The 66930-nt window shown below is 40.1% G+C and overlaps 1 protein-coding gene across 1 annotated transcript; it reads right to left on the reverse strand.

Moving 5' to 3' along the window:
* Positions 1-28390: 28390 nt before the first annotated feature.
* Positions 28391-60615, reverse strand: SINHCAF (SIN3-HDAC complex associated factor). Its single transcript, XM_032387466.1, has 6 exons — positions 60220-60615; positions 45317-45464; positions 43627-43726; positions 41703-41829; positions 34756-34906; positions 28391-30470 (listed from the first exon to the last, which is right to left on the reverse strand). Exons 2-6 carry the CDS (start codon positions 45442-45444, stop codon positions 30311-30313), a joined length of 666 nt encoding a protein of 221 aa, XP_032243357.1. The 5' UTR covers positions 45445-45464; positions 60220-60615; the 3' UTR covers positions 28391-30310.
* Positions 60616-66930: the final 6315 nt, after the last annotated feature.

Consider the following 66930-nt stretch of genomic DNA (forward strand, 5'->3'; position numbering starts at 1 on the left):
CGAGGTTCTCCTCTGTCAAATAGAGACAGCATGAGATTCTTCCAAGCCTTCAGTACATATGAGCATGCCAGGCAGTCAACATAGTGCCTCAAGGGAAAAGCCTTTGGTACATGTTGGCCATTGTGATAGGGAGAAAGACAATTACAGGGGCGTAGGCATGACAGGATCCCGGGCTGTGTTCTTCGACCCAACTCCTGAAATCCAGCCAGGGACTTGGGATCAGGAAGGGACCTCAGAGATCATCCATCCCAATGCTCTTTTTTTTTTTTTTTTTTTTAAATGATGAAACCAGGACTAGAGAGGCAATGTGGCTTTCAAAAGGACTCACAACAGGGGAGACTGCATGCCCACTGGCACAGAGGGGCCCCAGAGGAAACCGAGAGGTCCTCTCACTGACTTGGGACCCTAGACTTCCAAGGTTTTATTAAAGGGTTCGGCTTCCAGAAAGCTAGATCTGGTTTTGAGATGGTTAAAAACAAGGCCTTCGGGGGGGCGCCTGGGTGGCTCAGTCGTTAAGCATCTGCCTTCAGCTCAGGTCATGATCCCGTGGCTCTGGGATCGAGCCCCGCATCGGGCTCCCTGCTACACGGGAAGCCTGCTTCTCCCTCTCGCACTCCCCCTGCTTGTGTTCCCTCTCTCGCTGTGTCTCTCTCTGTCAAATAAATAAATAAAATCTTTTTTAAAAAGCAAGGCCTGGGGCATCTGGCTGGCTCAGTTGGTTAAGTGTCTGCCTTCTGCTCAGGTCATGATCCCACATGACCCCTCGATCCTGGGATCGAGCCCCGCATTGGGCTCCCTGCTTAGAGGGGAGTCTGCTTCTCCCTCTCCCTCTGCCTGCCGCTCTGCCTACTTCTGCTCTCTCTCTGTCAGATAAATAAATAAAATCTTTTAAAAAATAAAATAAAAAATAAAAAAAAACAAGGCCTTCAGGTCCATGTTAAATGTTTGCTTTGTAGAAAAAGTCGCTGGAGTCGATCGACTCTAGGCTCCAACTCTTTATGAAAAGTGGAAAGTACTTGCTGGGGTACAAGTAGACTCTGAAAATGATCAGAAACGGCAAAGCGAAACTGCTCATCCTTGCCAACCACTGCCCAGCCTTGCGGAAATCTGAAATAGAATACTATGCCATGTTGGCCAAAACTGGGGTCCAATACAGTGGCAATAATATTGAACTGGGCACAGCATGTGGGCAATACTACAGAGTATGCACACTGGCTATTACTGATCCAGGTGATTCTGATATCAGTAGAAGCATGCCACAGCAGACTGGTGAAAAGTAAATCACACAAAATTTTTCTTTAATAAAACTGACCAAAGCTCATTTAAAAAAAAAGAAGAAGTTCTGTCTATGAGACAGCCAGTGATAGATCCGAGGCTTCCTCACTCCTGGTTCTATTGCTCTATGGGGCTGGGGTCGGGGGGTGGGCTCCAAGTCCATGACCCAAACATTGACCGAGAAGGCGCTAGGCTGGGGCTCAGGAATACACAGATCCGCAGAGATGGTGGGACTTTCCCTGGAAACTGCAAAGACCTTAGAAGCTCTCTCCCGCTTGTGCATGAGGCTAGCCCATCACTCTGTTTTTCCATGGTGATTTCTTTGGGACTCATCTCCCTTTGGATTTGTATCCAGAGGACAGGATACAAGGGCTAAGTACTTAAGCATGGAGATATTTTGTCGAGTTTGCTAGGTTTTCCCTTAGTAGGGCAGTAATCTTTCCCAGTCACAGCAAAAAAGCAGAGCACAGATAATGCTCTAAGCTGTGCCTCCTTCGCAAGGGTCCCAGGGTTCCTGTGATCCACCGAGGCCTTCACAGGTCGCTGCAGTAACTAGCTGCAGTGATCAGGAGGAAAAGCCCTGGGCGGCAATAAGGGATGTTCAGCCCCCAGGATGGCCACTGGGAAGGCCTGAGGGCTCAGCAACTGGGGTCAGAGCTGCTTTTCTCCCGATAATGATAATCATGGGGTTCCTCCTCCCCACGGGTTTTGCATTCTGTAACCTTCACCTGTATCTATCACCTGTGTGCTCTGGGCAAATGAAACTGCTGTTTTAGTTACATTTCTGCCATTGAACCATGGATCCAAGATATTAACTGTGGCACAAATTAGCTGATGTCAAAAATATCCTTTTTCCTAAGTCTTTCACTTTACACTCTAGTTCAATGTTAAATAGTATAAAACGTATATCCTCAAAATCATTTGGTTTAATCTGGGACATATGGAAGTAGCATCAAATATGTAAACTAAATGACTCAAATGCAGTGACTTCTGGTTTTCCCAACATTCTTCTCTGGCATAATTTTGAAAAACTGTTTTTAGAGAAGAATGGAACGAAAAGAGTTGTTTCACTTTTTAAGAATGTAAAGAGAAGTGATTTGCTTAGTCGGGACTTCATTTTTTTTAGTAAAATAATATTGAGGCAGGGCGCCTGGGTGGCTCAGTTGGTTGAGCGACTGCCTTCGGCTCAGGTCATGATCCTGGAGTCCCTGGATCGAGTCCCGCATCGGGCTCCCTGCTCGGCAGGGAGCCTGCTTCTCCCTCTGACCCTCCCCCATCTCATGTGCTCTCTCTCTCTGTCTCAAATAAATAAATAAAATCTTTAAAAAATAATAATAATAATAATATTGAGGCAAAGAGAAAAATAAACGTAATATTAAACTATTTGCAAAATAATGAAAATGAGAATAATATATAGAAAACTTAGTTTAGGAGATGTAACCAATCTATACTCAGTGGTAAATGACCTTGAACTTGAAATGCTTTCTTTCTTAAAAAAAAAAAAAAAAATCGAACTATTCAACTTATAAAATTAGAGTAGTTAATATATTAAAAAAGAAAATAGAATTGGGGCGCCTGGGTGGCTCAGTTGTTAAGCATCTGCCTTCAGCTCAGGTTATGATCCCAGGGTCCTGGGATCGAGCCCCACATCAGGCTCCCTGCTCCGCGGGAAGCCTGCTTCTCCCTCTCCCACTCCCCCTGCTTGTGTTCCTTCTCTCGCTGTATCTTTCTCTGTCAAATAAATAAAATCTTTAAAAAAAAAAAAATTTAAAAATTAAAAAAATAAAAATAAAAATAAAAAAGAAAATAGAATTAAATTAAAAGAAAATAAAATCAGTAAATGGATATATCCAATAGGTGTTTTGGTGGAAAAAAAAGAAAACAAGCAAAATAAACATTTCCTGTCAAATTTGATATGCACACACAAAGGAGAGAAAAACATAAAATAAGAAATGAGCAATATACTGGAAGTGTTTTATTACAAAATAATGAACATCAGTATATGCAGATAAACAGAAATCTCAGTATTAATTGAATACCGATTGAATGATTAATAGAAAAATTGCAATGGCCAGAATTGACTCAAAAGTTGAAAACCTGAAACTTATAACTCAATATTGTTTAAGTTATCCAAGGAATGTCCACAGAAGCTTTCCAAGCTCAGTTAGTTTTGCAGTGGAATTTTACTTTCCATAGTTTGACCAACAGGCACACAAATATGAAAACTAATTATTGGCCAAACTTTGTTTATGCAGCAGAACTCATTTACATCCCTGGGTTTGAACCATATCATGACTTCTTTCTTCCATTTACTCATGGAAGTCTGCGACTCTCACCCAGGCTGCTAAAACACTTGATTTCACTTTTCATTTCTGTGGCCCTTAGAATGTTAAAATGTTTTCTCTGGCCAGCTCCACAGACCTCTGATCTTTTTGAAATTTTGCCTTCTTTCATACTCTTAGGTGAAGGGCCACCCAACTTTTCAACATTTTTGAATGGCATTTGATTGCATTCTGGAAAGCTCTGCAGCTTTGTGAGACCATGAGGTCATACTTCTTAAGGTCATTCTACTGACTAGTCCTTCCAATTACTAAAACATTATAAACCACAATAATTAAAACGGAGTGATACTGACACAAGAAGAGTTTTTCACTGAAACAAAATAGAGGGCACAGAAACAGGCACTAGACTTTAACAGAACTTAATATATAAAAATCACTATCAACAGGAAAGAGGGGGAAATTGTTCTATTTGTTGCATAAATAGTGTTGTAATAGTGTTGTAAAGATAACTAGCTATTTGGCGATACAAACAATTATAACCTTCAATGAATTGAAGATCCAAGTATAAAAAAAACAAAAATTATAATGTGAACATTTACATTTACTTTGAATAGGAAAGGACTTTCTAAATTTACACACAAAAGAAAATATCACATTCCATTTGACTGCATAAACATTTTAAACCTCGGTGTATCATTAAACATAAAATGAAACAGCAACAACCAGTTGAAAAACATAACAAACAATTTAAATGATTAATGTCCTTTATATATAAAGAGTTCATACAAATTACTAAGAAAAACACTAAGATTCCAAAAGGAGATTGAGCAAATTATATATTAAAGAGGATTCCCAGAAAAGAAAATACAGATGGAAAAGAAATATGAAAAAATTAACCTAGCACACCACCAAGAGTGAATTCTAATGTAAACTATAGACTTTGGGTGGTCATGACATATCAATGTAGGTTCCCAGGTGTAAAAAATGTACCACTCCGTTGAGAGATGCTGACAATGTGGGAGGCTGTGCATGTATGGGGAAGGGAGTGTATGGGAAATATCTGTACCTTCCTCTCTATTTTGCTGTGAACCTAAAACTGCTCAAAAGAAAAATAGTCTAGAGAAAGACTGTAAGAAAAAAATATTAACCTTACTAGAGATCAAATAAAAGCAAAAATTTTAAGTGGCAAAATACTCACTTTTTTCTATGAAATTAACAAGGATTACAAAATTGAACAGTAAGTGATGATGAAGGTATAATAATATAAGCACTCTCACATACTTCTGATGAGAATCAATCTAACATTTCTGGAAAGCCATTTAACACTATCAGCCATATTTAAATGTTCCACCTTTTAATCCAGTTTGTCTATATATTACTAATCCACTGCTGAATAACAAAGTTACTCCCAAATTTAGCATCTTATAGCACATTTTTTATTGACATATATTTGACATATAATATTGCATAAATTTAAGGTGTACAACATGTAAATTTGATACATTTATACATTGTAATGTGATTACCACTGCAGTGATAATTAGCAACTGTATCATGTTCCATAATTATCATTTCTTTTTAGTGGTTGGAATAACTAAGTTCTAGTCTCTTAGCAGGTTTGAGGATTATAATACAATATTGTTGTCTATATGCACTACAGACAATAACATTTATCTCACCTAAGTTCTGCAGGTCAGGAATCTGGGAGCAGCTTGGGCTAGATGGTTCTGGCTCAGAGTTTTTCAAGCTGTTGGCCAGGGCTACAGTCATCTGAAGGCTTGACCGAGGCTGAAAGATCTGCTCCCAGGACAATTCATTCACGTAGCAGTTGGCAGGTGCCTCAATTCCTTACCACAAGGATCTCTCCATGGAGATGCTAAAGTGTCTTCACAACATGTCAGCTTTCTGCTGCCAGTGTGCGTGATCCCACAGAGGGAAAAAAGAGGCCACGATGACTTTTGTGACCTAGCCTCAGAAGTCACCCTTTACCATGTTTGCAATATCCTATTGGTTAAACAAAAAAACTCTATTTAGCGGGGGTTGGAGGTGGGGAAGACTTAGACAAGGGCAAGAATACCAGAAAAAGGGGATTGTTGGGAGCCATATTGGAGGCTGGTCACCACAGTCTACTTGTAGGAATCTACTTACTCTACTTTATTCAAAAATCTGAAATGCAGAGAAGACTTTAGGCATTAAGATAGTCACCAAAATAATATTGATAATAGTAACAATTTGGAATCACAATATTCAACAACAGAGCTGGGGTCAAGTAAATAATGGCATAGCTATCCAATGGAATATGATATTCGGTCATACATTCATTAAATAAATGTTTTAAATTATTTTGGAAAATGCTTATGCCCTGGTGTTATGTGGTAAAAATTATTTAAACCTTAAATATAATACCGAGTTTTTATAATGTGCTAGGAACTGTTCTAAGTATTAACATGTATTAATCCTCACTATAGCTCTACAAAGTAGATCACTACTATTATCCCATATTATAGCTAAGGAAACTGAGTTACAACTGATAATAAGTAAATTGCCCAGATTACCATAATTAGAAAGTGGAAGAGCCAGAATTCAAACCTAAATTATCTGACAATGTTAACCACTACATTATATAGCCTTATATAAAGTATCATAGTATCATGTAAAATATATAATTTTCATATTTCTGTATATATTTATATGTATAGAGAAAGGACAAGAAAACACACCAAAATATTAATGACTACTACCTCTGGGTGATGGGATTACGAGTGATTATTTATTTTTTGTACTTTTCTTCATTTTCCAAATTTTCTAACATGGGTGTCTACTATGCAGCTCATCAGAAATAATACTTTCAAGGACCTACAAATACTGCTGGAACACTGTGCCTAGATTCGAGAAGCAAAAAAGCACAATTTAAAAAAACTCATTGGGGGCGCCTGGGTGGCTCAGTCATTAAGCGTCTGCCTTCGGCTCAGGTCATGATCTCAGGGTTCTGGGACTGAGCCCCGTATCGGGCTCCCTGCTCCACAGGAAGCCTGCTTCTCTCTCTCCCACTCCCCACTGCTTGTGTTCCCTCTCTCACTATGTCTCTCTCAGTCAAATAAATAAATAAAATCTTCAAAATAAATAAAATAAAATAAAAAAATAAAAAAAACTCATTGATCTTGGAAGAACATTACCAAAATGATTTCATTTTCAGCCCAACACACTGAAAAACCACTTTGTGGAAGGTGGAATGTATTAGTCTGTGTGCATGTATTGTTTACACAAATACAAAAAGAATGACCACAAATATTTTTAGAGCGTTTTGTGGAGTTTACAAAGCTCATTCACATATTCACTTGATAAGCCAGCTTACTTCTACAATTAACACCCTTCTCAACTATTTATACCACTCTTGAGGTGTTTGAAAAATGCCCTTTGTTAATCAGAACTGAACACAGCCGGGTTCTTCTAGGGCGTGTGGTTGTACAACATGCATGGAGGAAAGCAAGCAACTACGTGCGCACACCGCGGCAGAAGTCATTTAAGAGAACTGAAATATGTCTGAGTTGAATCTTTTCCTTCTCTGGCTACGTGGTTATTTTAACCGTGCTCCTTTCAAAGCTTTATACACAGCCATGAAAATACTGAGCTTTTAAGCCTGCTGATGGGAAGCAAGTAATCTCATTCTTTAAAGGCGCACTCATTCTTTCAGGTAGGTAGGGTCACACTGCAAGACCCTGAAGGTTAGTGCACAGTTGAATTAGAAAGTTGATGGTTGAATTTGCTTAGCTAAATATCTTAACTACTACTACTCAGGTGTCCCCAGCGGAACTTTGTGGAAGGGTATATTTTCATTATTTCTTGCCAAATTTTAAAGCACGGCATGTTTTATTGCAGAAACTAAGTAATTCTCCGTGGGGCAAGGGGTGTGCGGGGGAACAATTACCATAGCACATATTGTATATCTCTCAGTTTACTTATGTAAGAAAACATAAAAGGTACTGCCAGGTGAGTAGAATGTTTTATTCTGAATCTAAAAGATAAAGCAATCTTTTAGAGGGTGTATACTCAAGGAAAAGAAGGACATTTGGGTATTTTTCCAACAGTTAATGGAATGGTTATGTGCATAGGGATAAAGGAAAAAGGCAGTAATTTAAATTGTAGATCTAAGATCTTCAAAACGAGGGGCACAGTTGACAAGGTGTCTGGTTAATGTAATGGGAAAACCTATAATTCCGGTTTCAAAGATTTTTTTTTCTATGCTTGAATTAGCTGGTTTGTCCGATTTAACTACATAATCCCCAGCTTTTTCCTTTATGTTAAAGAGTGACCAGATACAGAATGGCAGGGAAAGCCCATATAACCCAAAATATGTCCAGCTGGGTTCCATTGGGGTGATTTTCTGACTAGCTGCAAACTGTCATATGCTGCATTTTATGTTCAAAACTGTGTAGTATATGAGAAAAAAAAACAAAAATAACTACAAATTCTTTGCAGCAACTTCTATAAAGATGTTGATTCTATTTCCCCACCTCTTGCATCTGGACTGGCCTTTGACTTACTTTGGATAATGATGGGACATTAGCAACTGTGATGCAAGAAGTGGCTTGAAAAGCATTTTTTTTCAAGATTTTATTTATTTATTTGACAGAGAGAGACACAGCGAGAGAGGGAACACAAGCAGGGGGAGTGGGAGAGGGAGAAGCAGGCTTCCCGCCAAGCAGGGAGCCGGATGCCGGGCTTGATCCCAGGATTCTGGGATCATGACCTGAGCTGAAGGCAGACGCTTAATGACTGAGCCACCCAGGCGCCCCGGCTTGAAAAGCATTTATGGAACAGCTGGGTGGCTCAGTCGCTAAGCGTCTGCCTTCGACTCAGGTCATGATCTCAGGGTCCTGCGATAGAGCCCCGAATCAGGCTGTTTCTTCCTCTCACTCTCCCTCTTTGCTCTCCCTCTCTCTCTCTCTCAAATAAATAAATAAAATTTTTTTAAAAAAGCATTTATGCAACGAGGCTGGTCCTTTCTGTTTTTGGAAATAAGCTACTAAATTAGGTTGAGATTTCTCTTCTTTTTCTTTCTTTCTTTTTTTTTTTAAGATTTATTCACCCATTTTAGAGAGAGAGAGCGCCTGCCTGCATGCATGAGCACGTGGGAGAGGGGCAGAGGGAGAGGGAGAGAAGAGTCTTAAGCAGACTCTGCGCTGAGCATGGAGCCCTACGCTGGGCTGGATCCCAGGACCCTGAGATCACAGCCTGAGCCGAAACCAAGAATCCAACGCTCAATCGTGTCCCCTGTGCTCCACCGCTCAACCACTCCACCCAGGTGCCCCTCTCTTCTTTTCAGTAACCACTGAGCTCAACCATTTTGATGAAACAATTGGTTTAAATGTTTTTGATAAGACATATTTATATTTACTTGACAAGGAACTATGCAAGATTTATGAAAGTCATGAAAATGAATACATTCCTGTCTACATCCTAGAGGGAAATAAAGTAACTCAAAAAGAAATAAGGCAATAGCCCTAAAAATATACAATAGGGTCCCAACTAACAAGTAGGTTATATTCTAACAGTCATTTATAAGTCAGTTGTCTGAATCGTAGAATATGTATCCATGCATCTATCACAGTGTCTGGTAAATGGCTGGTGCTCAGGATATAGTTCTTGACAAACTGAGGGTTGATGGAGGGAGATGGGTGGGGGATGAGCTAAATGTGTGATGGGTATTAAGGAGGCACTTGCTATGATGAGCACTGGGTCTTATATGGAAATGCTGAATCACTGAATTGTACTCCTGAAACCAAATTTGTACTGTATGTTAACTAAGTAGAATTTAAATAAAACTTTGAAAAGAAAAAAAAAAGATACAGTTCTTGAATAAAGGAATGAACAAACAAATGGAAAGTAGAAATGGCTGTTATATTTCCTGACCTACAGCAAGAAAGAAACTTGACGTGCTTTTTGCTGGTTAGTTTTATGTGTCAAATTGGCTTGGCCATAGTACCCCAGTTATTCAACTAAACACTAATCTAGGTGAAGGTATTTTTAAGATATAGTTAACATCCGTAGTTAGTTGATTTTCAAGTCAAAGAGATTATCCTGAAAATCTGGGTGAGCCTCATACAATCAGGTGAAAGGCCTTAAGAGCAAACTAAAAGAGAGAAGGGGGGGGGATACGGAGAGAAATGTCAGTAATTGGTGAATCTATGTGAAGTTTTTTGCACTGTTATTGTAACTTTTTGAAGGTGTAAAATTTTTTCAGAATCAAAAATTTTTGTAAAGGCAGGAGGAAGGTAAGTGAAGTAAAAGTGCCCAAAGTCCTCACACTATCCAGGAAGTGGTAAAAGCACATATTTACATTAAAATTTTAGGGGCACCTGGGTGGCTCAGTTAAGTGTCCAACTCTTGGTTTCAGCTCAGGCCATGATCTCAGTGTCGTGATATCAAGCCCCACGCTGGGCTCCATGCTCAGTGCAGACTCTATTCGAGATTCTTCCTCCCTCTCTGCTCCTCCCCCCACTCACACTCGCTCTCTCTCAAATAAATAAATCTTTTTTAAAAAAAAATTATTAAATTTAATTAACCAAGGATTCATGTTATAATGTTTTGGGTAACCACTAAAAGAATAGTAAAAAATAACTAACAAGCTAATGGGAAAAGGAGTAGGCAGCGATGAAAGAATAAAAGATAATTACTCCAAAAGAAAGCAAGACGTGAAGGGGAAAAAAGAACACAGACCACGTTGGATAAAATAGAAAACAAACCGTAAGATGTTATTTTTAAGTCCAAATATATTAGTAATTACATTAATTGTAAACAGACTAAAAGGGAATGGTTGTTAGACTGGATTAAAAAATGATTCTGTTTTCATAATAAAAATAAGACATTATATGCCTTTTTCACTCTGTTGACGCACTGATGGCGAAAAAGACAGCAGTGGGAAAACTGCCAGCACCTGACCCAAGTCCATGCAGTGACACCAAACTACACTAATAGCCATTTATTTTTCACTGCCGGGCACTTACCAGAACAAAAAGTCCATTTCACTTAAGGATGCCCTTGATGGGGGCACCTGGGTGGCTCAGGCATTAAGTGTCTGCCTTTGGCTCAGGTCACGATCCCAGGGTCCTGGGATCGAGCCCCGCATCCCTCCCTGCTTCTCCCTCTCCCTCTACTGCTTCTCCCCCTGCTTTGCTCTCTCTCTCTTTCTCTGACAAATAAATAAATAAAATCTTAAAAAAAAAAAAGAATGCCCTTGATGAAGCATTAAACATTATCAATTTTATGAATCCAGTTCTCAAATACAGTTCTTTTTAATACAAGGATCTTAGCAGTCTTTTCCTCCAGTCCTATTCTCATATACAAATCACCTCTTCAGGATTCTAATAAATGGTCAGTTGGTTTTGGCTTGAATGCTGCAAGGATAGGGAATGTGTTCCCCATAATACAGTTTATTGAGCAGTCATCAATTCCTACTGTCGTATCCCTGACCAGCCTCTTAGTACCCCCAGGGAACAGGTGCTCACTTCTCTGCAAAGCAAATGGTCCCATCTTTAAGGATGTTAGTTGCCAAAGGCAACATTCTAATAGCTTGGAAAACACTTGGTTAACCAGGTTGGAGATTTCATGAAGATTTCATAAAAATTATGAACCACATAATACCAAAAGAGCCAGTTGTCGTCCATGTTTAAGATCACGGAGGGGTGCCTGGTGGCTCAGTCAGTTGAGCACCCAACTCTTGATTTTGGCTTGGTGGTGATCTCAGGATCGTGGGATCAAGTCTCAGGACAGGCTCTGTGCTCAGTGGGGAGCCTGCTTGAGGTTTTCTCTCTCCCTCTTCCCCTGCTTGAGCACAAGCACATGCACGCATGCTCTCTCCCTCTCTCTCAAATAAATAAATCTTTTTAAAAAAATAATCAAATCCACATTTTGTGGGTGTATACATTTTGTTTAACCTTATAATAAACACATGCAAGTTAATAAACTACTATGGCTCACTCCACAATTTACAAACACACATATATTTTAACACACTCCCTAAATTTGTTCCAGAAATCTGATGTGCACATCACTAATGATAAGAATTAGGGGAAATACAATCAGACATAGAACGATAACTATCTTTAAGCTTAGAGAGCTGTGCCTTTCCTATAGACTCACAGTAACTTCCACTCTGCCCCGTTTGACTAATAAGTAAACTGACTTTGCTTTTCTGACCAGTAACCATGGTGAGGAAGAACCAGCATCTTATAGAAAAAAACAAACAAAAAAGAACGAAGAATAAAACAGTCAATGCTCTGTTTAGATTGACAAATAATGTGAAAATGCTAGCCATGTTTAATATTGGTCACAAAGACTGAAGGAGCCAAAATTGTATCGATGTTCTTTACAGTTGTATTTTTGGAGAGAATATTTTTCTTTCTTTCTTTCTTTCTTTTTTTCTTGGAGAGAATATTTCTGGCAAAGTTACATTTCTGACGTTCCAACTAATTACCAAGGATGTTCAGGGCAAAAAGCTGCCTGACCAACTTCTGTGGTACATAAAGCGTGTACTACCATCAAAAAGGGACAGACTCTGATGCACACATTCATGGCAAACAAGCAGTGGATATTTGCCTTCTTTAGATGTTGGATTTGCATATTGGATTTACCAAAAAGCACACAAGATTTCTAAAATCTCTGATGGCCAGCTGCATTCATCAGTATCCAGTAGGTGTTTCAAATATGGAAAATGATGGAAATCATGTCACAGAAGATATTTTAAAAATGACTTCAAATAAATGATCAGTAAGCTTGGGAATGACATAGAAAAATCTAACCAATCTAATCTACTAGAAAAGGATAAAAGCTGAAGAAGCCTATATTTGAACTGGACAAACTAATGAAAGCAACAGTTCTGGAAAATCATTTGGGAAATAAAAATGCCTAGCTTAGCAAAAGATGGTGATAGATTTAAGCTACGGACCCAAGAATCTTCTTAAAAGCAGAACTTTTAAATGCTGATAAAAAAGAATTCTTATGGAGTGGAGGAAGCAGGTAAGTGGTTAAGACAATACAACATATAACATTTAAAAAATATTAAATAAAATTTTCTGTCCTCACAGAATCTATTATATTCACTTCATGCACAATTTATTCTCCTCTCTTTGTTCTACTGTCTTTAACTTCTTTGCCAAATGCTAGCCAGTATTTAAATTTTTTCTTTACCACAATAAAACTGTTATTTAAAAACAACAACAACAACAACAACAGGGTGCCTGGGTGCCTCAGTAGGTTAGGGTCTGCCTTCGGTTCTCAGGGTCCTGGGATTGAGCCCCACATTGGGCTCTCTGCTTGGCGGGGAGTCTGCTTCTCCCTCTGTGCTCTCTCTCTCTCTCAAATAAATAAATAAAAATAAAAAATAAAAATAAAAAATAAAAAAAATTTAAAAATCATAATCAGTGTATATGCAATCACATTTATATACCAGCAGAAAAGGATGGTGAAAAACAAACCAGGAATGAGAAAACAGTAGTGATCAAAAATAAAAACTCATTTTTAAAACCAATCACACAGTGCCAGTAATATTAAACATTTATTGAGAGGGTTTACTATGTGCCAGGCATCATGTACCATTCATTATGTACAATCCCACTTAAAGTTTACAACCAATATGACTGTGTCAGCTGGATCCTCTGGGAAGCAGATGGAGCTTTACTGGGGGACAATGCCTGTGAAAGATAAAAGGTGGAAAAATTAGGATTGGGCAGGCAGTCTTCAGACCACACTGCAGATTTGACATTTGTTAAATGTCAGGTTGGACGGGGAGAGTCTCACTGAGACCTCACTGTGGTCTGACAGAGCCTTGGCCATCAGGAACTCTGGAGCAACATTTGCCCATTGGAGGAGTCTCATCTTGGGCTGAAATGACAATGCCCATATGCCACTGAGCTCAGTCACTGGCCGGGGGGTTACCTAGGAAGATCATGATCTCGCCTCAAAATCGGAAGTGGCTCCTGAAGGTACCTAAGAGCTAAAAGCACTCCTCAGAGCTGAACAGCAAGTTCCTTCCTGCAGGGAGATCTGAGTAGTGTATCTCACAGCTGCCACAGCAAGGGAGGTTTTATTATGATCCCTGCTTTTCGGAAAGTAAAATGAAGCACAGAGGTTATGTAAATTTCCTGAAGTTACACAACCAGTAAAGAGCTAATAAATGTCTCCTCTGTTCCTTGTGGCCGATAGTAAAACTTATTTTATAATTTAATGGAGTTTTTAGAAATGTTCAACGTTCATCAATCAGTCATTTAAAAATGCCTTTTTAAAATATTAACTGTTCCATATTGTTTTTTAAATCTGCCAAGTACACAAAAAGACCACCATGCCAAAAATAATAAAGACTACTGTGTAAAAGTTTTCATTTTAGAAAAGCAAAATGATGTGGGAGAATATATTCCGAGCTCCAGAAATGTTCAGTCCTACTTTTCTTTTCCCTCCAGTCAAAAGGTGGTGGTGTTTTTAACAATTAAATCTCTGGGCTTCAGGCAAAGGTGCTAAGTTTCAGTGTGGATGAAGAGTTTACAACGTAGTTCTAAACATCTGAAAACTGGAATTGCAGGAAAGTGTTCTGAGACCCATAATTACAGTAGCACTCCCAGGTGCTGCTATAACAATTTTACTGCCAACACACTGGTCTCTTTTACCTCCTACACTAGGGAGGTATGAAGGGCCAGAGGAAATAGTCAAGCAGCAGACAGTCTAGCAGTTATAGACACCATTTGCCTAATGACATTTTCTAAATCGATTTCTTTATTACCTAGAGACCCTTCTCCTTCCCCTTCAATTGTCATGTTTTCTTGACTCCGAGGAAAACACTGCTTTGGGCAAGCCCAAGAGCCCAGGTGGCACAGGCCTTCAGAATTCTAGACTCCTCCATTCCTGCCGATTCTTTCACCATAATCTGTCAAGGGAAAGAAAAAGGGTAGAGGGAAACCTAGGGGAGCAAATTGTAGAGCTAGAGTTGGGATCACCTTTGCATTAAATAGAGTTCTTCTGGCTCTTTAGCTTTTTTTTTTTTTTTTTTTTTAAGATTTTAGTTATTTGGCAGAGACAGAGATATCGAGAGCAAGAACACAAGCAGGGGGAGTGGGAGAGGGAGAAGCAGGCTTCCTGCTGAGCAGGGAGCCCGATGCAGGGCTCAATCCCAAGACCCTGGGATCATGACCTGAGCTGAAGGCAGACGCTTAACCGACTGAGCCACCCAGGCGCCCCTTTAGCTTTGTTTTTAACATAACTTTCAAAGGCTATCTGACATGTTAGTGCATGCCCTTCCAGTCTCTCACTCTTGTGTTATTTTGTTGTTATTCCTTTTAACTATTATTTTCTAATTAGCTCTTCCTTACTCAATATCATGAACTTCTTTTTATGTCAATAAATTAATTTCTACAAATTTGCACATGTCTGTAGCACAATTTATTCAAAGAATATCCCATCATGGGGGTGCCTGGATGGCTCAGTCATTAAGTGTCTGCCTTCAGCTCAGGTCATGATCCCAGGGTCCTGGGATCAAGCCCCACATCAGGCTCCCTGCTCAGCAGGGAGTCTGCTTCTCCCTCTCCCACTCCCCCTGCTTGTGTTCCCTCTCTCGCTGTGTCTCTCTCTGTCAAATAAATAAATAAAATCTTAAAAAAAAAAAAAAGAATATCCCATCATGGAACATTTAAAATTTTTTCTTTTCCTTCTTTTTTTATATTAAAAATAACAGTTTAGGGGCGCCTGGGTGGCTCAGTCATTTAAGCGTCCGACTTTTGGGTTTCGGCTCAGGTTGTGATCTCAGGGTTGTGAGATTGAGCTCCACGATGGGCCCATGCTCCAGCAGGGAGTCTATGTGAAAGATTCTCTCCCCCTGTCGCTCCTCCCACTCATGTTCTTTCTATCTCTCTCAAAATAAATAAGTAAATCTTTTTTTAAAAATTAGTGAACATCCTTATAAGGCAAATTTTTTTTCATAAATTTTTTGAGATAAAATTCACAAAACAAAATTTACCATTTTAACAGTGTTAAAATGTACAATTCAGAAACTGTTAGTATATTCACAAGATGGGGCAACCATCACCACCATCTAGTTCCAGAGCATTTCCATCACCCCCAAAAGAATCGCCATACTATTAGCAATCACTCCCAATTCCCCTCTTCTCCCATCCCCTGGCAACCACTAATCTACTTTCTGTCCTATGGGTTTACCTATCCCCGGGGGTTTCATACAAATAGAATTATACTACATGTAGCCTTTTGTGTCTGGCTTCTTTCACTTAGCAACATGTTTCAAGATTCATCCATGTTGTGGCACTTTGGTGCCATAGGAATCAGTGTTTCATTCCTTTTTATGGCTGAATATTTGGCTGACATTTGGGTTGTGCCGACAAAACTAGGGAAAGGGCGCCTGGGTGGCTCAGTCGGTTAAGCATCTGCCTTCAGCTCAGGTCATGATCTCAAGGTCCTGGGACTGAGCCCTGCGTGGGGCTCCCTGCTCAACAGGAAGGCTGCTTCTCTCTCTCTCTCTCTCTCTCTCCCCCTTTGCCCCTCTCCCGCTTATGTGTGCTCTCTCTCAATCTCTCTCTCAAATAGAGCAGGACTAGATACTGAACTCACTGCCAAGGACAAAGACAAGGCTATTAGTACACTGGGGGTTGGGAATGGAAAGTTGGATTTACAAGTGATTTTTTTTTACTTTGTTCTTAAAAATGTTGTTCCATTATCTTTACAATGAGAATACGTTTTTCTAAAGCCAGACAGCTTGGCGTTGTGGCTATGGTTATTTGTTCTGATGCAAGGAGGGTCATGTTTAATGCACCCATGCCACCCTACATAACATGAGGTATCTGCAGTCAAGGAAAAAATCATGTGAACTTACTCACCTAATATATACATATATATTCTTTTAAATCAATAAAAAAAGAAACCTATATCTAACCAAGTAGTGAGTTCTCTCACAATGTGAAAAAATAAATAACTAAAATGTGGGCTTTAAACATGGTTAAGGTCTAAAAGCTCTCTCCCCCAGATGATTTAGTAAAACATCAGGCAGCTTGGTTCTCTAAGCCGTCTGGCATAGCTGATACAGGGAATAGGCACTACAGTAAGGTCAAGTTGGCAGTTTTTCTGTAGAGAGCACACTTTGCAGTTACACTTCATACCCTACAAATCCCAAGCAATGCTGCTTTCTGAGCTTCTTTGATTGGAGAGAGACCATTCCACATGATGCTATTTTTCCCATACTTCCTATCAATGGCAAGCCTCCTTTTCCATTATATAAAGTCCATTTCACAAGATACCTTGTAGCAAAGTTTTTTTTCCCTTTTTCTTTTTTCTCTTTTTTTTTGAGAGAGAGCATAAGAGAGACAGAGCACAAGCAGGGGGGAGGTGCAGAGGGAGAGGGAGAACAAGACCCCCCAGCGAGCAGGGAGCCCGATGTGGGACTCGATCCCAGGATTCTGGGATCATGACCTGAGCCGAAGGCAGTCGCCCAACCAACTGAGCCACCCACCGCCCTGTAGCAAAGATTTCTTAAAGAAGACATAAAAACATATGCATGGGGCACCTGGGTAGCTCAGTCAGTTAAGCTTCCAAATCTTGATTTGGCCTCCGGTCATGGTCTGGGAGTAGTGAGATCGAGCCCCACTTCGGGCTCTGTGCTCTGCACTCAGCGTGGAGTCTGCTTGTCCCTCTCCCTCAAGCAGGGAGAGTGGCAGAGGGAGAGGGAGAGCGAGAAGCAGGCTCCCCGCTGAGCAGGGAGCCCAATGCGGGGCTTGATCCCAGGACCCTGGCAGATGCTTAACCGACTGAGCCAGCCAGGCGCCCCTAAATAAATAAAATCTTTAAAAAAACAAACAAACATAACCATGAAAGAAAAAGGTGATAAATTAGTTTGTATTCAAATGAAGAGCATTTATGTTAATTAATCAATTGGGGAATACTTTCACTACATATGTGTGTGTCTGTATATATGTATGTATATATATAAATATAAAATAACATTGTTTACTTTAAATATCTTACAATGTTACTTGTCAATTATACCTCAAAGCTGGAAAAAAACCAGTAATTAGTTATCTATTTGAAAGTATTTGGAAATTACTATAAAAAACAGTTCTCAGGTCTCAGTTTCTCCAAACCTGGAATTGACCACGCAAGGCACACCTCCCTACACAAATTAAATTAAATTAAGAACATTTGAAAGATAGCATTAAGAGATCTAAAAGGCTAGACGAACCATGAGAGACGATGGACTCTGAGAAACAAACTGAGGGTTCTAGAGGGGAGGAGGTGGGAGGATGGGTTAGCCTGGTGATGGGTATTAAAGAGGGCACGTTCTGCATGGAGCACTGGGTGTTATGCACAAACAATGAATCATGGAACACTACATCTGAAACTAATGATGTAATGTATGGGGATTAACATAACAATAAAAAATTTTAAAAAGAGAGATCTAAAAGGCAACCTACACGGTGGGAGAAGATATTTGCAATACATATATGTACACATGCACACATACACACACAAACATACCCCTCAAAGGATTCATATCCAGAATACGTAAAAAACTCTTACAAATCAGTAAGAAAAAAAAGATAGTCAAATAGGAAAAGATAAGACATTGCAGATATTTCATAAAAGGCTATATGAATGGCCAATAAACACCTGAGAATGTGCTCAACTCATCAGTCATCAAGGATATGTGGATTAAAGCTAAAACATGACCAGAATGGCTAAAATGAAAAGATGTTAAATAGCAATTGTTGGCAAGGATATGGAACAAATGGAACTCTCATACACTGCTGGTAGAGTACAAAATGGTACGAACACTTAGGAAAATCATTTGCCAATATCTCTGAAAAGTGAACATACGCATATCCTATGATACAATAATTCCACCCCTACTATGTACCCAACATAAATGCATCCATATGTTCACCAGAAGACATGTACTGCAGTGTTCATCAAAGCCACCAAAATATCTATGAAAAAATTATGGTACATTCAAATGATGAAAATTATACTGTAAGGAAAAGGAGTGATTTAAAACTATACACAACAATATAGATGAATCTTAAAATAAGGTTTAGCAAAAAAAGCCAGATAGAATAGTGTTATCCAATTCCATTTATATAAAGTACAAACATAGGCAAAATTAATCTATATTGTTGGAAGTCAGGGGAAGGTAGTGACTGGAAAGGAGCATGGGTTGGGGGGCTTCTGAAAAACCTGGTGATATTGCATTTCTTAAACTGATGCAAGTTACATGGGTGTGCTCAGTAAGCAAAAGTCATTGAGCTATACATTTATGATAATGCCTTTCTATTTTTTTTAAGTAGGCTCCACACCCAATGTGGGGCTTGAACTCATGACCCTGAGATCAAGAATCCCTACTGACTGAGCCAGCCAGGCACCCTGATAGCGCCCTTCTTTTTATGTATTATACTTTGATGAAAAGTTTGAAAATAAATGTACCCAGGGAAGCTTAGATTTTTAGTGGCTAGATGTTTATCTGCAAAAAAAAAAAAAGTTTATCTGCAAATACTTTTCAAATTATTTTTTAGTTTTTCGGATTTCTACTTACAAAATTTTTGATATTGGCATCAAAATTGTTTCTTATCAGTTGGCCTTTCCGAACCTCTGTTTTCTCATCTGTAAAATGAGGACAATAGTAGAATTTAAAAGCCAGTGTGATTTTTAGGGGTGCCTGGCTGAGTCAGCCAGAAGAGGATGCAACACTTGATCTTGGGGTTGTGAGTTCGAGCCCTATGTTGGGTGTACAGATTACTAAAAAAGATAAACTTAAAAAAAAAAAGAAATAAAAGGACTTTTAAAGTGCTTAGCACAGTGCCTGGCACAAAATGTTCAATGGTAACTTAATACTTTTCTCTAAACCAGTGGGACTTCCCATGTGGCTAATACAGCATCCTGTACTAACCCCAGTCTTAGCATTTTTTACTCTCTCTTTTCCAAGACTGTGAGGCACTTGAGAGCTGGGATACTGTGTAGTATACACTATTCCCAGTGTCTAGCTCAGCATCTGGCATAGAATAAGAACTGGATATTTATTAAGCAGATGATTGAATAAATAAATTTCAGACACTTTGCAGCACCTATTTTATTGCTAAATTATGGAATCACATTTATTTTCCCTGAAACAAGTTTTCTTGGTTTCTATCATCCACTAATAATTTCTCCCAGAATATTCTGACTTTCTACTATTCCCTCATATTCTTCATTACCTTCTTGTTAGGGTAGCTGTAGAACTTCATTTTTACAACTACTAAATCTAAGTAACTTCATTTCTACTCTCCACTCAACCTTCTTTAAAAAGCCTTGCAAGTCTTAATTTTTTCCTGCTCTGGCCCAAATGTAGAGACTTATCTTTGATGAATAAACCAGTTTGGCCATTCCCACTAATTTCTACAACGTTTCAACATGATTAAGAAAAAATAATCTGGGGGCGCCGGGGTGGCTCAGTTGTTAAGCATCTGCCTTCAGCTCGGGTCATGATCCCCGGGTCCTGGGATCGAGCCCCGCATCGGGCTCCCTGCTCCGTGGGAAGCCTGCTTCTCCCTCTCCCACTCCCCCGCTTGTGTTCCCTCTCTCGCTGTGTCTTTCTCTGTCAAATAAATAAAATCTTGAAAAAAAAAAATCTGGGGCTAAGAATTGTGGGCATCCAATTAAATGGGAGGCGAAGGAAGAAACCAGAAGTCCCCAGGTAAAGCCAGGTTTTTGTTTTCTTTCAAACACTGATGACATGGCACACTTAATAACTTTACTCCTGAGGGAAGATATTTCATTCTGAAAAACACAGTGTGATAAAGGCAAGAAGAAACAACCGTTTGATAAGCATGTAATATAAAACAGCTCTGTGCTGCTGACCCTCCTCCTTGTCCCCCAAATCTAGGAACGGTTAATAAACCCAGTTTCATCAAAATCATCTCTTGGACTTGAAAATAAACAGCCCTCACCCCCAACCTTCCATGGCTCTATGGTTTCCTTCAAACACTTTCCATCTTACTGACATGTAATGCACATACAGAGAGGTACACAACTCTCCAAACCTTTCCTGATTTCATTAGGAAAGAAATGAGTACATACCCGTGGTTTTTGGGTTTTTTTTACATACTATGCATGTGTAGCACTGTGCTGATATTATATATAAAACATAAAACAATACATAAACAGATCTCAAAATTTGTCATAAGAAAAAAATTTTTGTAACTATGTATGGTGACAGACGTTACCTAGACTTACTGTGGCGATCCATTTTGCAATATATACAAATATCAAATCACTGTGTTGTACACCTGAAACTAATATATTACATGTCAATTATATACCTCAATAAAAAAGATAGGAGAAATAAGAATGAAAAAAAAAAAAACAGAAATGGCAGTCTTCTGGGATAAGGACATTCAGAGGAGAACACTTTCTTTCTCCTTTGTAGTAATTTAAAGTTAATTGCAGAAAATAGTAAGGGCTGGCTTTTAGTTCTTATTGAAGAGTAAAATTGTCTTTTCCAAAAGGTACTAGAAATAAGATTCTCCAAACATTTTACATGTTTCTAAGGCTTACCTTTAAGCTAAATGACTACTTAGCTATGGATGAAGCAATGGGTTAGGTCCAGTTTTAGCTCTAGAACTACCTACCTAGGTGACCGCTAGGTAAATTTCATTTGCAAAATGAGGGTGCTAACCTGGATGATGCTAAAACCGTCTCAAAGTATGATGCGTGACTAGCACCACCTTGTGGACATTCGTATAGAAATACATGATAAGGGAAGTTACATGGCCAGAGTAGAAAAGCTGCTGGTTAAAATAGCAGTGAAGGCCTTAGTCGCTCAGTTCTTCCTGGCAGTCTCCTCAATAATTCATAGTTTACTGGGAATATGTGAAATGTTTTTAGTTCTTCAGAAAAAAAAATGAAAATTGTAATTTCTAACTATGACAGATTTCTTCCTCTTAACACCTGACAGACTGACATCCCCAGGATGCTCTACAGACAGCCAAACCTATTCCGGCAGCACTCCTCTCTCATCACTGGCTTATTTGGAAAAGAAAGAAAACATTACGAAGAAATCTGAGATCTGTCTAACGGAGAGTTTAAGAAGCAGAGTCTCAAGCTGCAAGAGCCAAGAGGACCCCTGAAATTCTGCACTCCAGTGCCACTGTCTTTGGCACTAGCCTAACGGGGGAAAGGGGACAGCATTTTGGTTACAATGTGAATTGTGCTCAGGGCGCCTGGGTGGCTCAGTCGGTTAAGCGTCTGCCTTCGGATCGGGTCGTGATCCCAGGGGTCCTGGGATCGAGCCCCACATCGGGCTCCCTGCTCCGCGGGAAGCCTGCTTCTCCCTCTCCCACTCCCCCTGCTTGTGTTGCTCTCGCTCTCTGTCAAGTAAATAAAATAAAATCTTAAAAAAAAAAAACAAACAATGTGAATGGTGCTCCTTTGGAGCTGTTCCAGGAGGCCAGGCTGGTGGAAGCAGGCAACTGGCCGGGCTTAAACTGTTTAGAGCTTTGGGCCTCGAGGCTAAAAGGTATTCTGAACAATTTCAGCATGTTTTATGAATTGGTTCCACTGTTACAACACAGCCAAATTCTACCCTTCAAAAATCATCCCAAGAGCCTATCTTGGCCACTCCCTGCATTTCAGCACACTTTTGTGCAGCTTAATTACTGTATATCTGGCACCACTTCATGCCCTTTATACACTTTCCCAATCCTGGGATTCATGTGCTGCCAAAGCATAATCATCTTGTAGTGAATACATTTTCTCCTGTAAGCACTGAAACTTAAGAAAGCTTTAGAGCTTTTTTTGAGGGGATAGCTGTCTTCATGTGCAATGTTGAAGACCTTTCCTGTGTTCACCATAGCTATAGATTATAAAAGTTTTCATTCCTCCGGTGACCACTTAGACCTCATAAAGATGGAAAGAACAAATGATGGCACACAGCTTTCACTGTGCACCTATTTTAGGCCAGGCCCCTTATGATGCATTCTCTCACTTTATTCTTCTTTTTTTCTTAGATTTGATTTTTTATTTATTTGACAGAGAGAGAGATTGAGAGAGAGAGAGTGAGCAAAAGCATGGGGTGTGGGAGAGAGAGAAGTGGCCTCCCTGCTCAGGACCCTGGGATCGTGACCTGACCCAAGGCAGACACTTAACCGACTGAGCCTCCCAGGCGCCTCATTTTATTCTTACTACAGCTCTGCTGTATTTCCTTCAATTTACAGAGGAGGAAATGAGCTCAGAGAAATTATCAGAGATCATAAGGCCAGAAAGTACCAAAATCAAGATTTGAATTCAAGTCTTTTTTTTTTTTTTTTTTTTTTGACAGAGAGAGACACAGCGAGAGAGGGAACACAAGCAGGGGGAGTGGGAGAGGGAGAAGCAGGCTTCCTGCTGAGCAGCGAGCCTGATGCGGGGCTCGATCCCAAGACCCTGGGATCATGACCTGAGCTGAAGGCAGATGCTCATCGACTGAGCCACCCAGGCGCCCCAGAATTCAAGTCTTCTGACTCTAATTCCATTGTTTATTCATATATGCCCTGGCGATATTTACTAACAAGCTCATGTGCCAAACATAACCCCTGCACCTTATCCACCACAACTTTACTTCTGAATGAAAACCACAGAGAAATCAAGAAAATGAGTCAAGGGCAATGAAAGGACAAGAATAAGCACAACACCCTAAGTGAGCTGAGATCCTCAAAGGAGTTAAGGATGGCATGATTTCTCAAGTGTAAGGGACTATTTAGGACATGTAATAGGGTCTTGACATAGATGCTCAATGAATACTTGAAAGTTTGTTTAAAAAGCCTCACAGTACTTACCACCCCACAGATTGTCTATCTACAAAAGGAAAAAAATGTCCTTTAAGATGGAAAGGTCTGGCAGTCACCATTTTAACCAAATGATCAATCTTAGCATTAACCAGTGGGGCAACTTGACATTATGTGCATCTTGATATGATACAATAAGAGATGAACCACATAGCCTGTTATATTCTTACCAAAAAGTATAGTCCAAATCTACTAAGAAAACCAGAAAAAGCCCAGGATATGGGACATTGTACAACTGACTGGGACACTTCAAAAAATTCAATGTCATAGGGGAGAAAAAGGCAGGGAGGACTATTCCAGATTAAAATGTATGCAAAAACCTTGATTAGATCCTACAAGAGGAAAAAGTTTTAAAGATTTTTATTTGAGAGAGAGAGAAGATGGGGGGGACAGGGGGCAAAGGGAGGGGAGAGAGAAAATCTCAAGCAAGACTCTGCACTGAGCAGAGCCCAACACAGGGCTTGATCCCAGGATCCTGAGATCATGATCTGAGCTGAAATCGAGTCAGACGCTTAACTGACTGAGCCACCCAGGTGCCTCGAGGAAAAGGTTTTAAAAGACATTTTGGGATAATAGGGCAAATTATCCCATACAGATTATATTAAATGTTATTGAGTCATTGTTAATTATTCAGGTGTGGCGGGTTGCCTGGGTGCTCAGTCGTTAAGCGTCTGCCTTCGGCTCAGGTCATGATCCCAGGGCCCTGGGATCGAGCCCACATCCAGTCTCCCTGCTCAGCAGGGAGCCTGCTTCTCCCTCTCCCTCTGCCTGCCGCTCCCCCTGCTTGCGGTCGTGCGCTCTCTGACAAATAAATAAAATCTTAAAAAAAAAAAATTTATCTCAGGTGTGGCAATGGCATTGTGGTTTTATGTAGAAAATCTTTATTCCAAGATGAATGCTCAAGTATCCAGGGATGAAGTACCATGTTGTCACAACTTACTTTCAAATGCTTCAGCAAAACAAATTAGATAAAGTACATGTGGTAAAATGTTAACAGTTGGTGGATCTAGGGAAAAGTTATTCTATTGTACTGCCCTTTCAACTTTAACTGTATTTTTAATTCTTGAAATTCATCGAGACCATTAGCATAGGGGTACCTGGGTGGCTCAGTCGGTCGGGCCCCTGCCTTCGACTCAAGTCATGATCTCCAGGTGCTGGGATCCAGCCCTGCATAGGACTCCCTGTTCGGCGGGGAATCTGCTTCTCCCTCTCCCTCTGCCCCTCCCCCTTCCCCACATGTGCTCTAAAATATTTTTTTAAAAAACAGACCGTTAGCATAAATTCAACTCTTCTATGAACTTCTGAAAATACAAAATTATAATCAATAAATATGTATTGTGCTATTTACGTAATAGTAATCACTGTGCTAGACTGTGGGAGCAATAGTGGTGAGAAAAATAGTTCCAGCTTTCATGGAACCTACTCAGCATGTAATTATGAGTGATGGGGGGGGTACGGTGGCTGCTCTGGAAGGCTTCCCCAAGTGGTACTGAGAGGAAACCTGAAGGGTGAGTAGGTGATGCCCAGCTAGGTGGTGGTGGGGTATTGGGTCAGGGGGACCAAACAGTATGTGTGAAGGCAATAAGAATGGAGTCGATCAATCTGGAAAGTGACAAGAGTATGTATTCCTGCTGCTTCCCAGTCTCCCACCCTTTCTACATAGCTGGTCTCCTGGTTCCATTAACCACTTCCTCCCTTCAACCTTTCAGACCTAAAGGTGGTAACAACACCCCAATACTACTAGTCCCAGTGTTACTGGGCCTCAGAACTGTATTCTCCCCTGGGATTTCCCCACACCCTGTGCACAGCTTTGTAAACTCCTTTTATTAAGCTTTCCTCAAATTACCCACTTTCAGTAAGTCATCTATTTCCTGCCAGCACCCTGACTGATAAAAAGCTCTGGAGATAGACTTGAGAGATGCCAGCATATTTTAGATAGTATCTGGGATGGTGGGAATGGAGATGGCCCAGGAAGAGGGCCAAAGATGACCCTGGCCAGTGAGCATCTGAGATAGGAAAGCCTAGAAGCTGCAGTGTTATCAGCCAAGAATATTTGAAGATACTATCCATAATATCAAGTGCTGTTGAGGGGCTGAATGAAAAAATTGAGGGCTCTGGAATTCCCCATGAGAAAGCCATCAGTGGTCCCTGGAGTGGTGGGGACAGAATCAACACTGGAGTGGATTATAAAGGTGGTTGGAGGCAAAGAATACACTTGTTACCTTAAAAAGGTAGGCGGGGAGGGACGGACATAATTGTTCAGGTTCCTATTTTAATCCTACCAATGACTTGCTGAATAATCTTGAGATTTTTGAGTCTTAATTTTTGATATTTAAAACCACTCTTTCTTGTAATTACAAAAAAGCAAAACAAAAACCCAGGGCAATGTTAAAGCTAATGTAAGCTGAGTATAGAGAACTGAAGTTCTAAAATGGAGCTAATTATTTCCCCCGCCCTTTCAAGCACTGAAACAAAGGACAGGCTTTGCCAAAATATTTTCAGTTCTCTAAACTACAAGATTAAGCTCTTTTACACTGAAGCCTGCAACTAAGTATGTCCAAGACCCCCTAACTCAACATACAATAACAAGCAGCTTCTAACCAGGGTGCAAGATATCTGAAACCCAAAGCATTCTCATGATCACAATGAGTAACCAAACTCCACAGCTCGAGAAATTGTTAGAACCCTCAGATCCCTTTCTTTGAGAACATAAGCCTGTGAAATTATCTATCTTTGATTCAATTTGGCTTTCTCCTCCCTTCCCAGTTCACTGAACATCACACAAAATTGATTGCCAGAGTACCACAATGCTAAATCTGGAGTATTAGGAAAAGTGTTACAGAAACGCTGAATCGAGAGGCTCCCTGGGCATCCATCCTTCAATGCGGTGCAAGCCATGAGCTCTGGCTACCTTCATTTATTTTTAGAATATCCAGTTGTTTCACTACACAAAAAGACAGTATATTAATAGGTACATCAAAATTAAGAAAACTTGATCAACTGATTTAAACTGAGTAAGTCATTCTCTCAGCAAGGGTAACATTTGCCTCTCATTTTCAGCCTTCAAAACAGAGCAAGGTAACCACCTCCAAACGCGGGTTAAGACAATACCACTGCTAGAGCAGGGAGGGGGCCAATTCAGTGAGGAAAGGCTTTGCAATCAGGAAAGTTGATTTCATTTAAGTTACAAAAGACCTCCTGGCACCTCCACTTACCTGTGAACAGGTTTTTGGTTGTTTCTTTTTAACTTCGCAGTTGTTTAAACAATGTTTAAAAGCGCCTGACCCACAGTAGGGGAGCTTTTTTTTTTTTTAACTTGCTACAGAAAGCACTTGTAATGTAGGGCAAAGAGGCCCAATTTCAAGTGATTCAGTCAGAAAAGAAAATGAGGTGCTGTGGCAGACAACACTCCAAGATGTCCCTCAAGAGCCCCACACCCTAGCACGGGGTGTTCATTGTGTAATCCTCATTTGAATGTGGGCAGGACCTGAGGAGACGGACTTGCTAGCAAACTGGCTCTGGAGACCTGCCGGCATGATGCAGGAAGCAGCCACCTCAGAACCACCCAGGGGCCCTACAGCCAGGTGAGGAATCTGGGCCCTCCATCCTAAAGCCACAGGAAATGATTTCTGCCAATAATCTGAGCTTAACTTCGGGTTAACTTGGTAACTTCACAGTAACTGGATTAGGTGTTGGCAACTCATCTGGACTATCCCAAACCAAATTTAAACCCTAACCTATGGAGCGCCTGGGTGGTTCAGATGGTTAGGCGTCTGCCTTCGGCTGGGGTTGTGATCTCAGGGTCCTGGGATCGAGGCCCATGTTGGGTTCCCATCTCAGCGGTGAGTCTTCTCTCCCTCGCCCTCTGCCCCTCCCCCTCCGCTTGTGCGCTCTCTCTCAAATGAATAAAATCTTAAAAAAAAAAAAAAAGCCCTAGCTGTAGCATAGAAAGTTTGGCCCACAGGATCCACCTTTCCCAACTAATAATCTACTTTTAAAACTTTGATATGGTGGCACTTGGGTGGCTCAAGTCAGTTGAGTGTCTGCCTTCAGCTTCGTGACCTCAGGATCCTGGGATGGAGTCCCGGGGCCCCGTGTAGGGTTCCCTGCTTAGCAGCAGTCTGCTGCTCTCTCCGCCCACCCCCCACCTGCGCCTGTGCTCTCTAAAATAAATCTTAAAAAAAAAAAAAAACCCACAGGGGCACCTGGGTGGCTCAGTCGTTAAGCATCTGCCTTTGGCTCGGGTCAGGATCCCAGGGTCCTGAGATCGAGCTCCACATCGGGCTCCCTGCTCAGTGGGAAGCCTGCTTCTCCCTCTCCCACTCCCTCTGCTTGTGTTCCCTCTCTCACTGTGTCTCTGTCAAATAAATAAAATCTTTAAAAAAAAAAAAACCCACAAAACTTTGATATGGATTACACCCCTTTAGATTCCTCATAATTCTATGAAGTAATTTTGTTAAGTAAATTATTACTTTACAGAAGTTTGGAGGCTCACAAAGGCCAAGTGACTCAAATGGCTAATAAAGGGGCAGAGCCAGAAATTAGAGACCACGTCTGACTCCAATGCCAAAATCCACCTTTCCCTATAACCAGTTTTTATAATTTCTTTAAAGTCTCAATGATGATTCCCATTATGCCAATAGACAGTAACAATAAAATCACATCATAGACATTAAAACACCAGAGACATTTTAAAAAAATAATAAAAATAAAAAACAGAAGAGCAGAAAAGAAAAAAGAAAAAAAGAAATCAACTAACCAACCACTGGAGAAAGTTTGTCCTTCATTATTAAAATCATTTTATCTACTAAGGTTAGTTACTGGGCATGTCTGTTAAAACGTCTTTTATTTTAAAGTATTTCTCAGTAAGGAGGACTTTTTTCCTTCATGGCCTATTATAAAACTTAGGGAGTTAAACTGAGTATCTGTGAAGGCCAAAAATGTTAGTTATTCTTACCTAAGAACACCTTTTAAACAAAGCCACAGAACAGCTTCTTTTATTTTCTAGTAAGACTAAATTTATTCAATACCCTAAGTAAAAGTTTTGATTATAAACAGTATAAAAAGTACAAAACAGATTTGTAGATTTCTAATATATTAATACAAAGTGCATGACTACATACAGTACATCCTACAGGCAAAGAGGTGGAGGGGGAAAAAGAAGACTGTGGTTGAGGTCTAGTAATAAATAAATAAATACAGAAGTAGAGATGATCCATATTATAGTATATTCTACCACCAATACTGTAGCCAAAATGTACAAAAAAAAAACCAAAAAACCATTTCAAAATTACGGGAGGAAGATGGTAATGGCTGGGACTCTTGGAACACACCTCAAAGGCTGTGGGAGAGCCAACCCAACTCACTGCGTAGTCTGTGCATATGGTGGCTTGTAGTTTGTGCCATAAGAAATATAAAATTTTAAGTTTAGATTAAGAACTATAAAACTATAGGGTGCCCATAGAAAGTGGCTCACTCCTTGTTATTTATACTATCCAATTTTAAAAATCCAGTTTTAAAAATAAGCACTGAGTCATGTTACTGTAAGGTAGGCAAATGATCCTCCCTTATTATGAAAAGTCTGAACTGGTGATATGTTCTTCCTGAATGTTTAGAAAAGAGGCAATGAGAGTACTTTGGTTTGGGTTCAAGTAAAAGGCTTTCAAATGAAGATTTTAGAACTGAAGAGCTCTGTGTTCAGGATTTATCATCTAATATCTCAAGGTTCACAAAGCCTGACCATAAGAAGCCAAACCTAAACCAACCCACTCAGCATTAACACACACCTCTCTTCTTTTAGTAGAATTTTACTTTAATAGAGTGAAAAGAAACCCAAAACCCTAATAGATTAAAACAAGTCAAACAACCACTCTACACAGATAAAACCTTCACAAAGGTCAACTGAAGTAATCCAGAGCTAAAACTGAATTGTGCAGATTTTCAATGAAGTCACCAGTCATGTAACACAAACAAAAGTCAATTATTTACACACTAGGCAAGCCCTCTAAGAAATGTGCCCCAAGAAGCATTAACCTTTGTTTATTTGTGTATGCCATCCTGAAGACTTGCACATTTTTTCAGATAATTTAACCTTCTTAATAGAATGTGATCTCTACCATGTGGTAATGCTTTGGTACTATTCATTTAGGATTGCTCATCCTAAAATTTGACATTTCCCCAGAGGAGCTTCGATTCTGCTTTAGAAGTTTCAATATAGATTAAAATCTTTATCAAATATCAATATGGAGGGAGGTGACACAGGATGCAACATATACAGTCAAGTTACCTCTCTGTGTATTGAGAAATTACTCCTTCAAGGTATTTGCACCAGAGAGCTTAGTCTGTCCTGCTTCATATTCAGTAGTACAGGTTTGAATCATCAGAACCTTGGCAAGACCTTATTATTGCAAAATTATTAACAACTACCTCTAGGGGCAAGTCCATGTTACTGAGTTATGACAAATTTATTATCATGAAGGAAAACAAGTATAGCCAGCCATCTTAAAAAAATGCCCCAACCACTGCTTCTCAATATAGAAAGACTAAAACTACATACGTTTATCATACAACAAATCCCATCTCTGTCCCCTGAAATTCCCCTAGTTTCATTCATTAGAAGGGGATTAAAAAAAAAAAAAAGACTTAAAGAGCACTTTACAGCAGCATTCAGCTTTCCTATGAAATACTCAGCATCTTAAATATTATGTACACTTCTTTTTTTCTTTTAGTAAGCTAGACACTGGCTTCAGAGTTTGTGGAACTGGAGGAGAAATAACCACCCATTCAAAACTATTCTAGAAATTGTCTTTTGGCAGAATAGCAGGTATCAGAGTTAAAAATAAGAGGGTTTTGTTGCTTTGTTTTCTTTGCAAAATTTAAATCGTTTTTGTTCCCCTTCTCCCTAAACCTCAGTCACCACTCCTGAGTGGAGATGGGCAGAGGCTCTGGGCCCTGCTCCTCCGGCTTCTCAGCAGCTGTTTTCTTATTGCTGCAGCAAGGCTTGAAGAGATGCGTGTCAATGAGGACTTCCCCAAAACGGCCTTTATAGATAATCCCGCAACATATTTTCTGTCTAAAAGAAAAAAAATGGGAAACAGATTAATAAGGTAGAAAACTAGTAATACAAGAAAACAAAGGGGGGAAAAAATCTACATCCTTATAACTAAGTACCACATGAGCAAGCATTCCAAATGAAAGGCTCCTAGAGAGATCCCCAATTAGCTAAATTATGGGAATTACCCAGGTCCCTTAAATCTCACACTGGAATCTTATCAAATATTAAGGGGGGCAGGAGTCATTCTGAGAGACAGCAGTTTCAGAAGCTGCTCCTAACATTGTAAACTGTTTCTTCTAAAAATCACCGACTCTTGGAAAAAAACAAAACAAAACAAAACCCACCATCATAAACAGGCTGATACAACTGGTAAATATATATACAATCAAATATACATAAAGGCATAAAAAATGACAGTACAACAAAACATCCATGGATCACATACTCTACGGGGAAAAAAAAAAATCATTTTTTATGAAGTACCCTTGTATGCCCTTCTCCAATCCCACCCTACCCCATCTCATTCTCTCCTCCTTAATTTTAAGCCTATCACTACTTTTTTTCTTTACACTTCATAGTTTTACCACATCTGCATCTCAACAGATACTGCTCAGTTATCTCCTATTTAAAAGAAACACATATATGGAATCATACTCTATACTGCAATTTTTTTGCTCAACATTGAGGTTCATAGCTATTGTTAGGCAGAGCCTTTATTTCATTTTATGTATAGAATTGTACCACATAAATATACATTCATCCACTGTCCTTTTCCTGGGGCAACTTCCACTACTACAAATATGCTATACACACATCAATGCATGCTTAAACGTTTTCTAGGTTATGGTGCTGGGATACAGAAATGGAAACATGTTCATGTTTACTCGAAAACGCCAATTATTTATCAATGTGGTTCCCCTGTATTCCTATTTACTAAAGGTTTTAAGTTTTGAAGAAACATTCAAATTTATCAAACATCTTCAAAATACTGCTAAGATGGTAGGCATTTTTTCCCCTCCTTTACAAACTGTCAATGTGGCAAATTTCTATCAGCTGATTTTTAATGTTTAAACCAATCTTATATCCCTAGAATAAATCTAATCTGGTCATGATACACTCTTTTGGTATCGAAGTTATGTTAGCCTCATAGAATGTTTGGAGCCTACGGCTCTCTTTTACTCATCATCTGAAAAAGCCAATGCAAGATCAGAATCATTTGTTTCTAGAATGTTTGGTAGAACTTGCCTAAATGGGTCTGGGGTTTTTGGAGGCAAGACTTTGACGAATGCATCAACTTTTTATACTATACAGGTTTTCTATTTTTTTTCTATTTTTTCTTGAGACAACTTAGGTAAACTTTCCTACTAATGTATCCACTTCACCTATATGTTCAATTTATTGGCATACAGTTGTTTATAATGTGTGTCTTTTAAATTTGTTTTATTTATAGCTAAATCTCCCTTTCGTTATCCAAGATGCTTATCTGTATTATCTCTTTTTTCTTTATCTGCTTCATCTCTAGTGGTTTTTTTGGTCAGGTGTTTTTCAAGATCTAACTTGTTTCTTTACTGATCCTATTCGCTGCATACTGGTTTTCTACTCCCATTTGTTTCTACTCATATCTTTTTTTTTTTTAAGATTTTATTTATTTATTTGACAGAGAGAGGCAGCGAGAGAGGGAACACAAGCAGGGGGAGTGGGAGAGGGAGAAGCAGGCTTCCCGTGGAGCAGGGAGCCCGATGTGGGGCTCGATCCCAGGACCCTGGGATCATGACCTGAGCCTAAGGCAGACGCTTAACGACTGAGCCACCCAGGCGCCCCTCTACTCATATCTTTAAGACCTCCTTGCTTTCATTTTTCTTTGTATTGGGCTTCATTAATCTTTAAATTGGACACATATATCACTTCATTTACTTTTAGTCTTTCTTTTCTAAGCATTAAAGGCATTAACTTGGGGCGCCTGAGTGGCTGAGTTGGTTAAGCGTCTGTCTTCAGCTCAGGTCATGACCTCAGGGTCCCATGATGGAGACCCACATCGGGCTCCCTGCTCAGTAGGAAGCCTACTTCTCCCTCTTCCGCTCCCCTCTGCTTATGCATCCCCCTGCTGGTGCACGTGCTCCGTGCTCTCTTTTGCGCACACTGTCAAATAAATGAATGAATGAATGAATGAATGAATGCATTAACTCTTCCTCCAACTCTTTGAAACTTCGTATCATTTGTTCTGATTCGTGGTATTTTTCAGTTATTCTTTAGTTATAAAGGTTTTCTCATTTATATTATACTTTCTTCTTTGGACTCATGGTTTCTTAATTTACAAATATATAGAAGTTTTCTATTTCCATCTTGTTTTGCTAGGTATATTTAGGTATATTTTTAAATATTCTGCCCTGCCCTTCTCAACTCTGGAGGTTTTCACTCTTTTTTTTTATTCTTCTAGTGGTGACATAGTTAATCTAGTCCCAAAGTTATTCAATATATTTATTCTCAACAATGCAAAGGATGTTAGGATACCTTAACTCTTCTCACTATTACTGCCTAGACTTATGTTACTGTCTTGTAATTCGCTTTTTTTTTTTTTTACTCCCACAACTATTGTTATTTCAAACAGTCAGTGTTTGTTTAAATTCACCTAAATGTTTGCTACTTTGTTTAACTATCCTCAGAATTTTAATCTAGGATCTCTTTTTCTGCCTGTAGAACTTTGTTATTTAGGGTCAGCTTGGCAGCAAATTCTCAAATTTTTTTCCCCAGTCAAAAAGTCTTATACCCTTGTTCATGAAAGATTTTTTTTTTAGTTTATTTATTTATTTTAAGTAATCTCTACACCCAACGTGGGGCTCAAACACAATCTCATGATCAAGAGTCACATGCTCTTCCAACTGAGCCAGCCAGGCGCCCCAAAGGATACTTTTGCTACATATATATAATTCTAGGTTGAGAATTTCTATCTCTTGGTCCATTGAAAGTATTAATCTATTGTTTTTTGGCTTCCTTTGTTCATGCTGAGAACTCAGCTTTGTATGTTTGTTGTTCCTTTGAAAATAATGTCTTGGGCGCCTGGGTGGCTCAGTCGGTGAAGCGTCTGCCTTCGGCTCAGGTCATGATCCCAGGGTCCTGTGATCGAGTCCCGCATGGGGCTCCCTGCTCAGCAGAGAGTTCACTTCTACCTCTCTGTCTGCCCCTCTCTCCCTCCCCCTCCCCTCTGCTCGTGCATGCTCCCATGTACACGCTCTCTTTCTCAAAAAAGTAAATTAAAAAAAACAATTAAAAAAAGGGGGGGCGCCTGGGTGGCTCAGTCAGTAAGCGGCTGCCTTTGGCTCAGGTCATGGTCCCAGGGTCCTGGGATCGAGCCCCACATCAGGCTCCCTGCTCGGCAGGAAGCCTGCTTCTCCCTCTCCCACTCCCCCTGCTTGTGTTCCCTCTCTGTGTCTTTCTCTGTCAAATAAATAAAATCTTTAAAAATAATAATAATAATAATAATGTCTTTATTTTCCCACTGCTTAAAGATCTATCTTGTCTTTCATGTTCCACAGTTTCACCGTAACAAGTCATCTATGGGTGAATTTTCTCTACCATAAGATAAATGCTTATTATCTCACTTTTGTTAGTTTTCCCCAAATCTGTGAAAAAGAAAACCCTTAATCACTTTCTCTTTGAATATTCTCTTTCTTGGTCTATTCTCTTTTTTGACTTTGGGGGCCCCACATTCATTTAGCATTTTGGCCTTTGATTATTCCTTTTTAATTTACTCACCTATCAATGCTATTTTTAAAGACTTAAAAATATGTATTTCGGGCGCCTGGGTGGCTCAGTTGGTTAAGCGACTGCCTTCGGCTCAGGTCATGATCCCGGAGTCCCTGGATCGAGTCCCACATCGGGCTCCCTGCTCGGCGGGGAGTCTGCTTCTCCCTCTGACCCTCCCCCCTCTCATGCTCTCTGTCTCTCATTCTCTCTCTCTCAAATAAATAAATAAAATCTTTAAAAAAAAAAATAAAAAAATAAAAATAAAAAAAAATATGTATTTCTACCTTTTACTTTTTTCAGTGAGAGAACTGGTCAGAATACCTAGTCTACTCCATTATAGGAAATTTAGGTTCCCTAACATGATTTTTATTTTACATCAATTTTAATAGGAAAAGCACACAAAATCCCAACTCTCAGCTCAATTCTTGCTTAATCCACCTCCAACCATGTGTGCTACCAGCTGTTTGCCAAATGCCATTTAATTGCTAAGGAAGTGGGAAACCATTGCCTGTAATTAAGAAGGTTTGCTGGTTAGAGAGATATTTTCTGTTGCTTTTACCTTTTCCAGTATGTGAGATCTAAAAAGGAAAAAACTGGCGTTCTGTTAGAGCCAGAGGCCATCTCTGTATCTGAGCCATCATCTGACTGGTTACTGTAACAAGGAGACTGAGCTGGGGAGGCACTTGAGGTGGTACTGTGAGCATCAGAATCTGTAATAAGGAGAAAAAAGGTATAATTTCATTATTATATGCAACTAAGGCTCAGCATAAAAAACTGTGAATGAATTAGTAAAAGGATTTATTTTCTATTCACTACTTGTATTTGAAGACATTTGTACTAAAGTGTTTCTAAAAGAAAATGAGGACATAAGCTTCCAGGAAGATAAGAATAGACATACTTTTTCCCCATTCCTCCTACTACTACTAAATAAGTACAACTAAAAACCCTGGATATTACATATAAAACAATCCTAAAGACTCTAAAAGTTGGCAACAATTAGAGAGCTTGACCCAAGGAAAGACACGGTGGTGAGTTCCCTAGTTTTTATGGGTTTTCTTTTTGCCTCATAAATCCCAGTCTTGGAGCTACAGAAGCCAGCAACCCAGAAATGCCAAATGGGTATAGATCCAAAAAAAAAAAAAGTGCCAACAAAACCCTGCTCTCTCAACAAAAGGCCAGGAACAAACTGGTAGCCTAAAAAGACAGCAAACTTTTATTAGACAATAATCACTCTACTCAAGCACCATAAAAAAAAAAAAAAGGACCCAGCCCCACCCACCCCAGCATAGGCCAAGTGGGGAGCCTAAGATTTCCATCCTTGTAAGATTGGTATGAAACCCTCAACAACTCCACCAGGGTGTCAAGAGGAAGCCTGCTGAAGAGTCAGCCTTTCATCATGGCCCACCAGGAATGAGTACCCCCACCATGTGGGAGCTTTAACTCCCACCCCCATCCCATAGCAATGAGGCGCTCCTCCCACCTCAGGTGTCAGTGGAGGTTGAGGGGGGAACCTGACTTTTAACACCTCTGCTACAGGGGTGTCCAAAAAACCCAGTAAAATCAAAGGTTTAAATAAGATCCATAGCATAATTTTTAAATGTCCAGGTTTCGATTTTTTATTTAAATTCAATTTAATTAACATATACAGTATTATTAGTTTCAGAGATAGAGTTCAGTGATTCATCAGTTGCATATAACACCCAGTGCTCATTACTTCAAGTGCCCTCCTTAATCCCCATCGCCCAGTTACCTCATCCCCCCACACAACCCCCCTCCTGCAATCCTCAGTTTGTTTCCTACAGTTAACAGTCTCTTAATGGTTTGTCTCCCTTTCTATTTTCATCTGATTTTATTTTTCCTTCCCTTCCCCTATGTTCTCTGTTTTGTTTCTTAAATTCCACAGGTTTCAATATAAAAAAATGCCTCAGGGGTGCCTGGGTGGCTCTGCCGGTTAAAGGCCCGACTCTTGATTTCGGCTCAGGTCTTTGATCTCAGGGCCTGCAGGTTTGGGCCCCACTTTGGACTCCACACTGGGCACGGAGACGACTTTAAAAAAAAAAAGAGGCGTACCTGGGTGGCTCAACTGGTTAAATGTCTAACTCTTCATTTCAGCTCACGGTCATGATTTCAGGGTCCTGGGATCAAGCCCCATCTAGAGCTCTGCTCAGCAGGCAGTCTGCTTGAGGATTTCTCTACCTCTGTCCTTCCCTCCCCCCACCTTGCACTCTCTCTCAAATAAGTCAATCTTAAAAAAAAAAAAAAATCCCTCATAGGGGCACCTATGGTAGAGCTCAGTTGGTAGAGCATTTGACTCTTGATCTTGGGGTCATGAGTTCGAGTTCCACACCCAGGGCAGAGTTTACATACATACATACATAAAAGAAAAATTTAAAAAAAACCCATATCCAGAACCAAGATCTGAAAGAAAAGGTAAGCAGATGTTAGCACCAAGATGACAGAGATGTTAGAATTAACGGACCAAGATTTTAACAGAACTATGACAAAAATGCTCCAGTGAGCCATCATGAACATGACTGAAACAAATAAGAGTCTCCATGAATATATCTCAGTTTAAAAAATAAAAGCTACAAAGAACCAAGTGGAACTGATATTTGAACTGGGAAAAAAAGAAAAAAACCAATAAATGAAATAAAAAGCTCAGTGGATGTGCTTAACAGCAGAATGGAGGGAACAGAGGAAATAATCAATGAACTGGAAGAAAGAACAACAAAAATTACCCAACCCGAACACCACAGAGAAAACAACTGAATAGAGACTTAGAGACCTCTGGGACTATAACAAAAAAAAATCTGCAGTTGTGCCACTGCAGTCCTGGAAAGAGAGAGAGGGTGGAGGCAAAAATGTACTCAAAGAAATAGAATGGCTGAGAACTCGCCAAATTTGGCAAGAGACATAAACCGATATATTCAAGAAGCTGAGCAAACCCCAAACAGGATATACTCAAAGAAATCAATACCAAGACACACCATTAACTAAATTTCTTAAAACTAAAGATAGAGGAAAAAAATCTTAGAAGCCACCAAAGAAAAAAACAATACCTTACCTATAAAGGAAAAACAGTAAGATTTTGATTTCAAATGGAATAAAGGCAATTCATCAGATACAAGCTAAACATGATTTAGTATTTTTGCCCTTAAAAGACAAGTCAAATTTACAAGCCAGAAAAGAAATGTTTTGGTTGATGGTCACCATGCTCTTAAGGCTTTCATGCTGCTATTTTCCAGTCACAACAATATCACAAGTAAGGGTCAAGCTTACCACACTCCCCCCTCCCAGGATAGGTGGATAGAGCAATCCTCAAAGAACCAATTATTTTTTTTAAAGATTTATTTATTTGAGAGCGAGCGAGCCCATGCAAGTGGGGGGAGGGGCGGGGGAAAGGGAGAAAGGGTCTCAAGCAGACTCCACACTGAGCATGGAGCCCAAATGGGGACTCCCATCTCCTGACCCTGAGAGATCACAACCCAAGAGTCTGACACATAACCCACTGCGCCACCCAGGTGCCCCCCAATGAGTATTTAGTAAGGACGTACCTATTACATATCAAACCCCATTTCATATGCTACATGGCAAGAAACAGACTAAAAAAAACCCTATGAAGAGAGCTTATAGTGTTTTGTATTAACAAAAGTTTACCTACAAAATCCTCAAGAATAGCAGGCTTTAAGAAATAAGTCTACTGGAATGTTTAAAAGACTTCCCCAACAATCAGAAGCAGCAGCAATCAGCTCGATGCTGGTTTTGAAGAAAACTCACTATCCTAGGAAGTGCTTAGTATCTAAGAAACAATTTTGAAGCTGCAGTTTATTAAACCATTTTCTACCTATAAAAATGGCAATTTCATATGGTTTAATCTAACACTTGGGATACTAGAATAAAACTAACTATGTAAGAATGCAGTAAGGAAGAAAATTCTCTTCTAGAATGCAGGCCTGGAAATTCTTCAAAGAACTACAATTTTTAAAATCTTAAAAATTGTGGAATTTGAAAAGGCACAAAGGAGTAATTATCTAGCATGGGGTAGGTAGAGATGATAAGCAAAGTAGTGGAAGCAGAACACACCATGCACAGGAAGGGAACTGACTCAGCCCAAATATTCTTTGCCTAAAATAGGACCTCCAAAAGACTCACTAGGGATTTTCAACTTTATTCCATAGCAACCAGAATTCATTGTAGATTTTAAGAAGGATGACAGGGGCGCCTGGGTGGCTCAGTCATTAAGCGTCTGCCTTCAGCTCAGGTCATGATCCCAGGGTCCTGGGATCGAGCCCTGCATCGGGCTCCCTGCTCAGTGGGAAGCCTGCTTCTCCCTCTCCCACTCCCCCCTGCTTGTGTTCCCTCTCTCGGTGTCTTTCTGTCAAATAAATAAATAAAATCTTAAAAAAAAAAGGATGACAAAAAGAATAACATTTATATAGGAATTTGTTTTGTTTTACAAAACCCTTTTTAACCTGATTATCCCCATTTCTCAGATTAGAAAAATATGGTCCAATGTTCAGTGCCACGAGGGTCAGATATTTGTTAAGTTTCAAGAACAGTAACTCAAATCCAGATCTTTAAGCTCTAGGTCTAATGCCTTTCCAGTACACCACACAAAAGAAAGAATATCTCAGAAAGAGAAATAAAGGTCAGGTACACACAGGATGCATGGAAGCAAATACATAACCAGAGGTAACTGTTGTGTTGCACACAGATGCTAGCAATTCACAACGCACACGGGAAAACCCTGCTTCAGTCTAAGCGTACAAAGCCCACACACCTTTTTCAAAGGGACTTATTTTCAGTCTCCAATCCCTCCCTCCACAACACAGCTTTATAATAAAAATCTAAAATTACACTGGAAATATTCCCTTAGGTAAGGCAAAACTGAGTCAGGTATCACTTTCCCTATAATTAAAGGGAGGAGCTAAGAATATACATATGAATAATCAATTCCTCTAACCTTCAAGTGGTAGAAGAAAATTACTATTTCCCAAATGTTCATTAAAACTTAGTTGGAAAAGAGGGTAGAATTCGTCTTTTTCTCTTCCCCGGGTGATAGCTGATTAAGAAGGGAACATATGTAAACAAATAATCCAGTTACAAAATGGGCAGAGGACCTTAATAGACATTTTTCCAAAAAAAGAAAAGAAGGACAAAATATAACAAGTGTTGGCAAGGATGTGAAGAAAAAGGAACCCTTGTGCACTGTTGTTGGGAATGCAAACCGGTGCAGCCACTGTAGAAAACAGTATGGAGGTTCCCTCAAAAAAATTAAAAATAGAAATATGTGATCCAGTAATTCCACTACTGAATATTTACCCAAAGAAAATGAAAACACTAATTTGAAAAGATGTATGCACCCCTATGTTTACTGAAGCATTATTTACAATAGCCAAGGTATGGAAGCAACCCAAGTGTCCATCTATATAGATAAACAAATAAAGATGGGGGGATTGCACATGTATGTATATGTGCACACACACATGCAGAAATATTACACAAAAGAAGGTTTGCAATGATGTGAATAGAGCTAGAGAGTATTATGCTAAGAGAAAGACAAATACCATATGATTTCACTCATATGTGGAACGTAAGAAATTAAGAGATGAACATGGCGGGGTTGGCAAACCAGAAAACAGACTCTTAACTATAGGGAACAAACTAGGGGTTACTGGAGGGCGGGCGGGGGGAGAATGGGCTAAATGGGGGACGGGTATTAAGGAGGGCACGTGTTGTGATGAGTATTATATGTAAGTGATGAATCACTAAATTCTACTCCTGAAACTAAAATTACATTGTATGTTAACTAACTGGAATTTAAATAAAAACTTGGGGAAAAAAAAACATTTTTTAAATAAAAAAGAACATGTATAATTAAAATACACACATATTTGATATTACCTAAATATTTTACTATAAAGTATTAAAATATTTTAGCCAAAGATTAAATATATCATCAGAATAACTATGGACTAGTAACACCTACTTAAAAGAGCAGAAAGTTAGCAGAAGATCTGCAAAGATTTCAGAGTCGTGGGTATTGATTATACTACCCCAGAGAGCAGGGTGGTATTACAGAAAGAGCACAGGACTTTGAAGTCAAGACAAACCAGAGGTCGAATTCATCTCTACCATCTTTACTAAGTGACCTGGGTCAAGGTTAAATCACCACTCTACTTCCTATCCTAATCTCTAAAACAAATTATTGAGATAGTTATGTATGTAAACTGCTTGGTACATATACCAAAATGCCCAAGAGATGATAGTTCTCCTTTCCTCACTCTACCTTGTTAGTATATTTAACTATCTTTTACCATTATTCTAAAACAAGCATTGATTGGTAATATTTTGTCCTACAAATTGTTATTATATTTGTCCTACAGGGTCCAACAGACTCTTTTAATCCTGAAAACTCTATTACCAGTCCACAACCCCTTACCTACAATTTTGAAAAAGCTCTGAAAACAGAAAGTTCGGCCACAAAATCTGGCCTGACCTGAATTATAAAATCAGGGTAGCTAAGGGACGCGTGGGTGGCTCAGTCGCTTAAGCGTCTGCCTTTGGCTCAGGTCATGATCCCAGGATCCTAGGATCGAATCCCACATCGGGCTCCTTGCTCAGCGGGGAACTTGCTTTTTCCCTCTGCCTGCTGCTCCCCCTGCTTGTGCTCTCTGTCTCATTCTCTTCCCCACCCCCTCTCAAATAAATAAAATAAAAATAAAATCTTATTAAAAAAACATTAGGGTAGTTAAACCTGACTAGCCCATGCAAGTTTTATTTATTCCACCTATGTGAATACTCCTAAATTTGTGCTACAGAAATACTAATGTGTGTGATTCAGTAGTGCTGCCTTAGAAACCCTCCCACTTGATGCAAATGCTACATATAACATTATATGCACTGCATTTCCTTTTCAAACCCTGAAATTCTAAACTCCAAAATATTTAAGTGCCACTACAGGTACTCTCTCCTTCAACAACTTCCATTAAGAGTATATGAACCTGATACTAGTTTGTCATTCCTTTCCCATTCCATCACACACAACACACACTGACCCAGAAACCTAAAGTCCTGAGGCTAGCTTTACTGCAATATGTGAGTTATGATCTCTACAGTTACTTTCCAGAAAACCTGGGCTTTGGTCTCATATTGTCCACTAATTATTTACATACCTTTTCTGCACATCTCCAGACCTCAATTTCTTTATGCATAAAAAACAAGTGAACAAACTTGAAAAACGCATCTAGAAAATTTCAGACGGTAATAAAGAGATCAGAGCAGTCAGAGGGGTCTCCACACAATCTGAAGAAGTGGCTAGTCAAAGTACTCTGATGGTATCAAGATTAGAGTTTCAAGAGTCCATAGAAATATCTCTACAGTACATAATGCCTTCACTTTTTTAAAAGAAATTTAAGAAATCTATACATACCATATGCCACCCCCAGACAAAAATAAAAACCAAACAACTATCCTTAAGTACCCATATTTCAATATTAAACTTACTGTGACGTTTAAATTCCTTCTGTAGTTTACTGATCTGGTTGCTTTTTATCCTGTTTCCAGATAGAGTTTTCACTTTCTTTGGTTTCAATGTAGTCTTCAGACTGGGTCCTGCCCTTGCATCTACCACCTGGAAGAAAATACTGAATATTTAATACCATTTAAAAAATGACACCTCTTGTATTCCTTTGGTTCAGATAAATGCCTATTTGAAGAAGCCAAAATTGAGAACCAATTTTCTACTCAGAGTGTTTGAGAGTCCACATGAACTTTTAATCACCACATGATAGTAAAGAATAAACAGTTCATCTAGTATTTTTTTCCTTTGAAGCAAGCAATACTAACAGTGTGCTATACAAAAAATTGGAATAGATTTGTATATGGTAAGAATGACCAAGAGGTTAAAGAAAATCAAGCCTAACAAAAACTAACATTTCTATAAGACAGTGTTTTAAGGTTTACAAAAAGCTTTCATACACTTTTGATTTTACCCTTCACTACAAAGTAGTAAGGGGACTATTTTTGTTACTCCAATTTAGGGTGAAGGAAAACAAGAGAAATTCTCTTTTACCTTATTTCACTAAGATAGTAAATGGGCGAGAATGGGTAGAAAGGGGTACAAGACCAAATCAAGGTTTTCACACCTACACTTTATGCTCTTTTCACTATACGCTTTTATCCCTGAGGTCATTTACATGGCAATGGTATGTTCTCTCACCGCCTAGCATGGCACTGGTCCAGCCCTGCATGGTACCACTTCTCATGAACTCATTCACCTTTACTAATTGCACATTTCCACCCTTAAAAAGGTTGCCATCACCTTCAAAAATCACAATTTGGATTGTCTCTGGATAAGCTATTAATAAGAGAAAACTCACTTTTTAAATAACTTTTTTTAAGTCATAAGACCCACAAAAACCTATCATAATAATGTAACATGGTCACCAAACGACAATGTAAGGCTAGTGTTAGGAAAAAAGATAAAGAGGGGCGCCTGGGTGGCTCAGTCGTTAAGCATCTGCCTTCGGCTCAGGTCATGATCTCAGGGTTCTGGGATCGAGCCCCGCATCGGGCTCCCTGCTCCGCGGGAAGCCTGCTTCTCCCTCTCCCACTCCCCCTGCTTGTGTGTCTGTTCTCGCTTTGTCTCTCTCTGTCAAATAAATAAATAAAATCTTTAAAAAAAGGAAAAAAGATAAAGAATAAATGTCTGCCTGCTTAAAAACAAGTATTCTGTATAAATGCCATAAACGTTCTAAAAGCTAGCATACAGAAGAATTAAATAAGACTTAACAGTGTTGTTTTGGTCATTGAAAACCAGTGACCATGAGCAAGTAGAACACACATTTACATACCAGTATGACCTCAACTAGATTTAAATATAGAGAATAAGAATAGCTTCCACATAATTGATCACTATGTGTCAGACTTTCTATAATCTTATTCAGTTCTCTTAAGAGCTATGAGATAGCTATTATCCTTGCACTTTATAAGTAAACGTAACTTGCCCAAAGTTCACAATTACTAAGTGGTAACGGCAGGATTCAAATCCAGTTGATTCTAAACCCTATGTGCTCATGATGGTACCACACAGTGAGTTAGGATAAATGTTATCCTAAGAGATGAAAAAAGGATCCATGTCTAATTAACTGGAGGAATGTGCGTTAAACCTAAAAATATGTGAATGTACACTGTGAATCTCTAAAATGAGGATATTGGATACAGCCTTAGGGAAATGCTACACCAAGCTATTTTGCTTCTAAACATGCCAGAATGTTAAGTAATTATATCTGAGCAGTAACCGGTGTTTTTCTTTATTTTTTTCCACTTTTCCATCTGAGGGATGTACTACTTCCTAAATTAGGGGGAAAACTAAAGTTACTTTAAATGTAATAGAGGTACAACTGACAAAGACAAAAGATGCACTAACATGATTCCAGTTTTTTTTCGATCCTGCTGGCAATTTCTTCCACCTTTTCACAAGCAGGACACAGGCGTTACAGATGTCTCCAGAACGGGTCTCATGCAACCTGAGAAGAAAACAATCAAACCTTTATTAGTCTCATTTACGTTAAAGAACTCATGCAGGGGCACCTGGCTGGCTCATTGGTAGAGCATGCAACTCCTGCTCTGGGGGTTTTAAGTTTGAGCCCCACGTTGGGTGTAGAGATTACATAAAAATAAAATGTTAGGAGGGAAAAAAAAGAATTCATGCAATTACATTTCTTTTAGAAAAAAATACACCCGATTATAGTTTATAGATGCTATTTCTAATTGTCCTGGGTGACCCAGTTCCATTGTTTCTGTGGTACTTTTTGTAAATATAATTAAATCCTTGATCCAATGAACCAATTCTATGTACTGCAATTTGGTCATCCTAAAATAATGTTTTTAAAATTAAATAATAGTAAAATTTAAGACCTAGAGAAGATCCTCGACACCACGGTTTCAAACAATGTAGTCCAATTAATCTTTCTGAAGTGTGTAGGTACTTCCACAAACAAAATGTCACCTTTTAAGTAAAATAATGTATCATGATATTCTAGTTTTACAAGACACGTAACTGGAGAGGCACTGTAATTTTTTCAAAATGACTGCATCTGCATAGGGGGAAAAATCTATAGGACTAGTCACCAAGCTCTTTTTAAAATTTTATCTTTGAGAAACTTCCATTTAATACACTTTTCCTGTATTATAAATACATACAGAAAAATACTGGTAACTTTTATCATGTATACCATTGGAAACAGTAAGAGAAAAATGTAATTTAAAAAGGCAAGGTCAGGAGAAATTCTTTGACAACCTTCAAAATAATTACAAAATCCAGGATTAACAAATAAACAATCAACAGGTATTTTGATTAAAAAAAGGTGGTAAAAATAACTTCTAACATGGGAAATGGTTCAACACTAAGTATTTTACCCAAGTATTTGTCAGAAAGTAAATTCCATTCTATTAACCAGAGGTTTATTGTCAAAAGATAAATGAGGGGCACCTGGATGGCTCAGTCAAGCGTCCAACTCTTGATTTCAGCTCAGGTCATGATCTCAGGGTCCTGGGATGGAGCCCCACCTACTGCCTGCACTCCGCAGGGAGTCTGCTTGATTCTCTCTCTACCCCTCCCTTTGCCCCTCCCCCCCAAATAAAGAAATCTTAAAAAAAAAAAGATAAATATAGAACAAAATTATAAAATGAAACATACCCTGACAGACTTCAGGGCAGAACATTAAGTCCTGTTATTATCCTCAGGAGGCTGAGTTAAAATACGTTTCCATAATTTAGAAAAACAATGCAAAGAATAGAAAACTATCGGAAGATGACTATTAAGAGAGAATAAGAGTAAAGTCTCTATATATCTTGGAGTTAAAAACAAAAAAGTTTGTTTGGTATAACTAAGGGGCTTCCAATACAGTAGTTCCTTATAATCTGGAAAAGGGTTAAGTGGTCAGTATTGTTTGGTTCGTTTTCAAAGCAAGAGCCTTAAAATAGCCTAGATGAGAATGCAAGTGATTTTAATTTATTAGCACGTTACTCCAATTGCCTGCCTTGCTTGGAAATATTTCCGTAAGCTGTGATCTTTTTCACTCTAGGAATGGTAAAAAAACATCAGATGATCTTACCCAAAACAGCTCTGGAAGTCCTTTTCATAGCGTTTACTGTCAGTGAATCGAGAACTGGAGGACTTCGCTCTGCAAATACAGCAGCCCTCTATACTTCGGTACATCTTTGGCTTGTGAAAACCAAACATCTTTTCTTCTGGGCAATAGTCTGTAAAGCCAAGGGAATTGACACAGCTTTGCTGAGGGCTGTAACAAGGAACCATTAAAAGAAGAGTTCTCTGCTCCACCACACCCCCAGCAACTTGCTATTATATGACCAAGCCAGACAGGAGGGCTCTGGGGAAGACCTCCCGGAACTACCTCCATTCTTGGTACTAGCATGGCAAGTGCATAAAAACACACGGAATAGCTCAGTTATTTAACAAGGCCTCTACCACACGTCCTTCTACCCCACTGGCAACACTCATTCCAAAAATGAGGGGAGGGAGGCATTTTTTAGAAATCAACTTTTTAAGTAGAAAATATAACAAACTCTCCCCACTATAAAATGATGGAATCATACACAATGAAGGACACATCCTAAAATTTAAGATAAGGCACGCCCTTCTATTTTGCACCTTTGCATGGATACGATTCCCCGCTGGGGAAGTTCTGAGCATTTACCATGACCACTATTTGATACTAAGAACAAAAGTAGCTCAATATACATCAATCCACAATACTTTGCCCTATGGGAAGTTAGAGGGGATTTCTTCTGTGATAAATGGGAAGTTCTAAGCCAGCAAGTTGACTCTGAATTAAAACTACTGAAAGGAGGATGTAAAATTCACAAAAATCCAGGGTCAGGATTTAAGAAGAATAATTTTATGAATTAAAAACAAGCTCCTATTTCTTGACCATTGGTCTAGTTCAGCTGTTACAGAAGTCTCTGGAGCTCTTCTATGAAGCCCTGTGCCTGAGAGCAGTAATAAATAGTGAGAGGCAGATGTCCAAGAAATGTAGAGTGAGATAAATGATGATTCTCATGATAAAAAAAAAAAATCTCAACATCAAGCAAGGAAGGAAGACACAACTCTAGAGCTACATGTAGCAAACAAAAATGTAGCTGGCAGTAAATAACCACCTTAGAAGAAATTTAGAATATCCAAACCAGGGGAGCCTGGGTGGCTCAGACGGTTAAGCATCTGCCTTCCGCTCAGGTCATGATCCCAGGGTCCTGGGATCCAGCCCCGCATTGGGCTCCCTGGTGAGCAGGGAGCCTGCTTCTCCCTCTCCCTCTGCTGCTGCTTCCCCTGCTTGTACACTGTCAAAAATAAATTAAAAATCTTAAAAAAAAAAAAAAAAAAAAAGACTATCCAAACCAAGGGCCAGTTTCACCAGAACATCTGGTGTTCTTTTATGGTATCCCATAAGAGAGGAACTAAAAAGGCAATGAATATAGAAGCTAAACCCCAATGGGTAAGTGTTAAGAGTCCAAATACAAATCATCACAAAAGCATCACATACAGCATCAGTAAGAAAAAATTATTAATACCAATTAGATTGGTGCCCATAGTTTTAGGAGTCATAACCACAAAACATCCTCTTTTAAAAGCTTTTAAAGGTCTTTTAGAAACACACTGAAATATAGGACTGAAACAAAAACTTTGGTATGTCTTTGGATGATCTATCTGATCCCATTCCATCTCAATTCTGGTTAGTATACCAGAGCAGGTATTTACAAAAGCAATTCACAGAAATAATCTAATATCCAGGCTGTGTGTGTGTCTGAGATTGAGGGATTCTGAAATATGGACAGAGGATTTATGATTTATTTTTAAGAAAATGTTTTATGAGCAAACAATTAGCTAAACACTGAAGCTTTCCTTTTAAACAGGGGCTATTGTTTATCAAGTGTTCTTTAATGTTTTTGTTGGTGAGGGAGGCAGGCAAAGAAGGGAGATGGGGCGGGGCAGAAGGCCACTGATGCATTTCAATAATTAAGCCTAAACAGTTATTTCAATTTAAGAATTGTTAAAACAAGAAAACAAAATATTCCTAGTTGATTATTTTTGTTAAATGGAGCACTCAGGAATTTGATTTTTTTGAGAGAAAAAAATGAGGAAGATACTCTATATAGTAGGAAGAGGTATAGTAAGTAAGGCCTGTGAAATGAGAGAGAGTTTCTCTCAAACAAACCCAAACGATAAATTAAAAGAAAATGTCCTGGGGTGTCTGGGTGGCTCAGTTAGTTAAGCGTCTGGGGGTTCATGATCCCAGGGTCCTGGGATTGATTTCAGCATCGGGCTCCCTGCTCAATGGGGAGCCTGCTTCTCCTTCTCCTGCTCCCCCTGCTTGTGCTCTCTTGCTCTGTCAAATAAATAAAATCTTAGAAAAGAAAAAAGTGTCCTGAAGAAAATGACTGTGTATTCCTGTTTTGAGGCAAAAATGTTACTCTTTCCAGTCCTCACAACTAACCTGTGGGCTCTCCAAACTCCCCTAACATTCTCCGTTACTACCATCAAGGTCAAAAGTCCACACTTCCTCTTACAGTCGCCAGCTTCATCAATAGCTCTAGGAAACTTCAGCCTCCCTTCTCAGCAAGGACAAAGGAAGTACAGCAAGAAAGGCCAGTTCATTCCATTAATACACAGACCAAATCCTATTACAACAGATAGATTCCTATCTCTCCACTTACAATCCCCTTCCCTCTCCACAAATAAACATACCATCAAAACCATACAGCATTCGGGTCATCTCCGAGATAGGAACTATCTTCAATGAGGCTGGATTTGACCAAGAAACACAGTTTGTGCCAGTTATTACACTAGCAAGCTTTTAAGGAATGCTAGGGTTACAGCTAAATACTGAGGCCTTCCGTTTTATAAGCAGCTATTGTGAATCAAGTGTTCATCTTCAATATGATTTTTTTGTTAGTGGGGATCTCCACAAAACTTACCCAACAGTCCCCACAAGACATCCCAGTCTTCAGATTGAGTAATATTTTTTTAGATATCAGAGGAAATCGCCTGATATCTTCTGACTGACAATCCTTTATGCAGCTCTGAGACCTAATGTTCGTCCTGATACAATTCTGCTTCAATGTCTGAGAGGGAGTAAATCCTAAGGTCCACGCTCTTCTAGGCAGTGCTAAATGCAGTAAGGTACAAGGCACTCACCTGATGCAACACACAAGTAGTGTATGAACCTTTTAATGGATCACTTAAAACCTATTAAACCTTTTCTGAGCTTATTCCTGCATTTGAGAGGCACCTGGGAATCTGCAGCAAATACACAGGGGTTTCATTTTGGGCTTTGTTTACAGCAACCCAGTTAAGCAGTAGTTGGTGTTTTAACCATTTTGAGCTTTGGAGAGCCCAGAAATTAAGGAAAGTATTTTCACAGAATCTACAGACCCGCTAATGTTTAAAAAAACAAAACAAAACAAAACAACCCTAAAAAACCTACCCACTGTCTGGAGGAAAAGGACACAAAATGGCTCTAAAACCAACTTACTTTTTATATTTGAGAAGGTGGTAGGTGGGTGTGACACAACTATATTTTAAACCTGGAATTTCTGTTATTTCAACAAACCTGGTAGTTCCTTGGAATACTTCTTTCCTAGTCCCACATTTGTGCAATATTAAACGATTCCTCCAGAACAATTTTATTTGTTCAAAGGCACTGTAAGCTATTAAACTATTTGTGACTTTTGCATCTATTCTCACAGGAGTCACATCATTTGGCACTGTTTTCACAGACGGAAGCTAATACCATCTGCTTCCTAATTGATGAATAATTACAGAAGAGAATGGGCACCATACAATCTTGCTCTTAAGTGTGTGGGGAAAGCAGAAGAAAATTAAGCTTTGAGATAAAGCCAAAAATCAGGAAAGACTTAAAATGCTTATTAAAAACTGCCATTTATCTTCTAAAATTAGAATAGTGGTGATGGTTGCAAAACTCCGTAAATATACTAAAAACCACTGAATTGTACACTTTAAAAGAGTGAATTTTATGGTGTGTGAATTATATCTCAAAAAGCTTGTTTTTAAAAATGAAAACAGGGGCGCCTGGGTGGCTCAGATGGTTAAGCATCTGCCTTTGGCTCAGGTCATGATCCCAGGGTCCCGGGATTGAGCCCCGCATTGGGCTCCTGGCTCAGCGGGGGCCTGCTTCTCCCTCTCCCTCTTCCCCTGCTCATGCTCTGTCTCAAATAAATAAAATCTTTAAAAAATAAAAATAAAAAAAATAAAAATGAAAACAGACTGGGTTAGGAATTTTCCTGTCTTTATACATCTTTGTAACCTCAGCATCTAGAATAATCCCCGTCACTTAGTAAGTACTCAATAAATGTGATTAAACTTTTTTAACAAGTTATTTCTTTTAAAAAGTTGGTTTATATAGCATTTCATGTTTTATAAGGCACTTTCATTAACATTATTTCTTTGGCTGCTGTCAGCCAAATAGCCACAAATTTTTACTGTTCTGTCCAACTTAATCCAATCTCCCAAAGTTAAAAAGATTAAAGTTAATAGTTAAGTCAGCAAAAACCGTAAGAGAAGTAACTGTAATTATATGGGCAAAATATCATATATAGACAACAAAAAATGAATTTAAAAAAAATGCAACAATTAATTCTAAACATCTGATTAATTTCCTGGGGTTTTTTTTCCCCACTTTAAAGCTGCACACTTCATATAAAATCTAATGATCAAATTAATTAAAGGATGGGGAATGCAACCTTAGTGTTAACACAAGGAAAGAGTGGGGTCAACGCTGTGTATCAAAGATACAAAAGGACCAATTCTATTCTTTATTTATTTATCAATTAATCTCTATGCCCTATGTGGGGCTCAAACTCAACCCTGAGATCAAGAGTCCAATGCTCTACTGACTGACTGAGCCAGCCAGGAGCCCCATCAAAAGGGCCAATTCTAATCTAATCTAATGAGATTACGAAGCCAAAGAGCAGGGATGGTATCTATTTTACACTTAATTCAACATGCAGATGGTAAGTATACTGAGTGCAACACAATATAAATGGGAAAGAAAAGGAATCTTCACAGCAATAGTTAATACTGAAGGGATGCTATTTAAGAAGTTTTCTGATAGGGGCACCTGGGTGGCTCAGTCGTTAAGCGTCTGCCTTCGGCTCAGGTCATGATCCCAGGTCCTGGGATCGAGCCCCGCATCAGGCTCCCCACTCCGCGGGAAGCCTGCTTCTCCCTCTCCCACTCCTCTGCTTGTGTTCCTGCTCTCGCTATCTCTCTCTCTGTTAAATAAATAAATAAAATCTGGGCGCCTGGGTGGCTCAGTTGGTTAAGCGACTGCCTTCGGCTCAGGTCATGATCCCGGAGTCCTGGGATCGAGTCCCACATCGGGCTCCCGGCTCAGCGGGGAGCCTGCTTCTCCCTCTGACCCTATCCCCTCTCATGCTGTTTCTCTCTCTCTGTCAAATAAATAAATAAACAAAATCTTTAAAAAATAAATAAATAAATAAATAAATAAATAAAATCTTTAAAAAAAAAAAAAGAAGTTTTCTGATAAATAATTCTAGCCTTAAAGAGGGTCTTTTAACAATACTAAATTAATTTTAAACTTGACTTTAATCAGGAAACAGTATGAAGAATAGTGAAATGCAAATTTTAAAGCTTTTAGTACCCTTTTTAATATGGAATTGGAGACAGTGAGGTGAAAAACTTAATTCTACGGAGTATTCTTGTCTTTTATATCTTACAAGGGTATTAATTTAACATTTAGAAAAATAGAGATTTATCTTCTTATGATAAATACAACATCTAATTGGCTCACCTTTTTTGGTACACTTTGAAGGACACCAACAGTTCCTCCTAAATACAACTTCCCCAATTCCACTTTCTAGATTCCTTTCAGGAAGTAAAGGGTTTTTTTATTTTCAAAAATACCTTTCAAAACTCAAAATGCCACTGAATGGACTGGATAGAAGAAAACTGAAAGAGAAGTTATGTATGCCAAGGGTGAGAAATCAACTTTATAGTTAATGTCACAATTTGTCCATGCCACTTAGGGAAATGAAATTCTGATTAACACATTTACGAGTGCAACCTCCCAAAAAAGTATTCCTAAAGTGTTTTTCATTTTCAATAGACCAAAACCCTACAGCTTCTAATCATCACTTTTTCTTAAAAACTAACTGACACAGACCTTAAAGAAAAAAAAAAAATACACAAGATACTGGAAGCATCCTAAATGTCCATGGATTCTTAGACTGGTTAAATTATGATGTCTTCGAGGCGCCTGGGTGGCTCAGTCGTTAAGTGTCTGCCTTCGGCTCAGGTCCTGATCCCAGTGTCCTGGGATGGAGCCCCACATCGGGCTCCCTGCTCTGCCGGGAGCCTGCTTCTCCCTCTCCCACTCCCCCTGCTTGTGTTCCGTCTCTTGCTGTGTCTCTCTCTGTCAAATAAATAAATAAAATCTTTAAAAAAAAATAGGTTTTTAAAAACTAATAACTAGCGGTTGCCTCTGAGGGGAGCAAGAATGAAAGAAGCTTACTTTCACTTTCCTCTTTCTAGCACCACGCCCCAAAACCTTAGTTATCATCGCACACCTTGACTTAACTAAAGAGGGATCTGAAAGAGCCCAGAGAGCTTAAACAAACTTCCTCAAAGACACAAGATGGAGAGATACACATTAGGAAATATGCTCCACAGCAGAGAGAGTACAGAACAGACATGGAGCAGAATGGGAAGGAAGCTGCAGAGAAGAGACAAGCAAAAGATTTGTAAAGTGGGAAGGAAGCAGCGGTGAACAAAGACAAAAGAAACCAAGCAACCAAAGACAACTTTGAAGTGAAGGAGATGGCATTTCTTAAATGACACAGGATGATGGGAAAGGAAGAGAGATAAACACTGAAAAACACCCGTGATCAAAAGTTATGAGCAACCTTTAGTTGCTGTAATTGTTAATGTCACCCTCGACACCATTTTTAGTCAGTGGTATGCTATCTTCAATCACCTGTAAGTACAGGATCCAGTAAACACTAACAGTGTAACTGGAGCAACACTTCACGGAGTCAAATAGGACTAAGTGTGTTTTGTGTTCTGATGCTGCTAGGCCACTTGGCTGCAATGTTCCCTCACAATGAGCCCTGTTTCATCAGCAATTAAGGAAAGCCATGGAGCAACTGAACATGATTATTCCCTCTTACCTCCTTGATACCAATCCATATCCCAACATCAAAAAAGTTCTGAATTTACTTATTCACTTTTAAGGGACAAATTTTAACTTGCCTGGAGGAAAACTGAGAAAGGGTTGTGGACCCCACTTGTTTGCCATTGGCTTCTTCACACATGCACCCAGTCTCTGAGAATTTATATGGTTAAGTATTTATTATGGCTGCCTATGGAATCCACACTTAGCAGAAGAACCTAGAACTCATCCTACAGGAAAGAGGTCAAACTCAGAAATAAAGTCTTCAACTGAAATAGCATAAGTTAAAAATAAAAATCAAAAAAATCCAGGTCTCTGAGTTTTAGATAGTGTAAAAAAAAATACTAGGTCCTCCCATTTTTTTTTTTTTTTAAAGGTTTTATTTATTTGACAGAGAGAAAGACAGCCAGAGAGGGAACACAAGCAGGGGGAGTGGGAGAGGGAGAAGCAGGCTTCCCGCGGAGCAGGGAGCCCGATGCGGGGCTCGATCCCAGGACTTTGGGATCATGACCTGAGCTGAAGGCAGATGCTTAACGACTGAGCCACCCAGGCACCCCTCCCATTTTTTTAATAGTGTGAAAAAACACTGGGTATCCCAATTCTAGATTAGGAGTGATTCCAATGGATGAGAAAATTGTAAAGGTTGGGGACTGCTTCTAAGGGATGATTATTATCATTTAAGAAATGTAACTACTGTTGAGTCTAGTGAAAAAAGCACTGTAATGAGTCAAGCTGGAGTCTATTTCTGCTTTTGTCTTTACAACTGAATAGGAAGTCACTTCTAATTTTATTTGCCCCTCTGCAATATTAGGGTGAAATCTCACTTCTACTTTCCAGGGATGCTGTGAAGCAAAGGTATGAAAATACCAGTGTCTGTATACCATCTATTTCCTTGAATTTATAAGACTTGCACATTATAGGGGCGCCTGGGTGGCTCAGTCCTTAAGCGTCTGCCTTCGGCTCGGGTCATGATCCCAGGGTCCTGGGATGGAGACCCACATCGGGCTCGTTGCTCGGCAGGAAGCCTGCTTCTCCCTCTCCCACTCCACCTGCTTATGTTCCCTCTCTCTGTGTGTCTCTCTCTCTCTCTCTGTCAAATAAATAAATAAGATCTTTAAAAAAAAAAAAGAGTTGCACATTATAGAAATATAAGCTCAATCTATCCCAGGACATGTCCAACAAATTAAACTGAGGATAGAATCCTGATTTCTGAAGGTTTTCTTTTAAGCCCAGGTTTGTGGGAAAAGAGGAACTTGGGTCTTTTCAGGGAGATTTTAAGGTCATGAAATTGGACCACATTCTTTTCTGTGAAGCTGTCGTGTTTCCAAACTTATGAAAAATGTTAAGAACCGGGACATGGTAGCATATACCTGGTCTGACCCAAACCTCAGAAAATTTTCTTAAGCTCTCTGACCCTTCCATTTCTGAATAGTACCTATTAAAGCATCAACACAAGGACTGGCAAGTCCTAACCTTTAAATACTCTAAATTAATTCTATAATCTTCTCTTCCAGACATGCTCTTCTGGTGTTCACCTTAGTTATGACCTATAACGTCACACAAAAAATCTGGAAGTCAACTGGGCTCTCCCTTCTCATCCTCTGCATGGCTCCCAACATGTTTCTACTATGAAGTCCTTAAAAGATTCTACTTCTTCCTTCACGTCTCTGGTTCATGTCCCTTCTGTGCCCACTGCCCATTTGTTCCTCATTATGGTGCTGGAGCCTCATAACTGACTTCCTCAGAACCTTCAAACAGGTGGTCCCTTCCTAAAGCTCAAACATTAATCATCTCTTCCAAGTTATTAAGACGGGCTTTAGGATAATATCTAAGCTCCCTGGCAAGAAATGCAAAGCTTTTCAGGATCTGGTCCTGCCTACCAGCTGCTCCCAACTTGGAATCCTGATATTCCAGGAGTGTCAAACCAACTTCAATAACTAGCCACATCTCTACTCAGGTTGTTATCTCTGTCTGGGATGGTTTCACCTCCATCGCCTTAACTCAGGAAATTAAACAAAAGCTGTCTATACCTGTATTATAATACCTAACATAGGATTTTTATATACTTGTTTGCTGTATTATCTTCTCCTCTCAATGGTAAACTGTTGCAGGGCAGGAACTAAGTCTTATATTACAACCAGGTGCTGCCTGTACATGGTACACAGATACACCAAGAATTTGCGAACACCTGAAGAGTGGGATAGGCAAAACAGATCTGAACAGTATACTTAAGGGCACAGATGGGAAATGGCGTCCACAATAAAAAGGTGCATTAAAAAACTGATATTTTGAATGGAGTCATTTTTAACACTGTCTACAGACTTTTGCAGAAAAAAAAATTGTGAGGTTCAAAGATTTCCAGGGAATGTAAACCAAGTGAATTACTTTAATTAGAGAAGATTAATAGTAAATAATTCAATGCTTTCATAACAATCAGTAGAAAAATATTTCTTATTTGAAGCAGGCATGTGGGGAGGAAGGAAAGATTAGGAGAATAGTGTGGAACAAAATGAAACCTCAAAATGAGAGCTATTTAAACTCAGCATACATTAACATGAACCAAATTAAAATTACATTAAGACAGATCAAACTTACAATAGGTGGAAACAACTCAATAAAAAGCTAGCAATGAATTATTTTAGTTCAATTGCAACTCTCATATTTCTGGTACAAAAAGAAAATCTTCCTTGAAAACAAACTGCCTTCTCTTGGACTAGATGCATTTCCAGATCATTTCCATAATACAGAAAACCTTAGTTATAGACTCAATTAAGAGAGAAACTGGGGGTGCCTGGGTGGCTCAGGTCATGATCCCAGGGTCCTGGGATCGAGCCCCACGTCGGGCTCCCTGCTCAGCGGGGAGCCTGCTTCTCCCTCTCCCTCTGCCTGCCTCTCTGCCTACTTGTGCTCTCTCTCTACCTCTCTCTCAAATAAAATCTTTAAAAAATAAATAAATAAATAAGAAACTGAAGAGCCAAAAGACAATGAAATGTTTTCAATTTATAACCTTCCAGAGTCAAAACTAAGTGTGGGAAATCCAGGACTCTTGTGGACAAGAGAAATCAGGAAGAAAGAAAATGGCATTTTCTTGATTTCCACAAGTTTTTGATATAAAATGGTTCAATCAGAACTGGACAGGCAACCTGGTGTAGAAGACAATGTCTTCCCAGAACTAGTTTCTGAAGGTGGGGGAGAGGGCCAAAGACACTCATTCTTTCCACCCAACATTTACGGAATTATTTCCTCCAGCAAGGTTACTGGCCCCAGGCCTCAGTTTTGTCTCCTGTAAAATGTCCACTTCCCAAAGTTGTGAGAACAGCCAGTATTTACCAAGTACATTACTTGCTTAACTATTTACAGCTTTGTGAAGTAGGTATTATTATTACTATTTTGCAGAGGAGAAAACTGGACCACAAAGTGACTTATTTAACATGATCACAGCTTTGAAACCTAGGCATTTTAACCCAACTTCCGAACAACCAACTAGTGCATCAACAAATGGGTTCCCTTCTTTCTCAGCCAATTATATTCCCTTTAAGTATAAATAAATAAATGGTCGTATTTTTAAAGCAACCTACTATGTGTTAGCATGGTAAATTAATTTGTCCTAACAGCTTATGCAGTTGGTTTAGATTTCAAGTAAGCTTAAGCTTTCACCAGTGAAAAACTTATTTTACAGGGAAAATCATTCTCAAATTGCTTTTCTGACATAAATCTGCTGGAGTCTGAGCCCCATGAGCCAGGTTTTTCCAGGGCCTGATTACAACTGGGAAAATAAACTGACCATCCAGGTTCCAGACCTGTAGAGTTAAGAATACTGCACAACAGCAGTACACTGCTGCCTGGTACAGGTACTACACACTACACCACACACTACACAGGCCTGCTGCCCACCAAAGTTCCAGAATGCACTACCTATTGAACTTTTCATGTCCAAACTCCCTCAAAAAGTAACGCAAAAAGAAAGGTGGTAGACCTTGTCAGTCTTTCCCACTCTCCATTCATTCACCTTAATAAATCAAATCTCCCTTGCACATATCATGTGTTATTTAAAATAAAAACTATTAAGCTCCTGTATTTGAAATCTCCCAGAACCCTGAAATTCTAGCTGTATCCCAGATATAAAATACTAATTAAGAAAAACAAATCAAAGAATCTTAGTGTACTTACAAAGCATCTCTTATGCTTCTTAAATAACCCAGAGAAATAACTGCACAAAAGAAATTCATAAAGTTATTAAATACAAACTTTTTCATTTTCTTGACACGTTCCTTCTACCCACTTGAGAAATGTACTGTTACTAGTATTGGCTGCCTTTAAGTATTTGTACTTCGGTCAACCAAAACTTGGGAGAAACATGTCTATTTAATAACAGAACAATGAAAAGCACAATTTGTAGAGGTTTTTTGTTGTTGTTTGGGCGTGGCATCTAAGGATATTATTTTTTGGTAACGACCACTTTTAGATTCTAACCCTTAAACATGATCCATACGCAGGAGAAATCAGGAAAGAAGCAGCAGATACGGCGCTGCTTATCGGCTGTCTAGACTGCAAGCAAACCCCAAATACCAAAGAAGCATCCATGTGTCAAACCAGCATAATTTTTGAGCTATGCCTGGGGCCACATTAAAAAAAAAAAAAAAAAAAGTTGGCTTGAAAAGAAAATCTAAGAGGGGTAACCAGAAGGTCAACCCCAGTTCACAGGAACTAGGAAGCAGCTAGCAGGGATAGTATAGCCTTTTACCCTGTCATCCCCCTGATTAGCTTCCTCCCCAATCCCCATATAAAATCTCCAAGAAAGGCCCAACTCCCTACGAGCTAGCTTCTTCAAGGTCATCCTAAGATAACGCAGTGAACAATCACCAAACATTGGGCCAGGCATACCTTTAGGCCTAAGAGAGATTTTCCCCCTTCCCCAAATGGTTATATAAATACTTTAAATGCCATCAGGCTTTTCTCCAACTCCACCAGAAACAAACTCCCAGACTTTAGATTGAGCAACTAAATAAACATGTTCGGTTTTGCGACCCACATTATTAAAAGGCTTTTCAAGTCTGGCAAACTCCAGTTCAAAAACAGGTGCTTTCACTGTACTTTTAATGACAAGGTCAAATTCATATTTTTAATTTTTAAAAGAAAAAGAAGAAGAAAAGTTTTTTCAACCTCCTTACGACAACGTGAGGCGTGGGGACTGGGGGAGTATCGCCGGGGTAAAACTGCCTCACACAGGCTCCGTATTGGTCTAATCAGTAATTCCTAGTCTTCCCAGCGCCTGTAGTTACCCCAGGTTAGACGGAGAAAATAAAAACAAAGAAACCTACTAGGTCTAGTTACCAGAACAAACTGCACCGCCCTGCCACCCCAAGAAACCAACCCCACCCGCAACCAAAACAAACCTCGCCCCTCCCGGATCCCCCTCCCACACGTAAACACACAAAGAAAACAGCAGCACGCACAGTTCAGCTACAGTCCTCACTTCCCTTTGTAGGACAACGGGGAGCCCCGAAACTTCCCCACGGTGGTTTTTTCGGGTGTCGTCGGGGCTGGGTCCCCTTAACGTGCGGGCCACGGCTCGACTGCGGGGGGTTGAGGGTGCTCGCCGCACGCACCGGCTTCCCAGAAAGCAGCAAGATGCCTCCCCAGTCCTCCCGCGGCCCTCCGGCCCCCCCAACGCGCTCCCCCACCCCACCCCGGCACGCGGTGACGGCCGAGAGAGAGGCACCACGGCAGCAAATAGAAACGCTCCCCGGTGGGTTTGTTGGTAAATAGAACAACTTGGGTCGGAAAGTTCCTGCGGAAAGCTGCTCGCCCGAACGAGGGCGGCAGGAGGTGACCCGCGTCCCTCGCCGCCTCCTCCCTCACCTGCGCCGGAACAACGGGCCCCCGCGCACGCCCGCCCGCCCGCCCGCCCGGCGCCTCCCGCAGGCCGCGCCTCCCGCACGCCGCGCTGCCGGGGCTTGTTCCTCCTCATGGCTTTGCCCTGACGTAATTCAAACATGGCAACAGTTCGACTTCAAAGGCGAATCCACAGACCTCCCAAACACAGGCTCCGGGCCACGGGTAACGGGCCAAGAACTCGGGGCCACGCTCTCCCGGCCCCTCGGCCGTCGCGGCACTCGGCGCCCGTGCTGAAGCGCCGGGGCCCCGAGACCGCCGCCTCCCTGCCCGCCCGGAGCGCGGAGCACGCCGCCTCCCCGCGCACCAGCATGGCACCTCACACCAGCAGCGCCGCCAAAGTTTCCCCGCGAGGGGCTGAGGAACAAAAGCCCCTCTCGAAACTCGCCCGAAGTTCGGGGGCCCGGGCCCGCACGGCCCTCCACCCCGCGGCCGCCCCGCGGCCGCCCCGAGCGCCGGCGGGGCCCGCACGGGCACATGCAGCTCTTTGTTTTCTGTCCAGCCGGGCGCTGCCTACGTGCAGCATCAGGGATGTCGGATTGTTTCTCAGAGGCGAGACACTTGACGATCACCCTGGGGAAGGGTCCGGGCCCCGCGCCCCGAAAGCCCAGAGCCTGTCCCCCCTTCCTCCCCTCAGCAGCAAGCCCATTTAATCAAAGTTTTTCAGTGTCCTTGATGAGAAACGCCCGATTACCCGCCCCGCACCAGCGGAGAGTTGGCGACTTTCACTCTGCTTTTTAAACTGGCAAGACGCCATCATCAGCAAATCACATTGTCCTGCCGGCCGGCCGGCCCCAACAGCACCCGCATCTCACTGCCGGCCCGGAGCCGGACACTCACACAGACCTCCGGCGAAAACCAGGGTCGCAGCCCCAAGCACGTGGTCTGTCATATTCAGCACAAAAAGCTGTGCCCTCAAGAGTTCTTTCACTCCTTCGGCGCAGACAACGCCGCTGCCTCCATCCCCAAGTCAACTTGGCTCTGACTGGCCATCTTAAGCCGCACACGGTTACCCCAGAAAGCCCCCGCCGTGGCGCCCACATCTACGCTACAGGTGAAATAAATTGCGAACAAAACTTGAGGCTCCACAGACACATCGGCCCCCCCGCGCTGCCTGGGCGCGGCCCGGGGGGGAAGAGGCGTTGGGAGCCGGGCTGCTTCGGAGCGGCCGCGTGTTGCTCTCATTGTCGCATCCGCATCCCCCCGGAGTTCGGCAAACAACGCCACGCCGCGTGCACCCCGGCCACCCCGGCGCTGACCCAAACGGCCGATTTAAAACCCCCTCACGCCCGCCAGCTCGCAAGTAGACGGCAACTTAAGTTTCCGAGCGAATGGCGTTTATTGTCCACCCTTCTCAAACACGCGCGGGGGCTGCAATCAAACTAAACCACGAGGTTCAACCACGGCGCCCGACCACTCCGGGCGCGCGCCCACGCGGATGCACCAGCCCGGGGCCCCTCCGCAATTGCCAGCAAGTCGTTTTTCTCTCGGGCCTTCCAGCCACCGAGCTCCTTTCCGCCAGAGAACACTACGGCTGAGAAAAGTCATTGTCACCTTCAACGTGGATCCCTCAACTCCGGCGACTCCTCACTCGTTTGCAGCCTCCACTCACTTCCCCCACCCCAAGACTTTCGGTTTGCCTCCAGTACCCTCCCCAATTAAAAAGACACACTAAACATGTGTATACAAAAGAACCCGGGGTTTGAAGATCACGAGAACATTGCTCCCAGCAATGCCATCTCCAAGACAAAACTTCCTGTGCGTGCGTGTGTGTGTGCGTGTGTGTGGAAGGACTGGGGGAGGTGGGGGAGGTGAAAAGAGAAAAAAAAAAAAAAACACTCTGAAATCAAAGCCTTATGAGACAGTTTTGCACCAGAGTAATGGTTAGAGTCACTCACCTTCCAAAGGCAGCCGTTCCACACGCAATAACGTTCCCGAGGTGCGGAGTGCACGCCAAGCCAACCCCCCCTCCAATCGCTCCCTCCTCCTCAACTGCCTTGTCTAGAAAGATTGTCTCCTGCAGTTCTGCAGTTGCTACCGCTGGCCGGGAAGGTGTAGATTCCGCTTTCCCTCTGCGCACGCGCGTCTCCCGGTACAAAATTCTCCTGAATCGAACTTATTTGCATACGGGCGCGCGCGCGTAGAGGGCTGGGAGGGGAGAAGGCCCGGCGGCCGCGCGCGCTCCCGGGGCCTCTATTGTCCTTTTAAGGGGAGAAGCGCCGCGGCGCGGGAAACGAGGCGGCCAGAGGGAAACGGGGGCGGGGACTGCTTACTACGGCTGACGTCACGTAAACAAACGCCCCCTGGCTGGAGGCTGCGGTGGAGGGGGAGTGGCGGGGTGGGAAAGGCGGAAAGGTTAGCGGCAGAGGGAGAACGTTTGGCTGCGTGTCGTGCTTTCGAAACACCCTGAAGTTCTTGGGACGCACGGTTTCTCGTTGAAAAATAGTTTTGGAAGCTGTTTTTGCAAAATTGTCACACTTGTGCCCACTTTCAGGCTGGAGGCGACAGGGGAGGTGGTCTTCCAAGCAACCAGACTGAATTTATGCCTCCTATATTTCCTAAATTTTGTTTGAAGTTGGGTTTTTGAAGCTTTTTTTTTTTTTTTTTAGTCCTCTGGGACCAGGAGAGGTTCGTTTTTCCTGCAGTTATAATGAGACGTTTAATAAAGTCCCATTTTGACACTCTGTCCATTCATTAACTCCCGCCTGCCCTCCTCAAGCAGTAACCCAGCCCATAACGATCCAATTTTTCCCCCACTTTGGCCTTAAGATTTCAAGTTGAATGGTTGTTAATTTCCGTGGGAACAGTGTAGCTTTCCTAAAAGACTAGTCGGTGGAAAGTCAGTAATCTAGGAACATGCATCCCTCCTCCAGCTGCTTGTAAAGGGTATTCCACTCACCCAGAACTAATACCAGTAACTGGTGGTCTTGGGAATGGAAAAGTAGCCAGTCAAGTGCAGACTTTCCCTAATGAAATATATAATAAACCAACAATTTAAAAGCTTCCTGTCCCAGGAGGAAAGAAAAAAAAAACTGAAAAATTGAAGTAACTCTTCTCATGCTAAGTGAAAAATGAAAAAAGAATAATTGAGATACACCTTTATTTGGGGAACACACCTAACACCAACAGACTGAGCCCCTGATGAAATGATAGAGGGAGGGTGGGGAGAGAGGAAGGATGTTTTTCCCAGAAACTTGATATTGTTCCCAAGCTACAAAAGTGTGGACATCAACCATAAAACTTAATCATCTGCTGACAAGTTTCACTGCTTTCACTGTAATGTCAACAATATGGATTTAAATAGATACTTCTGAAACGCTAATTTAATTCAACAACCAATTCATAGTACAGTCAAGACAAACCCACTTCCAACGTCTTTCAACTAATGCTTCTTTTTTTTTCTTTGGGTCCTGTAACATACTGTTTCCCTAACTGTATATGAAAACTACATATTAAATACCTGCGAAAAAGAGAAAAAAAAGACACCCCTCACTAAAATCTGAACTCCCTTAGGGCAAGAATTTTATATTGTGTTCATTTTTGTACTTCAGTGCCTAAAACAGTGCATAGCAGAAAAATTGAAAAACTGCTTGCAAAATAATAAATTGATGGACATTTTCAAAATTATTTATCAGACTTATCTCAAGTCAAAACAGCTTTACTTTAGTGTAGAATTTTTGTATTTACTCTAAAATGAGTTTGGAAGTTATAGTGATCACCTCGATTAATATGATGCCTATGATGCTCAAATGGTTCTTATCATAATAAATAAAGTGGAGTAGGCTTCCTAGCTGTTTCTGGGCTTTCGTTGGTAACAAACTGGACCCTGAGCATAAACACTTACCTTCTTTTTGAAGAAAATTTTTGTAAGTTGTCCTGGATTCTCACATACTTATTTGGTTTATGATAGATCTTCCAAAAATAATTTCAAATTAGTATATGCTTTTCCAAGTATGAAAGTTGCAAGTGTGATAATATTTTTCAAACTTCAATTATTGCTTACAGGACATATCTATATATATTATATTACATATGTATATAAAATATAAAAATGTACCTTGAATGCCTTTTCTCTTAAAAGTTTATATAAGGAATATATACTATAATCCAGGGATGGAATATGTTCAAATGTACAAGAAATTCAGGAATTACACACAATATTTAGGACATACTATTCAGATAAAAAACTACCTGTAAGCTTCAGAGCTACTGAGTTACTTAATATTGTACAGCAAGACTTCCTGTGCTCTCAAAGTAGAGTAATCTGGGTAATTTTTTGTAGGAAAGGTAGCAACAAAATCCTTAAAGGGGAATTTTAGTTTCTTAGAGCCTTAAAAAAAAAAAAGAAAGAACTTCCTATTTCTGAACAACCAGATACATTCCAAAGGTTCTTTTGTTCATTTTGTTGCTTGAACATGTTGTTATGGCTGTCTCTATCCAGGTCCAATAGCTCATTTATGGGCTACTTTAAAATACTATTACCTAAATATCCCAAGTGAATTTTTCATAGAAAGAAAGAGAGAAAGGGAGAAAGGGAGGAAAAAAGAAAGAAAGAAAGAAAGAAAGAAAGAAAGAAAGAAAGAAAGAAAGAAAGAAAGAAAGAAAGAAGGGGAAAAAAGAAGTAATTTATAATATATAAATTTGGTTAATAAGAGATTAAATTACACAATGTTAAAATATTTGAGTATTTTTAATGACTATAGTGCTATGTTGAACTCATACTGAGTTCTCAAAAATGTTGAAATTAAAAATATAGTAGGGGCGCCTGAGTGGCTCAGTCGGTTAAGCGTCTGCCTTCAGCTCAGGTCATGATCCCAGGGTCCTGGGATCGAGCCCCGCATCGAGCCCCGCATCGGGCTCCTGGCTCAGCGGGGAGCCTGCTTCTCCCTCTCCCTCTGCCTACCCCCCTGCTCGTGCTCTCTCTCTCTCTCTCTGTATCTGTGTCTCAAATGAATAAACAAAATCTTTAAAAATAAATAAAAATAAATAAAAAATAAATAGTAAAAATTGAAACTGAAATTGAAAATAAATTACAAGATATTCTGGTTAAGCCAACTACCTTCCATATAATTTGTTGTCCTCACTGTAGAATTATCCCTAGTGCTTGAACATTTTTATTCATTTAGCAAACATTTAATGATCATAACTATGTGCCAGATAGTAAAACCATTTCAGAAGTAGAGGAGCTCAAGCCCTCCTTACGTTTTCTAACTTATTTCTATATAATTCTATTTTATTTGCTACTTTTTCTTCTGTAGCATTCATTGCCTTCTTTTGAGACTGAACGATTAAGCTACTTTACAATTTCTTATAATATTCTTGGCATAATGATAAATTATATGTAGAGGACTGAAAAGGACAATTCTTGCCTGGTAATGAAGGATATTATCAGCAATTTAGTAATGTTTGTAATGCCAACTCAAACTAATGATCGTTTTTAAATGAAGGCTAATACCCTCATCAGAGGCTTGTACTAACCACATCAAAACATTTTGTTTAGCCCAGGAAAGAGCTGATTATTATTATTAAACATTGGGTTTAGGGGCGCCTGGGTGGCTCAGTCGGTTGAGCGGCTGCCTTCGGCTCAGGTCATGATCCGGGAGTTCTGGGATGGAGTCCCCAGTCGGGCTCCCTGCTCAGCGGGAGCCTGCTTCTCCCTCTGCCTGCCATTCCCCCGCTTGTGCGCGCTCTCTCTCTCTCTCTCTGTCACATAAATAAATAAAATCTTAGAAAAAACAAAACAAAACATTGGGTTTAGTTCCTAGCAGGTAATAGCCATGGACTAAACTTTTTCCTCACACCAAAACAAGCATGGTATTTTGTTACTTATTTGTTTAAATCCTTTTGAAGTTCAACTAGCAAGTGGTCAGAGCAAGCCAGATAATCTTAAACTATAAGGAACAGATTTGGTTATGTGATCTAAGCAATCCTCCAACAACCGTTTGACAGCTGCCAGAAAAATATATCTATTACTTAATTAAAGTTAGCTTTTCAAATTTTTGAACTTAAAGATTTAAAGAATCATCACAAATTTATTCTTAGAAGAACCTCTAAATTTATAGAAATTTTAAGTCTTATACTACCATCTTACGACATTTGAATAGCATACTTAAAAAAAATAAAATTACTGGTAACAAAAGTAATTTTATTTTAAGAAGGACATTGACTGGGGCACCTTGATGGCTCAGTAGGTTAAGCGTCTGCCTTTGGCTCAGGTCATGATCCCAGGGTACTAGGATCGAGCCCCACATCGGGCTCCCTGATCATCGGGGAGCCTGCTTCTTCCTCTCCTGCTCCCCTTGCTGTGCTCTCTCTCTCTCTGTGTGTGTGTCAAATAAATAAATAAATAAATAAATAAATAAATAAATAGGACATTGACAAACTAGTCAGTTCACAGGAGAGTAAATCAGGATGATGAAAGAGCTGAAAACCACAGCATAAAAGCAGTAATTGAAGGAGGGGCTGTGTTTTGATTGTGCAAGAGAGCAATCTTCGACAATCTGAAGGACCATCATTAGTAAAACGAATGGGCTTGTTCTTTTATGCCTAGGAACCAAATTTGTTTTGGAAAATCACAAGAATGTAAATTTCTGCTAAACATCAGAAAAATCTTGACACATACGAGTAAGTCCAAAGATTGTTCAAAACACTTCATAGATTAACTCCCCATCACTAATGATGGTATTCACAAAAATAAAAGCAAAAATTTTATTTCAATGAATTACAGACATTATTTACAGTATAAAACTTGCTACCTCTGAACTCCTATAGAATTCTATGGATCTATGATTCCATGGGATAAATGAGTGGTACCATCAATAAGTGCCTCAAGTTCAAGAGAGGGATTTATCACTGTGGCTAAAGAGGTTAGGAATGTCTTTGGAGAGGATGGGATTTGAGCTTAAACTTCATCCATTCATTTATTCATTCATTCAACAAATACTTACTGAGTTTCTACTAATTGCCAGTCTCTGACAATAAAATGATATGAAATGCAGAAACAGTCTCTCATGGAATGTGGGACACAGACATTCCAAATAACCATGCAAATGTAATTATGAACTGTGAGAAATAAAAGGGAAAAAAAAGTACTATGAGCCTAATCATGTATGGAAGGGGAATCTGATCTAAACTGGAAGTAAGAAAAATCATCTTTGAGGAAGTAAAGTTGAACTATTAGAGCAGGATTAAGATGGAGAATGTGAAGTGGCAACATCAGGAACAAGTTCTTAGCCATGGTACTTGGGGTGGTGGGAAAGACATGACTAGGAGAAGACTCATGTCTTTGATTGAATAAAAGTCATACATGAATCCTGTTTCAGGGAAAAGTAGGTGTCAGGTGTTGGAGACCAAGAGAAATCAGGATTTAAGCCCTATGCATTTGGAACATTGAGTCAGAAGTAGTTACATGCCAAAGTATTCCAGAATCAAACCCTATATGATTGGATTACAATTGGTTTAATCAATATATTTTTCTTCTATGAAAATTTATTTTTCTAAATGTCAATAAGAAATTGATCCCCCCTCCATAGAGTCCACTTCCTGGAAGAATCCCTGTTCTAATTATTCAAATCATTCCTGAAGGTAAGCATGCGACATCATCAACAGATAAACAAGTGAACAAGCAGACACATGGTGCAGAAAGTCAAAGAAACATGCCATTTCTACGAGCTTTGGGAATAAAATATTCAGGAATCTAGAATTTAATATTTTCTTACAGTTATTTTTAAAAACTTTTTAATATATATTTTTAAGAATTTAAATTCTTATACATTAATTTAAAAAAAAATAGAATGCAATCCGATAGTTTAGATGATACAAACATTAATAGTTTATCTGAAGGCTCCTGGCTGGCTCGGGGAGAGCATATGACTCCTGATCTCAGGGTTGTGAGTTCGAACCCCATGTTGGGCATAGAGATTACTAAAAAAATAAATAAACTTAAAAAAATAGTTTATCTAGATATAGTGTTAATTTAGCAGTGCTGTAGTGTTCCAGAAATGGAAATACAAAGCAGATGAGACAGAGGTAATTAATGTACCATACTGCACTTATGGCAGTGATTAGAGAAGATGGAACCATCAGAGAGTAAAACATACTGCATACTATCTTCTTAGCAGGCAAAATTTAGTATATGAACATAATTTAAATTTCTTTTTTTTTTTTTTAAAGATTTTATTTATTTATTTGACAGAGAGAGACACAGCGAGAGAGGGAACACAAGCAGGGGGAGCAGGAGAGGGAGAAGCAGGCTTCCCGCGGAGCAGGGAGCCCGATGCGGGGCTCGATCCCAGGACCCTGGGATCACGAGCTGAGCTGAAGGCAGACGCTTCACGACTGAGCCACCCAGGCGCCCCATAATTTAAATTTCTTTACAGGAATAGAATTAGGAAACATTCTCGGATGTATTGAAAATAGGGGAAGGTATTTGTACTCAGTTTGTTGACAACTAAAGTGCTAATGTAATGCTAATAATATAATTTACACTTAAACTAATAATTTACAAAATAAGATTTTGTGGAAGAGAATAGAGAATGCCAAGATCTTTAAAGCATTGGGACGCCTGGGTGGCTCAGTCGGTTAAGCATCTGCCTTCGGCTCAGGTCATG

The sequence above is a fragment of the Phoca vitulina genome, unplaced genomic scaffold (genome assembly GCF_004348235.1).
Source record: "Phoca vitulina isolate PV1807 unplaced genomic scaffold, GSC_HSeal_1.0 scaffold49, whole genome shotgun sequence".
Taxonomy (NCBI): domain Eukaryota; kingdom Metazoa; phylum Chordata; class Mammalia; order Carnivora; family Phocidae; genus Phoca; species Phoca vitulina.

What these genes read in the sequence shown, in the direction of transcription:
- SINHCAF (XM_032387466.1), bottom strand. Translation starts at nt 45,444, where the DNA reads ATGTTTGGTTTTCACAAGCCAAAGATGTACCGAAGTATAGAGGGCTGC. An exon ending in GACTTCCAGAGCTGTTTTGG is followed by an intron (nt 43,727 to 45,316) that starts GTAAGATCATCT and finishes TTTTCTTCTCAG; the next exon opens with GTTGCATGAGACCCGTTCTG. An exon ending in CGAAAAAAAACTGGAATCAT is followed by an intron (nt 41,830 to 43,626) that starts GTTAGTGCATCT and finishes ATTTTCTTCCAG; the next exon opens with GTGGTAGATGCAAGGGCAGG.